The 72,089-nt window shown below is 39.6% G+C and overlaps 4 protein-coding genes across 11 annotated transcripts in view; 3 read left to right on the top strand and 1 right to left on the bottom strand.

Annotated features, from left to right (window-relative positions):
- Nucleotides 1–737: 737 nt before the first annotated feature.
- On the top strand, nt 738–26,550 carry LOC129180136 (leucine zipper putative tumor suppressor 1-like). Of its 6 annotated transcripts, XM_054774264.1 has the most exons (11): nt 738–902; nt 9,789–9,926; nt 11,904–12,039; nt 12,147–12,227; nt 12,320–12,439; nt 18,310–18,472; nt 18,574–18,917; nt 19,901–20,074; nt 20,184–20,315; nt 22,895–23,089; nt 25,349–26,440. In XM_054774264.1, the coding sequence occupies exons 5-11, from the start codon at nt 12,362–12,364 to the stop codon at nt 25,883–25,885; spliced, it is 1,623 nt and encodes a 540-aa protein (XP_054630239.1). In that variant the 5' UTR covers nt 738–902; nt 9,789–9,926; nt 11,904–12,039; nt 12,147–12,227; nt 12,320–12,361; the 3' UTR covers nt 25,886–26,440. The 6 variants fall into 6 exon arrangements, with proteins under 6 accessions (XP_054630239.1, XP_054630235.1, XP_054630234.1 ...); XM_054774260.1 differs by having other exon boundaries at nt 11,904–12,227; nt 25,349–26,443; XM_054774261.1 differs by lacking the exon at nt 738–902 and adding an exon at nt 7,122–8,260 and having other exon boundaries at nt 11,904–12,227; nt 25,349–26,443.
- An 816-nt stretch (nt 26,551–27,366) lies between these two features.
- Nucleotides 27,367–36,677, bottom strand: hspb11 (heat shock protein, alpha-crystallin-related, b11). The gene is made up of 5 exons (XM_054775013.1): nt 36,480–36,677; nt 36,161–36,267; nt 33,528–33,596; nt 33,409–33,452; nt 27,367–33,337 (listed from the first exon to the last, which is right to left on the bottom strand). Exons 1-5 carry the CDS (start codon nt 36,569–36,571, stop codon nt 33,245–33,247), a joined length of 405 nt encoding a protein of 134 aa, XP_054630988.1. The 5' UTR covers nt 36,572–36,677; the 3' UTR covers nt 27,367–33,244.
- Nucleotides 36,678–36,717: 40 nt separating this feature from the next.
- smn1 (survival of motor neuron 1, telomeric) lies at nt 36,718–42,619 on the top strand. 2 transcript variants are annotated; one of them, XM_054773477.1, is made up of 8 exons: nt 36,718–36,850; nt 37,365–37,436; nt 37,505–37,624; nt 37,752–37,943; nt 38,583–38,756; nt 42,096–42,164; nt 42,276–42,383; nt 42,458–42,619. In XM_054773477.1, the coding sequence occupies exons 1-8, from the start codon at nt 36,803–36,805 to the stop codon at nt 42,476–42,478; spliced, it is 804 nt and encodes a 267-aa protein (XP_054629452.1). In that variant the 5' UTR covers nt 36,718–36,802; the 3' UTR covers nt 42,479–42,619. The 2 variants fall into 2 exon arrangements, with proteins under 2 accessions (XP_054629452.1, XP_054629451.1); XM_054773476.1 differs by having other exon boundaries at nt 42,472–42,619.
- A 4,643-nt stretch (nt 42,620–47,262) lies between these two features.
- The window catches only part of rtkna (rhotekin a), an 81,432-nt gene continuing 56,605 nt past the window's right edge, over nt 47,263–72,089 (top strand). The window contains exon 1 of one of the 2 annotated variants that reach the window (XM_054772758.1): nt 47,263–47,631. In XM_054772758.1, coding sequence (XP_054628733.1) covers nt 47,521–47,631 — 111 coding nt within the window. In that variant the 5' untranslated portion in view covers nt 47,263–47,520. The remainder of the gene's footprint in view (nt 47,632–72,089) is intronic. The other variant, XM_054772762.1, reaches the window with a different exon arrangement.

Here is a 72,089-nt window from a genome sequence, read left to right on the forward strand (position 1 = left end):
CTGATTTAGAGTGTTCAATTAACCTAGCCGGAGAAAACCTTGTACAAAAATATTTAATTGTAATTTAGTCAACAGTTAAACAGACATTCTAAAAGGTACACTAACATCACGTATTACGTAATTTGTGTCCTCCTGGTCTACTCCTTACGTTGTTGTATGTGATATATGATATCCATTACTTAACAAGTGCCGAGTTACAATGTATATGTAAAAAGTGCACAGTGGCACTTCTCGGAGCCACATGCTTGTGGCGTGGACAAACACAGCTCATAGACATTAAATCTACAGATACACAGAATCAGTGCGTTCCCAATAGCACTTACTAAAAACACTTGAAAACTGTTTAATTCTAGCATCAACGCAAAATTTTGGGCAACACACTTCCAATGCACTATTGTGGGACCTTAGAGACTTATTTAAATTTGTTAAAACTCTATAATATGGGACTTTTAAGTACAACATTCTGTGTGACCAGACAGTTTTTTGTTGGTTTAGGTTGTGTAATCATCTCCATATGCGCGATCCCAGGGACAACTGAGCTGATTGAGATTTATAAGGTATGAAGACAAAACTAGTGAGGAGAACTGCATGTTGGAGGAGGATTCAGTCGAACAGGAGAGGTTGGCGGTGTTTGGACGATGAGTGACGGAGAATGCGAGATGGGGATTCAGGCGGGGGGGAGGAGGCAACCATGATGCACTGTAAAGAGGGGGCGGGCAGAGAGAGCAAGAGTGAGTTTATGGAGGAATTTGTGAACGGGAGTTGGGACGGACTGATTGCACCATAGCACGCTCCCGGTGACAGAAGGTGAGAGGGTCTGAAGTGGACTCTGACAGCATCATCACTGGTCACTGAATTCTACTCAGTTTGAAGGGAGAGCAGAGGAAGGCTTGACCAGGCAGGTAAGTTACCACAAATATTGTAACAGGATTAAAGTGGTGATGTCATAGTCTGTCAAAGCTAGAAATCCTAATGCTTGTGTGAAAGTTTTTGTGTTTGATTTCTTAATAATAGAACCTCATCAGTCAATGGATGAGAACTTACTTTGTCAAATTTGAGACCGTTACCGGATAAACCTGTTTAACATGGAGTTTCCGCCTCAAGGTGTCCATCTCAACTGTGCCCATGTTGTTGACAAGTCAAATAATAGAGAAAGAAAAGTAAAGTGGCAACACGGGTCTTAGATATCCAGTTTATTAGGGTGTGACAAGGCAAATGGGCACGTCCAGGCACGCTCAGCATTGCTCTGTATTACAGGCAACAAAACACACACACAGTGGAGGATCACAAAGCATGGAAGTATGCAGGTGCGTGCTTTTGAAGGATAAACTGCAGCTGAGCTCTTGGGTCCTAGTCTAGTTCTTCGTGTGAATGTAGGCTGCGTGGAGCTGTTATGACCTACTGAGGAAGACTTAAAATAACTGTCCCAAATAGAGCATGAGTGAAGACAGTCACGTGCAGATATGTGACTTTCATCCTTGTAGAACAGCCATCAAAGTAGCATCCAGATGTTCTTACTCCTGCAAATATGAGTGAAGGTATACACTTTGCATAAAAGCCTGAGGCCTCCTGTAATGAACCATTAAAAGGTCAAACAGCTTCTTACTTTTTAATTATAGCCCGAGGTTTATATTCCTAGGTGCTTTCCAAAAAATACTAATCTCGACCTCCCCCTAAAAGTGAGCTCATTGTACGTCCTCTTACTCCTACATCCCCACAGCCTGAGCAGATTACGAGGTGGGAGGATGGTTATGCTCCAGAATGACAACCTTATCACTCGCTCCTCAGCTTGCTGGGTCATTCGACCTCTGTGCCAGGAAAGGCCTGATTCTTCTCTACCTCGCTGTATAAAGCTTCAAACAAACAGACGGGCTGTGTGCGGTGTGTATGTGTGTGGGGGGGAGGGGTGGACAATATGCCGATTTTTGTTAGAAAAACATCATCTGTAATTTGTGCCTCAAAGGGACAATCATGCAAAGACAGTCTGTAATTAGCAAACAATGCAAAAGGTGGGTAAAAAGGATATGTGATGGACAATAAATGTTCAAAAATATATGCATAGCGATACTCTTTGACTTGATGTGAGTTAAATATTTTATGTCAACGCACAACCAAATTCAGCAGAGGCCATTTATAACTCTTTTTCGACAAATTCTATACATGCACTGGCCACTTGCCCAATCTAATGCAAGGGTGTCCAGTCTTACTATTTTATACTATTTTTCAGCAATTTTAAATCTCAAGAGGTCCCACAAGAGTCTATTGGAAGTGTGTTGCCCAACATTTATACTTGGTGCTGGAATTTAGACTGTATAAAAGTATTTTTAGTCATGTCTACTGATAACACACTTTGTGTGTCTCTAGGTTTAATGCTACTGATCTGTGTTTGCCCACACCTGTCTCTGACAGAGAGTGTGGCTCCAAGAAGCGCTATTGTGCACTTTATCCACTTTTTACATATACAGTCATCCCTCATTTGTCGTGGTTAATTGGTTCCAGACCCGACCACGATAAGTGAACTTCCCTGAAGTAGGATATGAAGTAGGGATATTGATAAAAGGAAGATTTTTGTCATTCGAGCATAGAAAACCTGTTTCTGACCTTCTAAGTATGGGTTTTGCTATTATTAGAGCCCTGTAGACATGAACTAACACCCCTATAGTCACCTTTATACCTCTATTACCCAATATAGTAGAAATATTAATAGAAAATAAACCATCTTAGACAGAAATAACATAAGATAGTCTTATACGTTAGCACTGACAGCGTACTTACTACAACTTGCCTGTTGTGTCATGAGTTATTTCATGAATTGTGTTCCTCACCTTCTGTATTCAAATGCTTGCACTTGCAACTTTCTTTGGCTCCATTTTGGGTAACTGAGGTGAGAAACACTATTGAATTCATAAAACAACTCATGGCAAAATAGGAAGGCGATGTAGAAGAGGAAGGTGCTGATCTCGCAACCACATAGTGTCTTTGGGAACAGTCACGTCTTCAATGAAGGTAAAAGTAACCTTAAATGTTCATTTACCCCTTTCATTCATCATTTGTATGTATTTATATGCATTTGGAATTGTTTTCTGCGTGTAAAACTATAACTGTAAAACTATAAAAACTTGTTTTTGGCTTTCTGGAAGAGATTAATTGGATTTACATGATTTCTTATGGGAAAAATGTATTCAGTTTGCACCCGTTTCGGTTAAAGCCGGACCTTCTGGAACAAATTAATGACGCTAACCAAGGGTCCATTGTTACATTTTAAAAAACGGTAACTCTTCACAATAAGGTCCACAAAATTACAGTATGTGTGAGGAACAAACCTACCTAACCCTAACCACTACTAATTAGTTCTTCATTAGTTCCTCAGTAACTACTCTACTAATTAGTTCCTCATTAGTTTTTCATTTGTTCCTCAGTCACTACTCTAAATGTATATGCCTTAGTCATTAGTTCCTCATTAGTTCTTCATTAGCTTTTCATTAGTTCCTCAGTAATTACTGTATTTATGTGTTCATATTGTATAGTGTGATCAAAAAAACAAGATGCCGGCTGCAAATGGCCCCTGTGCCAGACGTTGGACAGCCTCGAACACCCTTGAACATATCATGATGTCTTTAGATTGTGGAAGCGTGTTGCTGGGAGTGCTTCCAGATTCACAGCATGCTTGTGGCACTTGTTTTGTAAAGGTTGCTAAACCTGATGCGGCCCATCCTCACCCAGACTCTACCTCCAGTGGCCCCTAGTTGAGTTGAGTTTGAGACCCCTGACAAAGTGTTATGTATAGATTAAAGGATATGAGTGGATGCGCCTACATAAAGACTCCTAAAAGGGCATTTTAATTATTTCATTGTGGTAGGGTTAATTTAGCTTTAAAAGCCCATGTTTAGGCTCCATTGAAGATACATTTAGCGCTGTATTTCATATGACATGCTTATGCAAATGCCTGTATTAGACCATTAGTTTTTAAGCATTCACACCAACCCAGTCAGCAGTGCAGACACGTTCATATTTGAGGCGCTTGATTGTTTGGTTGACCTGCTGTCTCATTTGGATGCCTCATCTGAAGGCAATCTCATTTCACAAGGGGGGATGTGTCATCAAAAGCTGGCCTGGTATCAAAGAGGAGGCTAACAATAAGTTCAGATTATGTGATAACCGTTTTATTAAACTAGAACAACCATCCTCTGCATCCCAAGGCCTTTTTGCAGACAAGACTGTGTAGGAGAATGCAACAATCATCAGCGTATTATTCAGTGTTACACGCTCACACTATAAATCTTTCTCATAGGCACTCAGCGCCTGTCTTTCCCTTTCAGTCCGAGCCTGGTGCTCCAACCTGTCACAGTGGGGCCCATAATGACTATTTGCTATTCTGCTCTTCATCGCTGAAGCCCTATTCATGTTCAATCTCCTTTACAATGCACTAAAAGGATTAGCCAATTAGACGCTATTTTGGTGTCACTGTGAGTGGACAAGAGTGTATGCGTGTGTGCGCATGAGTGGTCAGTGTCAGTGTTAGCAGTGACAGTGGAAGATAGATGACTGTCTGTACCCCACACTTCATTCCCATTTGATTTGCTGCTGGAGGCCACATTAGTCATCCCCCACAAGTCTGCCACAGAGCAGGACATTTGTGTGTGCGTGTGCGTGTGTGTGAGAGCGAGACTGGCCATTCTGACAGGCCACAGTGGATGACAGAGAAAGTGATAGAGTATTACATCTCAATAATTCAACCTATCATTGCAAGCTCCTGCTTCCTCCTCCTCCTCCTCCTCTTTCTCTTGCTCCTGCTTTAATTTGTGAGTTTAATTTCCCCCATGTCATGACTGAGATAAGGGGAAGTGCCTGCTTCATTACACGGGAGTCATCATCACTTACTTTGCGTGAAACACAGATTGATTCTACTTATCTAATGTGTTACATAACACTGGCAGCAATACGTCCAGCATTTTTTACATTGAGCCAATCCAACATAACAGTGAGCACAGCGACTATAGATTCATACGTACTTAATACCCACTTTCATTTGAAGGGGGAAATGTGCTTAGAAATTCAGGACCAGACTTTGATGGGTGACGTTGAAGGTATTGTTTAACAGGAATATGAAGTTTTTGGTTGTTTTTTTTTTGCCTTGTAACCCTACACAGGGAAGGGAACAATATTTGGTAACTTCAACTTGCGTCAGTATGGATGCCACACTCCACCCCACACCTACTGTAAGGTAATGTAAACCTCATTTATTCTAACCAATTAGTAGGGAAATCTCAAGATATTAAAAAATGTAAATTAAAAAAGTATAATGGAAGAAAAGTGGTGTATATTATACTAGTATATTCTAAAAATAATAATGATCATAATAATCATAATAATAATAAAAAAACTTGATATAAAAAATTCTTACTACTTCAGGAAATCTTGTGAGAAAGCAAGACCAGCAAAGTTTTATGAATTATTCTTGTAATTTTTTAGATTTTCGTATCTCCGTTAGAACATCACTGTGTGGAGTTTGGATGTTCTCCCCATGCGTGCGTGGGTTCTCTTCGGGTACTCTGGCTTCCTCCCACATTCCAAAAATAAGCATGCTAGGTTAATTAAGACTGTAAATTGTCCATATGCGTGAATGTGAGTGTGAATGGTTGTTTGTCTATAAGTGCTCTGCGATTGGCTGGCAACTATAGTGCAGAGTGTACCCCCCGCTTCTTGCCCGATGGATGGATGGGTAACCTTTTGACTGGTACTGTGTATACTGTATGTGATATTGTAATGTGCTAAAATATGTTTCAAAAACAAAAGTGGTGTAGTAATGAATACTGTAGCGAGGGAACAGATCCCAGATTGGGAGCAGTACTGGACAGCTCCGGTGGCCATTAATCCATCAATTTTCGATGCCGTTTATCCTAATTATGGTGATAGAGCCTGGAGCCTATCCCAGCTGACTTCGGGCGAGAGGCGGGGTACACCCTGGACGCTCCTGTGGCCAGTGGGAATCAAATCTGCACCGACTGTCCAAAAGGCAGCAGCATGTAACACTACACTACCAGAGCTCTTATATCATAGAATACTGGGATTAATTGGACTTTACTATATGACATGCATTAGTTACTCAGATTGTACATCTCTTTGTGATAGACGATTCGATACGCATCTATATACACAGTTTACGAGACAATTCTCGACATATTTTAAAAACTGTACGATTCAATACAATTTGATACAGTGTATGACCGATACGATTCAATTCCATATGATTCTACGGTTATCATTTGTTGATGTAGAAAATAATGTCACATTATAAAATGAACAAGCCAATTCTATAAAAGTGACATTCTTAGTATTTTCAAAACACTGCTACTACTGTATTTACTTCCATTGTCGTCTTCAGTCATGGCAAGCTATGGAGCATGCGCGACAGTCTTTTTACCGGCAGCACAGGCTCTTGCGTTGTATTAGAGATGCACTGTCAACCGACTGCTTGCCTTGCAATACCCGGTGAATGTCTCCACAATCGATTAATCTAAGGATTTATGGCTGATTCTTATCGATCCAGGAGGCTGCTACCAACGCAGCTGTATCCCTTGCTGTTCAGACCGGATATCAGGTCACATCGGTTTATCGTTCACAACCCTAACACATATTAATCAGGACCAAAGAGAATGGAAGTGTCACGGCGTGGTGGTGTGCTAGCGATGACCTCAGGATGCAGAGACGGGACCCAAGTGAAAGTAGAAAGTCTTTAATGTAACTCCCAACAGCAAAACAGAAAGCAGGGAAGCTTGCAGAAGGCACGTAACGAGATGCAGGCGGGCAACAGACAAGTGGCAAGCAAAAATGAACATCCAGCTAGCATGCCGAGGGGGGGGGTCCATATTAAAAACTGTTGGATTAGATTGAGGAAAAGGCTTCTTGAGACGTCATCTGTACTTCTGTGTAGAAGGTGTCGGACGTTTCGCTCCTCATCCGAAGAGCTTCGTCAGCAAACGAAGCTCTTCGGATGAGGAGCGAAACGTCCGACACCTTCTACACAGAAGTACAGATGACGTCTCAAGAAGCCTTTTCCTCGATGGACAACTCCTGTACGACTGAGAGCCTACACAGACGTGTTGGATTAGATTGTTCATCATCATCATCAGATGAATGCCAGTCCATCATAAAAAAAAATCTGATAGTCAACCCTCCTTTATCGCGGTTAATTGACTACGATAAGCGTACTTCCTGGTGGCTGTTGTCTCATCAAGGTAACGGCACTGACACCTTGAGACCAGTGTAGAATACTAATCCGCTGTTTATGGTTAAAGAGAAACTCACGATGCACTTCAATTGCTTCATTAACAAGCAGAGAACATATGCAGTGAACATTCACACAGGAGCTGCTGTCGGGCACTCTCTACACTGCTAACCTGCTGCTAGCACTCAGCTAACCAGTCAACTCTAGCCAGCTGACGTCACACACGTCACTTCCCAGGCCCCGCTTCTTAAAGGCACACACAAGTCACAGGTCCTGTATTACACTTCATATAATGTCTTTTAAATGCCTTATGTTTGTATTTTTGTTCATTTAGCCATTTTTATACTTAAAAATGTTTAATTTAGGCATGAATACATAAAATTGGCTTAAATATGCTTTTTTTTTTTACTAATAATGGACCATATTCAACCACAAAACAGCAATCCTTTATTAATTCATTAATTTTTGAAAAACCACAATAGAGTGAGGGCGTGAAGTTGGGACGACTGTATATAATAAAAGAAAATGGACAAACCCACTCTAATGAAAAACTAATTCAAATAAAGCTTAAGATCTCCTGACCTAAAGAACAATGCCAAGAGTGACCTAAAAAAACACAGACACAGTGAACCAGATAGATTATAGATGCATCTGTTCAAAATTACCATAGAGACAGTGAGAATGAAAGCGGTGCCATCTGGCAGTGTGGCTGTACAGTGGAAAGTTTCATGGTTATTGTGGTGAGAGAGGCAGGTATAAATCTAACAGCATGCTAGCACAATGCTGCCTTCCACCGGCTGTGCTAAAAAGGATTGGCTATGCTCTGGCACTGTGGGTGTAAATGTATAGGAGGGAGTTGGGGGGGGGGTTGTATTGTGAGCTGGCTGGCCTTGCTCGGTCTTTGTGTCATGCAGGTCAGCTGGTGCTCAAAAGCTAGGATGACACCCCCAACACACATATACATAGAGCCCCCTGCTTCAGCACAGACATGACAAAGAACGCAAACGCTTCAGTGCAGATAAAAGAACACAGGTATGCCTCACACACACACACACACACACACTCCCTCGCTCTTAAATCATGCTGACTGTTCAATGAAATATTAAACATTCCTCACTTGAATAGTCATAAAAGTGAAATGAAACCATCACTCCAAGGAAAGTGAACAGAAACATAAAATTGGACCCCCAGCTGCATCATCTGAATGATATAATATCAATGGGCTCCAATACAAGAATATAGAAAATGTTCACACAATAAATAATGGAAATAGAAATAATCCGTTCCAGGGTCAAACTATTGCCATTATACTGTATAAATGTTTTAAGTCATTCATTCTAAAGTGTCATACAAGTATAGAAAGGCATTAACCACTCTTAAAAACAAAAAAACAATCAAAGAAGTGACTTAAAATGAAATACAAATGGCAAATGCACCTTATGCATTTCATTTTGAATATCCTCTTTGTCACATAAGTGTAAAAAGAAGTCACTGGGTCAAGCACCGCGGCTTTGACAACATGCACAGTCAATCTGGTCAAAAGTACTGGGACATCACTGCAGTCTTTGAAGTGTACTTGCTTCACACCTGATAATAGAGGCTGATCCTCTAGTAATTAGCAGACATGTAGTAAAATACCAAATAAAAAGCAAAATACTGTATTGTAGAAAAGGTCATTCCCTTATTTGAACCAAGCTCTGAAAAATCACACCAGCTGTAAAGAGACTTATTTCAAGAGTTCAAGACAGCTTTTAAAAAATGTTCTTTCCGCATAGCATGATGTCACAAAATGGTCTCGCTATTGATTTTGTGTGTGTATGACCATGACAATGAATCTGCAGATGTGTTGCAAAGCTGTCTCCTTTCTTCACATTAAAGAGAAAATATAAGCCCACTTGTGACATCTATGGCCTGGTAGATTTACGTCTGATTTGTCCGCTAGTGCTCCAGAAGCATAAAATACAACTCTTTGTTGTTTCGCTCATTTTGGAGCACAACATCTTGCATGTTTGTCCTGCGGGATGCTAACTGAACACTCGTCTGCTGAGCTATTGGACTGTTTGAATATGCGTGACGACAAGGTGGTAAATCACGGTCAAAACTCTCCGGCCCTTCTCATGATGAGGACGAGTCATTTGTTTAACACTCAAATATGGTCCAGGGCTGTTTGGGGGAGAATACATCAACAGGAGTGCAACACAAAGAGCGGCACACTTCAACAAAGAGTGAGGAGAAGCGCCTTTTTTTTTTTTTTATAAAGGTTTGTTTGCTCAGTGTGGGTGCAGGGCAGGCACAGAGTGGGATGGCAGGGAGGGGTGGTTATCACACATTAGAAGCAGGAGGTGTCTGGGTGACAGTGGGGAGAGGGGGGGGGGGGGGGGGTCTTTTGTGAAGGCCGGGAGTTAATCACTTGAGCGGCACACGTCGATTTTGAGGGTGCACATGTTGTACACCCCCGAGGGGCCAGGGGGGTAGGGGCAAAACAAACACACACACACACACAACTGAATTTACATGTCAGTTATAATGCTAAGATGACCCCACCCCTTTCACTCCACAGTTACCAGACTCTCTCAGCTCTGTTGGTTCATTCAAGAGCATAAACACATACACGTGTGTGCATATGCGTGCTGGGCTTCCCTATGCAGGACTGGACAGTTCACTCTTGTCAGGCCTGGATGCTTAGTGTAAGCGAGCAGTAAGTAAAAGCTATTGTTTCACTGTGTCTATGTGTGAGTGGTGTGACAATGAGAGTGAAAGCTGTACATAATACTGTAGTACCCGACAAGGACTGTTTGCTATACTTATTTGTGTGCTTTATTTATGGATTAGAAGGCTTTGATGCAATTCAGGATTATCCATCTTTCATTTTCACCTTCAGAAGTACAAGACTTTTGTTCCCTTCTAATTACTTTCAGTGTAAATGTTTCTCTGCCTGTTTATGGTGTATTATTGTTCTCCTCATTACATTTCATTGAGACGTTTTGCATCGACTGCTTATCATTTTTGTTTTCTGGGCTAGAGAAAATTGATCAACACTCCCTTTGCTATTCAGCCTTTCCCTCCTCCAAATAAACAAGCCACTGACAGCCCGGATAGAACACCGGCCATAACATTAGGCACACCTGTCAAATAAGATTCAATACAAAAAAATCATTTTGCCTTGTATTGACGTGAATAATAACATAATCAGTGTTTGTTTATATTTGGGTCAACATGGCAATTTAACATGATAATGAACACGGTAATAATAATAGAAAAAAAAATATTTTGATTATTTGGCCCCTTTTGGGGCACTCAAGAACACAGTCCAAAGCAGAAAAACATAATAAATAAATATATAAAAATATTGCAAAATATTTGTTGAAGCAGGTCAAATGTTTTGCTATTTGTCTTCCTTTTTTCCTTTTCTGTGATGTCTTTATTTTGTTGTTCTGTCACAGTTGCTGCCATTATTACAATAGTTATATCTATAAACCTAATTAAGTGTATAGCTGTGAGCTCAGATGGTCAATATTTTTATTATGTTTTATTTGTACTTTTGTTCACAGAAATGTCCTTCTTGGTTTCACATTTCCTTATAATACATGCTTATTATTAGTGTAATAAGCATTATTATTACATGGACCTTTTAATAAGGTCCATGTATGTTTAAAATGCACATTTGCTAAATATTTTTTTGAAGCTCAGTAAATATTAGGGAAATAAGCCTGGACACCATTTATATTGCTGCAATTTATTTTTTATTTTTATTTTTTTACTTACTTGTATTATGTTAACTTACTGATTTCATCATACATTGTTTTTACATTGGTATACTTTAAACATTTCATTGCATGTTATAGGACGTATATGTGAGTGTTAAAAAACAATAGAAATAGAAAACAGCAGTTCAGCACAACTAAAAACAACAAACAGTGTTTGATTTGAAACATTAATTCATGAATACATGACTCCTTCTTTCTCATATGTTTATTTATCATAGCTGAGCCATATTGTCCTTGTAAAAGCAGCATTCTTGTGTTGGATGTCATTACCTTGTGCAAGTACATACCTAATGTTGAGAGTGAGTGCAGTTTACTCATCTAACCATGTTGCCAGTAAATCCTAAACGACCCTTTAGACAAATGTAATGTGATAAACTGCACTTTAGTCCATGTCTTTGTTGCTGTGCTCATTATAAAGTGCTGAGGGGCTGAGGACCAGCTGGTTAAGGGGGTGCCCCGTGAGCCTGATAGCCACCAGTCACCACTGTGGGTCAGTTCCTGTCACACTACACAACATCTGGGGCCTCTTTGTCTTTTAAATGGAGGCGGGAGCTGTGGCTACAGAGCATCACTTGTATTCTTATGAAAATATTCATTGCGAAATACAAATAAGAACATCACTAATACATGCACCATTTTTTTGCAAATGGTCAGCAAGCATCCTAATTTGAATACCCAAAGGTCTTTTGAGTCAAATCCAACGGTTAAGCCGTAAATCTAGACACACAAAGCCAGGCATTGAGCCAAAATAGTCTTTTTATTCCACTTTGTTTACTTAGCAAACGGGAAAGCACCTGCTCCAGACTTGAATGATGGAGCACTTGAATAAATAAAGGCTTTAAAGGCAGTACTGGCATGACTTTTATAAGGGGGAAATCATTTTACAACTTCAATGTGCTATCTTGCAGATGAAGCGAGCGACTCAAGTGAACTTCTCCTGAGGGGTCATGAGCTGAGTCACACCCTTTAACTTCTAAGTCATCACCCGTGCCCGCAGGAACATGGGGAGCGTGAGCAGCCTCATCACCAGCGACAGCCTAAACAGTAAACACTGCATGGCATCTGAGCTGAAGTTAAAAAACAGAACAAATCAGCACAGACGGAATGGAGGTTGTAGCCTTGATGCCTTACTAAAATGTAGCTTCACTCAGGGCTCCTCCTCACCCATCCACCACTCGAAAGGTCTGTCCTCCACGAGGTCGGGACGAAGCGAGGACTTTTTTTACATCAAGGTAGGCTCACAAGTTTTTTTTTTTAATGTTCATGATACTCCATCAAATAAAAATATAAAAATAGATTACATGTTGTGTGTGATCCACTTAAGGTAAGCCATAAACCAAGGCCAGTGCACCAGAAAGAAGGATCAATGGAAGACGGTGCACGGAACAAAGCAGGAAAATCTGATGAGCGACCAAAACTGATGCTTATGTCAGGCACTGACGGGGTAAGACATTTTCTTTACCACTTATTCAAGGTGGTGAGCTGGAACCTAAGACACACTACATGGAAGACTGGTCACTAGTCAATTACAGGACGTATAGACAAACAACCATTCATATACTCACACTGTCAGATAGGGAATCACTTAAAGGTCCCATATCATACTATTTTTCAATCATTTTGAATGCAGTCTTAGAGGTTTCAAAATGGTGAACTCAAAGTGCGTTGCCCAAAATCTTGTCTTAACACCTAAATGTAACCACCTCTGCACTTGTGCAACGTAGTAGATGTCATATACTGTATCACGTACAGAAACTTCACAGCAACGAGTGGGGAAGGACACACACATTAGCAACCAGTGGCGGGCAGTGCATTTGGTACCTGGGCCTTCAGTGGCGAGTTAACCGGCCATATTTTTCTCGACAGACACTGTGAGGGCCAGTGTTGAAAAAATAATACATATTGCCATATGTTGCCACTCACCCTGACTGAGATTCGAAACCCTGTCCCCAAGCACCGGCGTTGTTACCCGCTGGCCATTCAGCAGCTTACAAATACAACCGCTTAACAATATACAGAACAATAGATTTGGGGTTTAGACAGTTCAGATTCAACATTTACCTAAAAACATGACAAAAACAAACATTTAAAGTAAAATACATCTACTCACCAGGGATGCCAATTTCTCCTCCTCAGTCAGCCATTGTCGGTGTGACTTGGTTTGTCTAACAGTTCATTCAATCAATCAATCTGAGTACAGGAAAATGCATTGTTGTCAGCCCTGAGAGGCGAATCTGAAACCTGATTTGTTAAAGAAACAGCCCCATTACTAATAGCATGTATGTGACATGGGCCACCACTCATGATTCTGAAGGCCCTGGGCAGATTATATTGATATGCCAACACATAAAAGCTCAAATCTGATTGGACAAAGCAATTAACATACACATACTGTACACTACTGGAAGCAGCGCAGCCAAGAAACACAGTACTAAATGAAGATAAGACTGCTGGGAATAAATTAATAGAATTTATAGCGGGATTTGAGGTCAGCGCTTCTGATAGTGGCTAGACCAGCATAGAAGGATTTACTGACTATGACTGCACACCGCTGTTAGCAACATTAGCATACCTATGTCGGCTACAGTGCAAACATTACAGTCACATTGTAAAAGGCTATCATGCGAGATTAGCCTATTTGCTGACAAAAACAAAAGGATAAAACATGCAGCTACCACATCTGTAGCTGACTGGAGAATAGTTTATTTCAAGATGTGTGAAGCCTGCTTTTTTTTCTTCACAAATCAACCTGGTGTCTCAATAAAACCATTTTTACATATACTTTTTAAAATATAGTTGTCACTGTGTTTGAAATGATAGAGCAGTAGGCAGGGTCATTTATAGAGATACACAAGGTAATTCAAAGCGCTTTACAGAAAAGATCATTGAAATTATTCTAAAAACATTCCATAAAATCATTTCATACAACATTCAAGTAATAATAAATTAACAGCAAAGCACATAGTAAGAAGCAGCTCGCATGTATTGTTTGAAGAGTCTGTAATCTAAAATGTAAATGTTTCTTTCATTAAATTAATACTCATTACACTAAAGCCTCAATCGGACTCGGTCAGTGTATCAGAAAGTGTGATGTAAGAACATTGTGTGATAAATGAAACAAGTAGCCCTAACTGCGAGATAAAAGGGTAGTGGGCGCTGGCCGAGGGAAAATATAACAATAATTTTATTTTGATGAAGTGATGGCCAATTTTAAATTAGCAAACCGAGAACCAAGTTTATCTATAGTTCTAAATGTAATTCAAATGTTTTTACTCACTTTTTTCTCTCTCCTGCGAGGTTATGCTTTTTTTCCTACAGCATCTGCTACTATAGCATCTAGCATCTATCATCATCATCATCATCATCTGGCGACTTCTAGGACAGCCAATAGCTACTTTTCTTACGGAGGAGTTGGCAACAGTGGCTACACATGGCATTCAGTCCACACTTGCTTTAGCTTTGCAGCATTGATGTGGTACTTCCCGTTCGTTTCGCCATAACACGGGTTAGCAAGCAGCCTGAAACTCTCTTAACTCCACTGCCCCATTAGCTATACGCTAACCTGGAAAACGGCTGCATATACGTACTATGTAAAGCACTGTTAATGAATTGATTGGCTACGTAAGTAAAAATAAATCTTTATCATTAACTGGACAGTGTTCATCATTGTGTTATACGTTCTTACCGCTTGTTGTCGCCTGTCACTCACAGAGTTGCATTGCAAAATGGCACAGAATAAATTGTTATGTGTCTATTTTATTTAGAGTTCATGCTGGATTTTATTTAGTGTGTTGCATACATTTGCTGTGCGCTGAGAACTTAGAGGGAACGTTGCTTCCTGGTGCTCCGTTGTGCTCTATTAGTGAGTCCTACTACATGAGTGCACTCTAAAAAGCCCCCAGCCAACGTTCTGGCTAGAACTCTCACAGCAGATTCCAGCCAGTTTTGAACCTCTCCATCTTAATAATTACCCCCTTCCAAATGGATGACCTGCAAATGCCTTGATCTACTTAGGGAACCTATTTGAGTGTACCAGGAATAAGGAGGTAAAATGACCCTTTTTAAATGCTCTTTATATCTTGGGGAGGCCCCGGGCCAAGGTATAGGATACAGCCTTGAAAAGAGACAAGGCAGAGAATAGCAGATAGAGCTTGAGGGATAACGAAGGGAGAATTTTTTTTCCAACAATCGAAAAAGGCATACCATATCCCAGTCATGTAGTCGGCGAGGAGGAATGCTGAGTTCACAAGCATTCCCTCTTTACCTCAGCAGCACATTTTATTAATAACACTGTAAAGGGCTATTCATCTTCCCCGTGGCAGCACATGTGGGTAGGGAGGGTGTGGGTTACAGAAGGGAGGAGAAGGCGACAGAAAAGGAAAGCGAGGTACTGTATGGTACAACTTGTGTCCATCTTGGACAATATACTGTAGAGAGAGAGAATGTTTTCACTATATCATTAGCATGGGGGTACAGTAATAATGCAAAGAGGGAGTTTTGCATCAAAATACAGTGGAACGTTGTTGTGTAATGCTGGTGGAATGCCAACTTGTACTCATTTTAAAGCAAATGTCTCCATCCCATAGGAAATAATGTAAAGTAGCTTTGTTACAGAGTCAAACCATCATAAAACTGAATGATTAACTGTACAGATATTCATATTCCAGATATTCCCAGCTGACTGGTTGGATAAGAGGCAGGGTACACCATAGAATGGTCACTAGTCAAGTCACAGGACACATATAGACAGAGATGGGGTCTCCAGTTAACTCCTATTCATGCTTTGGGGATGTGGGAGGAAGCCGAAGTAGCCGGAGAAAACCCAAGTGGTGGAGAACATGCACACTCCCACATACTCTAAGGGAGCTTCAAACTCTCAATTTCCTAACTGTGAGGCCGACACGCTAACCACTCAGTCACCATGCGGCACTGCCGTGCATACCATTATACAGTAGTACCTCGCATAACGTAAACCTCCTTTTACGTAAATTCCACAGAACGTAAAGAAATTATGTAAAGTTTTTGCATCGTATTACGTAAGAACTTCTGTATAATGTAAAGCGTCAAGTCGGTGCAAGTTTTTTTTTTCAATCAACTTTATTAATGCCTTACAAATTACACTAAAGTCGGTGCAAGTTCAGACTAACAGCGTACACTTGGTGACGCCTTCTGACGCTTCACTCTCTCATTGGCTGATTTTCGGGGCACCGCCTATGCTCTCATCTCATTGGCTGATTATCGCGGCACCGTCTACACTCTCATCTCATTGGCTGACTTATATAGCGCGTACGTGAGTTTGTGTTATTGACAGGCTTCTCCCTTCAACCTCCCTTCCTCTTCGTAGTCACCCTGAAACTAACTTAAACAATTAAGTTAAGTTACAAATTAAAATTTTGCACACAGCATTATCGTGTAGTGCGTGTGCGTTTGTCTGCGAGACCAGCTGACTCTTACACTCTTTGAGTCGCGTTTCAACTCAGGCTAGTCCTCCTCCTCCTTCTCCTCCTCCTGCCTCCACTTGCGTGCTCCTGATCAAGACATCTCGTGAACGGTAAGATTGTTTTTGTTTTTCAGTTTAGGCTATTTACATGTATTTTATGCTTCGTATAACGTAAAAACCCTAAAACATAAAGGTTCTCGGAACGGATTATTTACGTTGTAGGGACGTCTACTGTATAAGGTTGTTAACTACTATACAGTATAACCAAATGAAATTAAAATTAAAGTAAAAATACTCAGCCTTTGAAGACTGATGAAGAGTGAACAGAAAGGTGTCTTAGAGTTACTGGAATTAATAACTGGTCTTTATGACAAAAAAGACAGATTTAGGAGCTCACTAAGCTGAAGTCTTATAAAATATTGTATCGCGCCACACATAATGGCTCTTTAAATTCCAACTTCTTTTTTTGGAAATTTTGATTGAAGTCCAAATTGTACACCTTTTGAGGTGCTAGCCACTGGAGCTCCGTTGTGTTTTGATTGCTTCTGTCATTTACTTTTCTGTGTGGAGTTTGCATGTTCTCCCTGTGCTCACTGCATCACCAACTACTGGTCTGGCATGCATATTACAACGTTTTTAGTCTGTGCGAACAGAGTGCATTTAGCAGACTGTGTGGACTCCAGTCACAATTTTGATGACTTTGGGATCGACTTGACAATATCTTGACTTGCAATTTGGACTTTGATGTCAATGACCCAAGTCTTGACTCGGACTTTAGTCTGATGACTTGAAAATACTTTTCAGTGAGTGTCTTGTCTCCTTATCTTGAAAGTCTTCAGAAATTCCTTTGTTGTTGTACTGGTTTGCAATGACTAAATCCTGAATGCTAAGTCAGCACTTTTTCTGTGACTCTTGTCACAATGTTTTGTTTTTTTTTAAGTATTACAAATGCATTCATTGTATGTGTCATATTTAATAGATTGTTACATTGTTAAAAGGACATTTTATTTGGTAAACACTAAACAGTGCTTATGACTTGAAAGGATGACTTGGGACTTGACCAGTATTGTCTTAACTTGAGACTTGATTTGGACTTGCTCGTTTTTACATGAGACTTGACTCGAGACTTGGGGTTAGAGATTTGAGACTTTCTCCAACCTCTGGTATTTAGATGTCAAAGTGTGAGGCGGGCCACCACTGAGAGGCGGGAAAAGACCTCAGGAGTGGCACAGCAACTTGAGAAAGATGAAGAAAAACTTATTTCTAAAGCTTGCAAAGATAATTTTAATTATTTGCAACAGTTCCTGAAGTGAGAAAGTAAATAGACTCTGGTGAACTCGACTAAATATTCCATTGCGTTGCTGCACCACACCTTCCTGGGAAAACACGCATGGGAGTCCAAAGTGTGGCGCAGGAGCCATTTGTGGAACATGGGTCATTAAATACTAACACTTAAATACGAAATACTAATAAGTACTAAATAAATAATAAGTACAAATAAACATTTCAAAACGTACCTGCATTGTTTTGTGACTCAGTTAAATAAAAAAGTCTGTCCAGTCATATTTTTTCATTGTACCTTTTTTTAAAATTAATGTTAAAATATCTTCTTGTCTCATTCTCATGGCCCCAATCTTGTGCGTCATCTCGCCTCGTGAGTTGGGTGTCTCATGACACCCCCAATGTACTGGAATCACTATGAAAGTCAATCATTGAGATTTTCAAGTTTTGCAAAGTGACACATACTTTGCTCGGGGAGACACAAGATGACTTGCTTTTTGCAAGGCTCTCAGCTAAAAGGAGTTAGTGAATATAAAAAAGGGGGAAGAGGTGGCGAGCGTTTCTGACAATGTCGTGTCATTTCATTCTTGCAGACTACTGCTGAAAAGTCACTGGTCCGGTCCACCGCCTACAAGCCTTTAATACCTCGGACTATATCGTCCACAGAGGGACAGCACAACAGCCTAGACCACATCCTCATCCAACTGGATAAACCAAAGAGTCCAGACATCAGACACAAGCGAGACACCCCCTCTGGTACATATCCAAACTATAATGATAGACTTGTTCTCCAAATGCAATTATGTGGCTTGTATCTCAAATAACTCGTAAATGATTCACCCTCTCTTTTCTTTCAGGCACTCTGTCGGACTCTGGACATAACTCGATGTCAAGCCTCCCCACCCACAGCACCAGCGGCAGCCTAAGTGCTTCCACGGGTCCTGTCAGTCACAGCGATGGCTGCACCACTCCAGCCAACTGCCTCCACAAGGGAGCTCAACCCAATTTGTCCCCATGGGTGAACAGCAGTAGCCGAGACAGTGGCTATAGGGATGGTGGCTCCCCGCTGTCTTCAGATCAGTCTCATCGTCTCTCTGAGACTGTGGGAGGCATTCGGTCACCTCTGACAACAGACGAGTCACTAATTGAGACATTGGAACAAAGACTACTGGAGAGAGAGACTGAACTGCAGGACTTACAGGTATAACGTTGTTTTATGACCTACAGAAAGTCTTCATCGAGAGCTATGGTTCTTTACTTTTTACACCAAGTACCTCCTCAAAAATATTTTGCTTTGCAAGTACCACCATTTTTGCTGCCTCCACTTGCCATTATAGTTTAGGTTAGAAAATGTTGCCTGCACTCACAGTTAACTGGTTTGTATTTTCTCTGCTGAGTACCACTAAATGGAGCCAACGTACCATGAGTGGTCCTTGCACAACAGTTTGAAAAACAATAATCTAGCACTTTCAAAGATTTTAACAAAACATTTAGCACGCCCCCCCTCCCACACAACATTTTCAAACATTGCTCAGTCCAGTTCACCATGGAACGGTTTGGACCGGTAAGCCCAGATCAGGCTACCATTTGCAGCCAAGACAAGACATAGCATGATGAGATACACAAACACAAACAGCATACGTACATTTTTCACTGTATTTTTTAAAATTGCACTTTGTGTTTTCTTCCCATTTTCCCCATTCTTACAGTACATTATAACAGAAGTGACAATTCTTTGTTGACCAAACCAATCAACAGCAATGTCTTTAGCTCCACACAATATAAGCAAATATATGCAGTATATGTATATACACATTCACTGCGATTGGCTGGCGACCAGTCCAGGGTGTACCCAGCCTCTCGCCCGAAGTCAGCTGGGATAGGCCTCAGTGGGATAGGCTCCAGCATACCCCAGCGACCCTAATTAGGATTAGCGGCATAGAAAATGGATGGATGGGTATACACATTCATTATATTCATATACCCATTCCCTAGAATTGCAATTAGTATTCTGATTCTGTTCTGCTTGACTATATGCATGGGGTTTGCATTGTCCAACAGGTGTTATTTTACAGGTCATATTTTACTAAATGTTTTCAATTAAGGACAAAAGGTGTCCATTAATTATCAGTGTCGGCCCACTGTAAATATCCCCACTGAGATTTCGTCCCTTGACAACAACAGGTGAGCTATGAGGCGAAGGAAGTAGCCATCTGCCAGCTATTTGAGGACAGACAAAAGTATTGCAGTGACGAGATGGAAGAGTTAAATCAGCAATGCTCCAAAACATTACAGCAAGCTTCTCAGATGGCTGCAAAAAGCCAGCAGACATTGCAGTTGCAGGTCAGCCAGCTCCAGGTCAGCTCCACTTCCTCTTGCTTCACACTTCAATCCACTATGACTCATGTAATGAATCAAATAGTCTACATCCTGCAGATTTGATAAACATGGTTTATTTATTATACAGGCAGAAAACGAGAAGCTAAAGGAAGATCTCACAAAGCTGAGCAGAGAGAGGGATCTTGTCAAGCAAAGACTGAGGTCCTACGAGGAGGAGAGCGCACAACTTGCTCCAACACTCGAGGAAACTCAATGGGAGGTGAGTGGCATTTGTGACACCTCCTTTCTGCATACAGTACACTCTAAAGAGACATCCATCTTTGCTTTACTTATCTGCAGATTCCATCTGATCCTATGTGATGTTTGGTCACAAAACATTTGCTTTGCCTAAGGAGTTGTTGCCACAGACCGCTCATTTATATGGCAGCAGAGTTTTAGAGAGTAAAAACACACAACTTTGAAAAAGTGTCAGGCATGTTTGTAGAGTGTGTTGTGTTCAGCCTGATGTGTTGCACTTTCAAATAAATCTAATGCAGATACAGAGAGAATAGTAAGAATAGTCCAGTTTGAAAGTACTACACGGTCGTCCTCTCCTACTTTCTGTCCTTCCATGTTCCTGTCCTTAACAGCATACCTGCCATCACCTTCTCATCGCCTCTATTTCCTATTTCATTGACTACCACTCCCTCACTTCTGGAAATACGCCGCCTCAACCCATCCATCCGGCTCCAGAAATCTTCTTTCTCTTCTAAATGACAACCAACTTACACACGCACTAGCAGTGTTCATCATTACACCCCCAATTTCATTCTTCATCACCATAAGTGTGTCTGACACTCCTGACCTCCTCGACACTGTTTACATACCTTCAGGGTCACACCTACCCCATTTCTCTTCCCATCTACTCCATAGTTTAACAGCTTATACACTCCTCCAGTGCTTCTAGCTTTTCTGCCTTTCCATCTGGTCTTTTGGACACACCGTATATCAATTTGTTTTCTCTCCATCATGTAGGCTAGCTCCCTACCCTTTCCTCTCACTGTGCCAATGTTTAGAGTCCCTACGCTCACTGCTATGCTGCTGCCTTTCCTCATCGCTCTGTCTCTCCTAACACATCTTCGCCATCTCTGTCTTTGTTGTGAACCAACAGTAGCATAGTTTCCGCTGGCACACTGTTGGTTAACAATGCCAGCGGAGGTTGTTGTTAACCCGGACGGCAAACGATCCAGCATGGAAAGCTTTGTCGTGATTTGCATATTTGTTTGACAAAGTTTTACACCAAATGTCCTTCCTGATGCAACACTCATTTATCCGTGCACTACAAAGTACACTTGCATGTGACTTCTTTGTCGCTGGTACTACACAATATCTCATAAAAATGAGCAAACCCCTCACTTTTCATCAACCATTTTTCTTTCTTCTCAAAGGACAATAATAAAAAAAACTTGGATATAACTTAGAGTAGTCAATGTACAGCTTGTATAGCAGTCCTATATCATTTCAATTTTGTTTATTGAGAACATATACTGTCATAAAAAAATGCTTCTGTAATGTGAGGGGTGTACTCCCGTATTTACTTAATGTACAGTATCTCACCATTTCCTGTGACAGCCATCGCCAAATGGCACACCCCAGTCCGCATCCCTTACGGACCCATGACCAATTAAATGTGAATGGGAAATATAACAACATATAACCATGCTCACAGACCGATCGCAGCGGCAGTTTGCGGCCGTAATTACTTCAGTTATTACGGTTACGTGACAGCAAACGCGGTGACATCACTCAAAATGAGCCAGTGAAATCGTTTGTTTACTTGCCAAGCAAATGAAAACCATGGCTTGCTCAAAAGTAAGAACAATTGATTGAAAAAAAATATAAAAGTAAATGGACGGAATATATGTTAATTCTACCAGAATCCAGTGCCAAAACACTGTGACTCTATGAGAGTCATAGCACATTAATTTATAGCACAGCAACGTGCAAACGAGTGTCCACTAAGGATTTGGAGCAAAACAAAACATCTTTCACTGACGGGAGAGTTGTTTAGTGCTTCGGCTGCAGAGATCTTACTCAAAGGCAAACAAAAAGAGGAACTGGAGGAAAGAGGAAAGTGTGTTGTAGGGTGATGTGCAGGGTTTCATTACATTTGATATTCATATGAGCTGGTCTGTTTGACGCAATTAAAGGCAAAATAAGGTTTAGACCTTCGCTATGAAAAAAACTGCATAAACAAACCTTATCCAATTTTAATTGAAGATTCCTGTCCTACAGTATGGGATTCTTAGGAGACGTAGTTGTTGGATGGGAGCAGTGTACAGCACCAGCATAAATCAGCACATCTGCTCAAAAGGACACAAACATGGCTTACACGGAATTTATACTCTGCACCACTTTTCTTCATCTTACTGCGCTCATCAACGCTATTACCATAGCAGGGAACAAAATCAGCTACAAACTACTCAGTTGTGAAGGTGAACAGTGCAAAATAATTCCACATACAGAATATCAAATTGATGAGAATGGTTTTGGCATGAAATGTTCTAAGTGTTGTTCCCTTTGCATAGTAAGTGGTATCTACCATTGTTTTCCCAATAGGCAAATGGTATTTTTTTTTCCTGGATTTTCATCATTGGAGGAAGTGTAAAATTCCTCCAAAAATAACTCACTGTAAAATATATATAGTGATATCAAAATGAAGAGAATAGTCATAAACTGTGATTAGAAAACACAGAACATGTTAAGATTAAATATGTAAACAGCCCTCCCAGTAGAGTACAACACACACACACAACAGAAGACACAGTGATATTGATAAATCTTTGTGTCCTCGTGTAGGTGTGCCAGAAAGCAGGCGAGATCTCCTTGCTGAAGAAACAACTGAGAGACTGCCAGGAGGACGTCAGCCACAAGCTCAGTGAAATAGTCAGCCTGAGGGTACAGCTGAAGGAAATCACAGCAAAGACAGAGATGCTAGAGAAGGAGAACAAAGACCGCAGTGACAAGCTGCATACTCGCAGCGTCGAAGTCGAGGTTAGTCTCCTTTGAAATCCGATTACACACTCAAGTTCAAACAAATGTGAAGAAAATTCTTATTAATATAATACACCTAAGAAGATGAAAGTACTTAAAAAAAGATTTGAAAAAGATAATAAAAAAGATAATTACAGTTAGATGACCACGCAATGTGCTGCATACTCTAATGAGCTGATCCAATATAAGAGCTATTGCTATATTTGTTGAATGCAGACCTAGGACAGACTAGGTCTTTCAAACGCACAGAAAAAAGACATACAGTAAGTGTCCATGTCTCACATAATGATTGTGGAGGATGGGCAAAATTCCAGTTTTCCTATAAGGAAGTCCGGACGGATCTCATCCACCCCTGGAGCCCATCTAACTCCTGGGGTTAGAGCAGTGCTTCTCAAATAGTGGGGCGGGCCCCCCTGGGGAGGGCGCGGTGAACTTTCAGGGGGGACATGAGAGGCAGGGAGGACTTTCAATATTAGTGCAGACCTGCCAACATGTAGGAATTTGTCATACTCAGCATGCAATTTGACTTTTGAATACGCTGTGTGTGTCACTGCTATCCATTTTGTTGCATTTTGCTGGTTTCAGTCTCAATTTCAGTCTGTACAGTACAAATAGATAAATAATATTATCACTTTCTCAATAGTATTTCAAATCGGGGGGACGTGAAAACATTTCTTTCCCCCAGTGGGGGACAGAATAAAATAATTGAGAAATAATTGAGAATAATTGAGCACCACTGGGTTAGAGGAAGAACTACCGTAATTTCCGGACCATAGAACACACTGGCTGGACCTGTCTATAAGCCGCAGGTGTCCATGTCATAACACGGGATATTTAGTACACAGAAAGATGTTACACTAAAAGATATTTTTAGCTTTTGATTAAAAAATGCTTTTTTCCAAACAGTGCCGAACAGTGCGTGTAATACGGCTAATTAAACACTGCTGAACAGTGCGTGTAATATGACGAGTTAAACAGTACTGAACCGTGCGTGTAACAAGGCTAGTTAAACAGTAGCCTACCAGAAAAGTCATTCAGCATTGTCTACATCCTCCTCTTGGGAATTAAAACCACTGAAGTCGTCTTCTTCAGTGTCAGAATTGAACAGCCTCATAATTCCTTCGTCACACACTTTGTCAGTCTCTCTTTCTTTCGTTGTCGCTCTCAGTGTCACATTTGTCTCGAGGCAAATTAGCCCTTTAGCTTGATTTGGCCTCTTCATCACGCAGTGGTACAGCCTTTCGAAACCCGTTGGTGATAGTGGAATTTTTGACACACTATAAAGAAAGACACATTACAAACTTGCAGTCCTACCGCCACTCGATGTTCGCAGCATCAAATGTTAGCGCAGATGATGAGACATGAGATTATTTTTTTCAACATCTGTCGCAGTCCAAACTGAAGCTGGAGTAATTCTACACTTGATCAAACTTAGTTAAGATTTGTCTGCTCAAAACACGATCACTGCATAAGACTTCAAAATACGATATTAGTGTCCACTTCACTGGCCAATTCACTACTTCCTGAAGTTGCACTCTAAGCATCATGGGAACTGTATTTTTTTGGGAAATTTGTTGCATCGCTATATAAACCGCAGGGTTTAAAGCGTGAAGAAAATAGTAATGGCTTATACACCAGAAATTACGCTAATCGTTTGATGACTGTTCCCACATGCACAGTTAAACGAGTTGGTCATTTTTTGTACATTGTAAGAAAAACAAAAGCGCAGTTTTAAAAATGCAGACAGAGGATTTGCGTGTCTTGTGTTTCTTCTTTGTTCCACCTTTTGGACATGTTGCCATAGCAAAGGTAAATTCAGCTACCTATTTGTTACTACCATTTATTTGTTTAAATGGATGATGCAGCCGGCAATTATTTGAAGTATGGCGTCTATTAAAACTGACTACTCTACTATGAGGATATATGGTATTTTGCAACACGGGACTGCCTCATTAAGTTTGGGATGAGCGTTAATATCCACCTGTCCCAAGGCCAAATACAGTGAAGGCAAGCCAATTTTATTTATATAGCACACATTCACAACAGACTTTCTTATCTCAAGGCACTTTACACATAAAGCACACTCCTCATACAATGAAGAAAACTAAGTGAACACCACATGAGCAATCACTTTGGCAACGGAGGCAAGGAAAAACTTCCTCTAAAGAAGAAAACTTGAACAAAACTGAGACAAACACAGTGCACCAAGCAATACAGTATGCTGTTATTAAGTTTGATTTTTGTTTATTTTAAATTTAGGTTTGCCAAAATGAACTTCACCGAAAGAAGAATGAAGCAGACCTGCTAAGAGATAAAGTGGGCAAACTGGAGAAGAATATCGAGGGAATGAAGCAAGACCTCACTCTGGCCAAAGACCAGGAGCTGCATCAACAAACTTCACAGCTTGAGCCTAACGGGCATCCGCAGGCCATGGAAAGAGTCACACCTATCCAGAACCAAACAGACAAGCCTGAGGGACAAGTCTCCATAGAATTTCTCCAAAAAGAAGTGGAGAGACTGAGGCAACAACTCAGTGATCAGAAGAGGGCTCAAGAAACGCTTGTGACCAGCTTTGACCAAGAGAGGCACACATGGAACAAGGAGAAGGACAAGGTTATCAAGTACCAGAAGCAGCTGCAGATCAACTACCTGCAAATGCATAAGAAGAATCAGGACCTGGAAAGGGTCCTAAAGGAGCTGACTGCTGAGCTGGACGCCAGGGCAGAGCTGGGCTTGGACCTCCACTACAGCTCCGGGTTACAGACCTACGATGATGTCATCGCCACTGAGATATGATGGCGTGCACACACATGCACTTGACTCCTTTTTTCACTGCTATTTGACACAAAGGTCTTCTCACAGCTTCCACTGGAGGTCATTGCCAATAGTAATTACTGTTATTGTAGCACTGAAACATTCAATTACGGTAGCTCATATTCTGACGTTTAGAAAAAAATGAATAAAATATATTTTGTGCTGTAAACTATTAATTTATTGAAGGTTAGGGTCTCTTTTTTATTCATTTTGTTTGTACTACATAGCCTAGCAGGATCCGTCGTCATTAAAATAATGTACGATTCTGAATATTTCATTTTTATCTGGAACACAAAAATAAAATGAATAAATTGTAATAATTACAATTGCAGTAAACTGTCATTGAATTTCAGTAAAATATGGTTTGCTGAACTTGTATGTTATTTTTATATCTTAAAGCTGTTTTAATCTACACTGGAGGATTCAGAAACAGTACACAATTAAGAAGTATTCTTAATGCTGATTCATATTGTGATCCCTGTGTGTGTGAATGTGTGCGTGTGTGTGTGTTTTGGAGGGGGAGCGGGAGAGATTAATGGGCTCCAGAGAGAATAGAATGAAATAAATTCTAGAGATATTGTGGAGAAGAAATTGAAAAAGTGTAATCTCACCCTGCATCTCTATTCTCTTCAATGGTCGCTATACATCCAACTTTTTTTAACTTAGTTGGAAGTATTCCATTTGGATCCTTCCTCAAAGCTCCAACCATAAAAAGCACTGTGCTGGTTTATCATCTTTTTTTACAAAGGTTACTTGAGATCGTTCATCTATCCAACAAGGAGATGATGGTCAAAAAACTCAGTTGAATCTGCTGCTACAATGGTGGTGCAATAAAACATATTGGGAGCAGCAGAAAAACAAATCTGGCATCGTATGTTTGCCAAACATTTGTTCAATCTGCCACTGACATTGGCACATTACGAAGTTCTCTTTATGGATTTTTTTTTAGCCAGAAGAAGACAAACATTGTTTGAATAAATCCAAACGTGTTTACGCAGGATAATTAGAGCATGTAGGATAACAAAGCTTCTTGTATAGAAATTACATGTGGTCCTCGGTTTACAGCTTTTTGTGTTCAGGGGCAGACTTACCATGAGGCAAACACAGCTAATTGCCTCGGGCCCTGAGATTTCCAGAGGCCACCAAACATCTCATAAAACTGATCATTGATTTTTCTTATTCGATTAAAGTACATACTACTGTTTCAGTCTTAATTCACGTGCTTAAAACTACATCCAAATGTGTAATCTATCATGGTCATTTCTACCACTCCCCCGCCCTTCTCATACAATGGACTATTCCATGTTATCACACATGGGCAAATTGCTTCCGGTACAGTGTTGCCAACTTGGCGATTTTGTCGCTCGATCTGGCGACATTCCAACCCCCCTTGATGACATATTTTCTCAAAAGCGACTAGCGACAAAACTAGCGACTTTCTGACGTCGTGGGGGACGCTTTAACCATGTATGGTTAAAGCACGTATTGTTCTGCATTTTGTGTTGTGTTGTGAGTGTGCTACTCACGAACCACATCTGTCATGTCAATGTTAGCCATAGAATAAACACAGCATAATCTGTTATTCGCATTGCCAACATGTGATGAGAACTTTGACAGGCGTTGGCCGAAATAAAATATTAGCTATTTTATTTCTGATGAAATGATGGATGATTTTAAATGAACAAACCAAGATTCTAATTTATTTGTAGTTCCAAACTTAATTTAGGTGTGTTTACTCACTTTTTTCGTCTTTCTTACAAGATTATGCTTTTTTTCCTACAGCATTGTAAAACGTCACATGCAAATGATATGCAAATTAGACAACGCATCATCTAGCGACTTCTAGCGTCGTCTAGGACAGCCAATAGCTACTTTTCTTACTGAAAAGTTGGCAACAGTGATTCCGGAACACGGGAGCAAAACTAACATTTCGGCACGGAGTTTTCCCAGCGGAGCGAAGAAAAGGAGAAGGCCAGAGGAAAACAAACAGATTTGATCAAAACTACTGAAGGAGTCAATTTTGTTCACAGTCAAAACAAAGTACACACAAGAGGGCAGCAGCGCTGTTACTGTCGGTGTGAGCCAAGGATGCAGTAGTATTAGAGGTGAGGCTGTGATGCTTTTCATCACAAAGACATCCCTAGTGACAAGTACAAATGTGCAAAAACGTAATCAAGTATTCCCATAAAAAAACATGTAAATCCACTGAATCCGTTCCAGGCACCCAAAAATATTAACACAAAACAATTTTTTTTTAGAGAAATATAATTTTACCAACGCAAAATACATATACCCAAATGATGAATGAAAAGGATAAAGAAACATTCAACATCACTTTTACATTTATTGAAAACACTTGTTGGTGATGAGTGGAGGGAGGATGAGGACTGAATAGCCGCGCGATGACTGTTTAATTTTGGTACGTTACAAACTTAACTTCAAAGAGTGGATGGTTCACCCTGCATACTTGCTCACTCGAACTTTATTGTAAACTTCAGCAGCAGGTACAATCATCATTACACACACTGGCCCAGCTGGCTTTCTTTAATGTGTCTCCCTTAAACCATTCCCACTGCAACCTGTGTTAACTACGAACATTTACAATCCTATTTTATCAAAGGCTACCTTTATTTGTTATTTCTTGAATTCAGCAGTGTTCTTCTTTATCAAAGTTCTGGCCCTTGCAACTGATTTTGCAACTACTCAATGAAAAAAAATCGTAAAAAAAGACTGTCTGAAATCCTATTCCTCTAACACTCTGAAATACAGGGTACACAGTGCTTGAAAGGAGGAAGAAAGGAGACAGATACAGAGTTGTTCATCATTTCCTGTGTTCATCATTTCCTGTTCCTGAACAAATAAACCACACACACACACACACACACAATAATAAAGACGATTAAAGGATTCCATCCATCCACTTTCTATACCACTTGTCCTCCTTAGAGTCATGGGTAAGCTGGAGCCTACAAGCGGTGTACACCCAGGACTGGTAGGATTAAAGGATTCTCCGGTCAGAATCTGTCTATAGTGTCCCAACTCTGAAAGAAACACTATCCATTCTTCAAAGACTGAATCACCAATACGTGGATGCTTTGTTTGGGCAGTTGATTCACAGAATGGTTGATTCACGCACTGTTTGGCCATACAATATCCAAGACAGTATATGAAAACCAAGACATTTTTTGGAATGCATTTTGTCAAAACCCAAATCCTATAAAAACCGGGGAGTTTGGAAACCAAGGTCCCCCTATATTCAACCCGAATAGCAGATAACTAGTTGGAAGCAGATGGCAGTTTAAGGCACTTTTAAGGCATCATTTTAAGTCTAGATCAATAGATAGATATTGTATCTTTAGGGTATTCTGATTTTTAGTTACCACTCTCTTTGAGTACTACTCAGCCTCAGCTCAACTCAGCTTTTTGCACCTTTTTGATTTTCACATTTTGTTTCCCTCTTGTCTAATCATCTTTTTCTCCAGCCTGCACTGTCGTAACTGGGCTGATTGGACCAAATCAGGAGTGAAATCAAATTAAGACCCACGCACATGGGCTTTGTGTTGACATGCATGGAAGACCACACAAAACTGATAACAAGACATATTCAGTGTCAGTTTAACAGAGCAGAGAGGGGCAATGGGTAATTGTCACTATACCACATAATCTATACCACACACAATACATACTGTACAGTATTCTACTGTATATACACCCTTTAGACAGTAGTTAGTTTATTATACACAGTAGTCTGATTTTCAAAAAAACTTGGGGTGCAGGGCATGCACAGGGCAAGAACCCATTCAATTTAGATCTGGATAAAAGGTGCAGACTCAGGCTTTTGAGAAAGGGCATTTTATGACATTTATAACCTCTCAATGAAGAAGCATGCAAATCGGAGCAACTCCAAACTTGCAATTGTCAACTTTGGCAGAGATTTGTGTGCTCTTCTCAAGCCAAGCTCATTGTCTTCAGACCTCATCAGGTAAGGAACCATATTTGTTCATTTGAAAGAACTACACAGTTTCTCCAGGCCAATAGTAACATTTGCTGCACTGCACTGCACTAACCCGAATATAAGACAGTATTTTTCCTCAGAAAAAGTCTGGCACAGATGTGTCATGTTACATGAGGGGTCTGGACATTTATATATGCAAACCAACAGTTGACACCAAACGACTTTTGAATTTTTCTTTCTGTTAATCACTCACTGTCCCACGCACAACACAGAGACCCAGTTTTTTATTGTAATCTACCAATTGTTATTTTCCTGATACTGAAAATATATATATATTTTTTTATTTTAGATATTTTTCCAAAACCGGTCTTCAGAAAATTCAGGGCAATGCCAGTGCGGTAATACTGTTATAGTAATCCTGTTTAGTAGATGCAATGGAGTCTCAATTAACATTACATATCATTAGCAAGTTTTACTGTAATAATATATAACAATATGATATAGTAAAAAAAGTGAATATTTCATGATATGAAGAGTTGTGGTCTAGCAGTCGTCTCGGTGTCATTGGACAGCCGTTAGACTGCCATGTGAAGACACCGGCTGATCATTTAGCGCTGCCCTGCAGTGACATGATAATGACACACTCATATCCTGCTGTGATTCTCCTGATCGGCTGACAGTCAAGCACAAAGGGGACCTGAATTTGTTAGTAGAGGGGTGGTGCATGTGCAAACCTTAATCTCTGGATAGATCTATATTTACATCAACTGTATTATATTTTGAAAAGTGGTAGATGGAAATATCCCGTTGTACTTCAGGAGCACAGCCCTCCCGCTAACATTATGATAAATATGCCATGCTGGTGAATAATAGATGAGTCAATAACATTGTATCGGTTGCTACCTTGCCCTCATTACTCATTACACTCACATACTCAAATGTACTATATTGTGGTCATACCCCTGAGCAATTAGTTGCTTCTAAAATATCAGGGGGCTTGTTATTTAGGAGTGTATTTTACACTTTTATTGGTTTATATGGAGGAGCGTGCTACAGCAAACACCGCCTCAGCAAGTCCCCAAGCTCCTCTGCAGTCAGCAAAGTAATTGGGGAGGGAGTCCCAAAGGGTCCTCGCACACTGCTCAACCTGATAAGATGACATGGCAGTGGAGGTAGATAGGAGCTAGTAGTGAAAGTGTGGCTGTACACGTGCGAACATGTGTGTGTTTGTGTGTTAGAGCGAGAGAATAGGCCTGCAGTCTTTAGAGACTTGCTGGTTGGCTGGGAAACCATCTGGTTCCCCCAACCCCCAGTTGCATTACCCGTAGTCCCCCTATTTCTATGGGGGATGTCAATATCTGCGAATAGGGAGGGGGGCCTGTCCAGATGCCAATTCAAGTCTTCCGTCCTTCTGCTGAAAATTAGTTAATTAACTGTGTCTCTAAGAGAGAGTGAGCAAGAGAGATGCCCTTTGTATTTGAGCCATTCATCATAATCCAACTCTTTTATTCTAAAGCTTTGCCAAATTAGCAGAAAGAGATGAAAACTGTCTCTGAAGTGAATCCATATCGTTAATTAATTTGGGTTGAAGAAAATAAAAAACGTACATGCAAATTCAAAACTGCCTCTTGTGCTGCCATACACATACATTTTATGCCTAGAAATAATTTGGAATATAATTTCTCCACATATTATTGAAACGTTATTATCAGATCCCATATAACTGTGTGAGTGCGTTTAGGAGCAACCAGGCTTGTATTACAGACAATAGCATCACTCCTCAATGTAGAGTATTTATTCACAATTATTTATACCCTGGGCAGATGTTTACAAAGTGAACTATCAATGAAAAATATATTCAATTGTCATTGTTTCCTTTAAATGTTTTTTGTATGAGAAAAGGAGGGTCACATACAGAAAAACTGAAGGAGACAGAGCCATATTTTGTTCATGAAACATGCTAAAAACCAATCCAACGCGAAGTAGGTCAACATATGCTAATCAATTAGTTATATAAAAATTCTTAGCCTGGACAAATTTTGATTTAAAGTGCACAGTACAGTCATCCCTCGCCACATTTTCAAAATAAATCCTGCTTTTTCATGGTTTAATACAGCCTATTGATTAAAAAAAAACACATTTAAGCAAATTTTAGGTATTTCGAAGCATAAAAATGGCTAAATGAACTATAATACAAATATAAGACATTAAGAAAATGTATTCCAATTGTGATATTCTACACTAGGTGTCAGTCAGTGAAACATACAAGCGCCAGACTTGATTGCCAGAACAACAGGGTTTTATTGTATTAATAATAATTAATAATAAACATTAATAATTACATCCAACCGGAGTACCCGGAGAAAACCCATACACGCATGGGGAGAACAAGCAAACTCTACACAGAAATGCCCAACGGAGATTCGAACCTCATCTCCTGACTGTGACTGTGTGGCCACCATACTAACCACTAGACCACCGTGCGGTCTAATAATAACATAATAATCACACGGTTACTGTTGCGTAATCCAGCTAAAACTCATTCAACGGAACACATTCTTTGCAACACGTAATAGTTGTAAAAACTGTAGTTAGAAAGTCATAAATAGGTTTTCTATGCTCTAACTACAAAAATATTCCATTTATAAAGAAGGAATCCTACATCACCGAAATTCGCTTATCATGGTCGGCTCTGGAACCAATTAACCGCAATAAACGAGGGATTACTGCACCTTTATTTATTGAATGGGTAGATTTTTTGCTGGAAATGACACAAGAACGTGGCAAGAAACTGTCAGAAGTTGTGTTTTCATATTATTAATATTCAATATTATGACAAATATAATTTAATTAATTTGATGTATTATTTTCATAGGGTTTCATTATGTATTATTTTTATTTAGATTTTATTTGATTATTATGTATTTTTTTTATATGTGCTACTCCTATTGTAAACAAAATAACAGTTAACAAAGAAAATATTTTTCATTATTTTCTCAAACACAGGTTCTCACTGTCTTTTGCCACTTCCTTGTGTCATTTCCAGCCAAAAGACAATTCAATAAATAAAATTGTAGCTTCAAGTCAATATTTTTGCTAGAGCAGGAATAATGTTGTGCTTTCGGGAAAAAACAGTAGTTACCTTGTGTTTCCAAAATAAAAAAGAAGAAAAGTGTTGGAGTGGAGTTGAATGAACAGAATAAGATTTTCATTGCATGGTATAACTGCTGTTTTACCATGCACATGACAATAAAACTCTCTTGAATCTCTCTTGAATCTTGAAGTCTACTTTTCACTGGACGATGACAATAATTACAAAATAACATGGGACGGTTTTCATTTGCAAATGCGTTTGACAATGGTGAAAGGAACAGTAAAAGTGTGTGTCACTTCTGTACACTGACTCTGTGCACCGAGACAAAGTGATCGTATCCTGCGGTGATGATGAAACGAAGGTGAGTTGCATTGGTTCCGTTTAGCTGGGGGGAAAAGTACAAAAGCAGTTCAGAATTTGTCTTCAGGTTCATTCAATTTTATAGTTTCATCCTACCGAAATAGAATTTGACTGAAGATGTCCCTCAGTGTGTTTAAACTCTGCGAGGGAAAGTTCATTATGGTTTAAAAGAAAAACAAGTGCGTGACTAACACGTCTACATTCATCATCCCTACCTTTCTCTGCCACAAACTCAAAGTGTGAGGCATTCTGTGATGTATTCTTTTCTACTTTTAGGTGTTTGACTGCAAGAAAAGATGGGAGAGGAGAGAAGAGAGTCATCAGCCCTGTCCAGAATAATTAATTCTTTCACCACATAATGAAAAAGACCAGTCACAAAAATGAAATTAACAATGGCTATGTTTAGATTAGGACAAAGCCTTGGAGGAAATTAACAGAAATTAAGTGAGTCATGTGTTTGTGTTCGTCTCCAGGCATCATTACAGAATAAAGACACTTTTTTTCCTCTCATTTTTATGAGTACCTGAAGCCTTAAAAATAAACTAACTTTGTTTATTCTGCATTAAGTAAGCTTGACTTAGACTTGGACCGACAGTTTGTTAGAGTAAGTCAAAAGTGGAAAATAAATATACAGTTTCAGAAAACAGATTTAGAAAATAGATTTTCTTGTGAGGCGAGGCCACTTGCCACAGTGGGCAGGCACATCTCAGGTAAGATTTAATACTCAAGCAAAAGTGAAAAGAGCCGTCCAGAAAGGTTGAAACTGGAGGCAGTTGAGGAGGTCAAAAAACAAGCAGAGCTCAGCAACCACAAAGAGCGAAAAAGCATGAATGTGACACTAGAATGTGACATGGAGTACAACAAACTAAGCAGGTAATGAGAGGTGATGAGAAACACCTGACCAGATACAGTCAGGCAGAGGGAGGTCCCGGAAAAGAGTGGGACAAGCAGGCATGACAGGTGACAGGCATGACAAGAATAAGTGGAAAGAAACTCAGACCAGTGCAGTCTGCATATCAACACAAATGATTCCTGGTTAAAAATAGTTTAAAAGGTACCTATTATGCAAAAGTGACTTTTTAATTATGTTATAACAGCAGTAATATGAGTCCCTAGAGTACCCAGAGCTTGCTCCACTTTTGAGAGGCTTCACTACACATCTTACAATACAGCCTGGAGCACTGCCAACTATCCGTCAGTCAGCTACAGACGTGGGAGCTGTAGGTTTTATCATTTTGTTCTATTTCCGCAAATAGGTTAACCTAGCTTGATGTGACCGCAAAGTAGCTCACAAAGCTATGCTAGTGATGTTAACATTTACATCCCACTCCTTCATATTATGTTATCATATGTGATATATGACATCTATTATGTTAGACAAGTACAGAGTTAGTGTATCTGTAAAAACACAGCTCATTAGCATTAACACGACAGAGCCACACAACCAAGTGGTCTTATTAGAGCAGGGGTCTCAAACTCCATTTATATGGGGACCGCTGGATGTAGGGCCTGGGCCGCATGAAGTACAGTATTAGGGTTGGGAATCTCAGGGTACCAAAAGATAAGGTACAATACGCAATGCATGGCTCACGATGGCAATAATATCTCGATACGGTGATTGGGTGAACCAAAAAAATTAATAATGTCATAGTTTGTATTTTGCTGCATTCAGCTGGAATAGGCTCCAGTTTACCCGTGACCCCTAATGAGGACAAGCCGTATACAAAATGCGTGGAATTTTTGCATCATATTTTAACCAGAATACAAGCAGCAATGGTGCAAATGAATGATTATGTTTTAGTGCAACAAAAGTGTAAACGGGATTTTAGTTTAGGTGTCTGACAAACAGTTCAGCTACTTTAAACTCATTCAGAAAACACAACATCTCATGTCTGTCAAGTAGCTCAACGCTATAACGTAGAAGCGTAGAAAAAATACATATTTTGTGTAGTATGGCACTAGTGATGTATTCACCGGAGAGACAGAGAATGACCGGTAAGGTTGAACTGCACAACAATATAAAACGTACACTAAACACACGTCTCTTGATTCAACAACACAACATTTAACATTTAAATGGAAAAATGAACATCTGTAGTGTGTCGTATTTTCGTCAGACCCTTCTCCCATACTGCAAAGTCTTTATCCAGTGTTGTCTCGTCTACGCTATAAAAGCAAAAGTGAGTCCACACGTCTGATTTTAATTATGCTGGTGTATCGTTCCATTCTTTGCCAGTGTATTAAACGCCAAGCTTGAGACCCCTGCATTCGACCTTATTAAAAGCAAACTGTCTAAATTCCAGTGTCAAGGCTAGATTTTGGGCAACACGCTTCCAATACGCTATAGTGAGACACCTGAAATGTATTTGATATAGTAGTTGAAAAATAGTATCATAAGGACCTTTAAAAGAAATCTTTGTGAAAGTTTATACTTAAGAAAAATGGTGTGAAGGTGCTATGCCAAGTCCCTAGGGGGGTTATGAAATTAGATAACTATTTATACTAAAATGGAAAACACAAATGGAAAACACCTGGTACAGGCAGTTTGTGACCCCCTTTTTTATTTCTGTGTGCGCTATTAGACTGGACTGTGCTGGGGCAGAGGGGGAAAGTTTATATGCACTCCATATGATAAGTGCGGTTCAACACCCCTGCAAACTACAACCACAATAATAAACATAAGGTTAAATTCATATCTCCCTGGCAGTGTCACTCAAAACTAAGCATTATTAGCTAATTGTTGATACAGTAATGATATCGGATCTAACTTGGACCTACTTTTGAGATCGGTTTGTATGTACTGTTAACATTTAAAGAAATTTCATAAATAGTGGCCCCAGTAACCTACCATTATAGCTGTCCAGTGTTACTGAAGAAATGTTTTTCATTTCAGCAAAGCGAATGATGAATTCTTGAGGAAACATCCCGGTGGACATCCAGAATGTTTTTGTGTTTCTGGTCGAAAGAGACGAAACATAAGTAAGTAACACTCATATCAACCATTGAGTGCAATACATCACCATGTATGAACTCCAACCAAAAGCCACAAGTATGATCGACTGGGTAACTTCAGAAAGCTACAGAAATTAGGTGATGATCTAAATGATCTACTGAAATGCTAAAATCAGTTCTCACAAGACAAAAACAACGCCACTACACTAACTTACCCGTCAATGATATTTTCTGGAGGGTGAGCCTCATCGTTGGATGCGGCAACAACAACTTTTGCACCCACAGAACGAAGAGAGGCATCAATCATCGTCGATGGATAAGAAACAACCCAGATGCAAATCTCCGTAGTACAATAACCTGGAATTCACCGCAGCTAGGGTAATCAAGTAAGCGCAACAACCTAGCGTTGCCAAGCCAACCCACGGCGTCGCATAATATATACGTCATGTCGCACATGATACGTCACATGCTCGACACATATATGCATGTATCTTCGTATGTTGTTTAGCACTTATCTGTGGAAGCTAATATTTGCCTAATGGCGAATGGATGTAAAGACGTGTTATTTACGCGGGGGAGTGGGCAGGTGAGTCATGCCAGATTGTAAAATTGTAAACCACAAAGCTTTAAACATTTTTCGGACACTGCTTTTTGAGTAAAATGGAGAGCTAGCTACTTTGCTAAGCTAGCAGACCATGGATAAAGCTCAATGTACGGCATAATATTACTCGTGTTGTAGCTAATATTCGGATAGACAAAAGGGGTCGAACATTATAAATACATCTTAGTGTGGGGCAGTGTATTCAACACCGCTCTAAACTATGACTACAATTATTATCGCTGTAAAGGACGTTAAATTGAAGTTAAGGCTTCATTTAGTGGAACCCACTCACCGAACCATTCAACTACCGTAGTTAGGTGTAACAAATGTTATGTACAGACAGCATGCTAAACCATGCATCCTGCACAATTAATTACTGCTCGTTCTACTCTTAAAACTTTGAGCATACTGTTTGGGGGTGTAGAAATGTCATATCTGCTGTCAGACTAACTTCTGTATCCGCCGCCTCCTTTCAATATGAATCATTGCTCTTTTCCAGAGTGACGATTCTGATATTTGGGACGATACCGCCTTGATAAAAGCCTACGATAAAGCTGTTGCTTCATTCAAGGTATCCAAAGTGAAGTTGTGTTGCAATACCATTAGTTTTGTGTTTGTTACTCACACAGTCTGTTACAGACTGCGCTGAAGGGTGAAGAAGTGCCTCAGTCTTCGGACAAAGTTGCCCTGGGAAAGAAACGAAAGAACAATAAAAAGAAGAACAGCAGGAAACGCCCCAATGCAACGACTGATAAACAGGTGTGGATATGAAATAAGTGTTCTGTAATGGTTCTGCACTGAAGCACCCTCCCACTTGTGTATACCAAACATGAAGACCTCACATTTCTCTGGTTGGAACCATAATGTATTATCTTTTTTGTCACAGTGGCAGGTTGGGGATTCTTGCTGTGCCTATTGGTCGGAGGACGGCCAACTATACTCTGCTAACATCTCCTCTTTGGATGAGAAAAAGGGCACATGCGTAGTTGTCTACACAGACTATGGCAATGAGGAGGAGCAGAACCTTGAAGACTTGCTTTCAGAGATCTCTGAGGGTGATGACGAAACCATTACCAAGGTGAAGTGTATGAAAGCATACCTGAAGGTTCTTATTCGTCACACCAGTGTCAAAAGAAGTTTGATAACAAATGACATGCATGGTGAGGACAAAAGTATTAGGACACCTCTAATTGATTTCAAGCTGGTTCTGCTTACTTCATGTCACTTTCTGTATACTGTCGTCCCTTGTTTATTGCAGTTAATTAGCTCCAGACTTGTACATGATAAGTGATTTTCCACAAAGAAGGGTTCAACATTAATAAATGGAATATTTTCATAGTTAGAGCATAGAAAACTTGTTTAAGACTTTGTAAATACGGTAATACCATTGTTAGAGCCCCGTAGACATGAAATAACACCCCTATAGTCACTTTAACACTCCTATTATCGTTTCTTCACACCACATTGCGTAGGCTACAGGATCACTGCAGGGACATAAGAGAGGGCCGCTGCTAGCATAGAAAGCTACCGAGCTCACTAGTTAGCCTCTCCAATTTAATTATTCTAAACTTAAGAAAGGATTTCAAACAGAGTGGGGAAGGACAAAGTAAGAAGCCAAAAAACTTGCCACTACCATTTTTTCCATTTAACTCCACCTATTCTATGGCACCTTTTTTAATGTATGCATTTTTGTATGCTGTTTGCACCCAACTTTCAGACACACGAGGTAGAATCATCAACAGAGGAGAGTGACAGCAGGTCAACAGAACCAAACCATCTCAAACAGCAGCTACATAGTAAAACCCAAAAGGCCAAAGACTACAAAGTTCCTCCCCCTATGTGGGGTCCGGGATTCCCACCCAACCTACCTCCCATGCCACCATTTAGACAGGTAAGATGGCATTCTCACATAGTTGTTTTTTACAACGGCACATTTTTCCTTTTAGATTTTGCTCTTTTTTTTTTTTTGGTGTACTAGATGGAAACAAAGTTTTAATTGATGGTACTAAATTAATTAAAATACTAAAATCTTTTATTCCAGGTGTGCTCACACTTTTTCAGCCTGCAAGCTACTTTTAAAATGACCAAGTCCCAAAGCTCTATGTCCTACTATAACATAGAGAATGTATACAGGGTGTCCCAAAAAAAACGTCTACACACTTTAAATAATATATAACTTTAATCCTTGTAAAAAAATTATAATTGATTCCATTTTCAAAATGTAATACAATTTACAAAATTGTATTGTTTTGTCACCAATTGTTCTCAAACTGACATCCGTTCTGGTCCAGATACTGCTGACAATGCGAAGCAATGGACTCTAATCACAAAACAATTCCCTTGGTATTTGCGTGCATTCATGCTTTTTTAGAATGAATTTCCATTCTTCAAAGTTTAGTCTGGCATCTGCAAAGAAAAAACAAACAATTGAGTTATCAGCTGCTAAAGGGTGTACAGTGTTCCCTCATTTATCGCGGGGGATAGGTTCCCAAAATATCCCGCAATAAGTGAAATCCGCGAAGTAGCCAACTTTATTGTAAAACCCCTGTAAAATAAAAATAAATAAATAAATAAACCCTCACCATACACTTTTCTAAGTCAGGCAATACAATTTTCTCACATTTCTCTCTTGTTTAAACACTCTCAAAAAGTTGAAAACTTTGTTTGAATTTTAATGATCAACCTACAGGTCGGACACAAGAAATGAAGTCACTCACGCGTATTTCACTCCTGTGACCGTGCCTTTTTGGCCTGGTGCCGTTCTGCTGTACTGTAGCGTTTTTGTATCCTTGTTCAAACATATTGCTGCAGTCCTCCTCCTTCGAACCGAAGATTCATTTACAAGCTAGCAAGCAAGCAAGCTACCAATGACACAGGAGACACGGCACGGCGGAACAAATGAGATCGGTTGACAATGGTCTACAGCATCAGGAGGCAGAAAACAATGGGTGGTGCAGACAGAGGGAAGAGGGAGATACTCAACTTCCCAAAATTCAGTTCTTCTTCAAGGGCCAGGCTCTGCCTGTAACCAGTTCATACGCTGTAATTAAAAAAAACAAAAAGAAGCACAAAAAAAAATTGCGTGAATCTGCGAAAGGTGAACCGTGATAAACTGAGGGAACACTGTATACATTTTTTGGGACACTTAAATATTGATCAAATATGAGTATTTATGTACATTGTACATGTATGTCAGGGATGCAAACACTTTCTGAGCATGCAAGTTACAAGTCAAAATGATCTACTTATAAAACAGGAAAACAACATATATATATATACTGTGTATATATATATATATATATATATATATATATATATATATATATATATATTATATAATCTAACTGGTAAGCTTTTGAAACTACTATACTAAATACTCATGATGTAGTATTATGATGGATAATGATTAACCTTTCACATTCAGTTTCAATGTTTAAAGGCAATACAAATAGTTATCATTCAATAATTCACAATTCAGCTCAGTATGGCAATAAAAATAATTACACATAATTCTGCACACAACCGGTCAGTCCAAATAGCTACGTAATATTCATTATACACGCAGTTCATGTATTACGTCTGGTTAGCATTTGCTATCAAACATTACAGATATACAAGAAATGAAAATGATTATGCAAACCACAATGCAGCCAAAGTCAGGGCACCATATTTAAAAAGGTTTCAGCAATGGGCACATTTTCCAATTAATCATGAAATAATAATTTCACAAACCAAAGTGTAGAAAACATTTCTCTGGAAGAATGTAAATCAGTGCCATCAAAAAATTGACTTAATTTTTTTTGTTGTTTTTTTGTTTTTTTTTGCATAATTAGCCGCTACAAGTGAACGGATAACTTTTGTTATAGATATAGGCATCTTACCGGAGTTACTTTATCCGTAATCGGAATAATAAAGATGAAAGTTGCATTTCCGTGTGCCGCTTATTGAGTCGTCTGTTCACCACTTAATCTTTGCCGTGGAGGAGCAACAGCAAATCAGGAGGGAAGTTTATTGTTAGCTGACTTATGTCATGACGTCTAAGTGAGGTTTATGACGTGGATAACGCATACAATCGGCCCACACTACCTCCGTCATCGATCGACGTAATTGGCACCCCTGGTATACAGTCAATAATTGTAATTCTAACAGTGCAGCATTAACATTTGATCAAATGTGGGAGACTTCCGGAACAAGTCAGTGGTTTAAATCGGGGGAGTGGGTGGAATTTATACATGTGCTAGATTCTGCGCGTGCGCGTGGTGACGAGTGGCTCAAGTGAATTGAGTACCTGATTCATTTCAGTGACTGAAGAACTCGAGTCTCGGGGTAATAAAGCTGCATTTCCATGTGTCGCTTGTCTGTTCACCACTTACTTTGCTGCACAGGCACAACAGCAAATGAGGGGAGCTCAATGTCAGCTGACTGATGTCATATGGCATGTACAAAGTGACGTTTATGATGTGGGTGACCCAAGTGATCAACCCACACTCCCTTTGCGATCGACCGGTAGCTCACAATTGACATCACGGGCTGTACTGCATACAGTCATGGGGAAAAAAATTCAACCACCTTGTTTCTTCAGTTTGTTTAATTTTGAATGTATTTATTTTATGTACAGGGAAAGTGCATATGAATAAATATTTCTATCAGTATGCCAGAATTAGCCAAAAGGCTATTTTTCATCTGTTGTCCCTCATTGTTCCTCATAATTGTTGATTGATTTTAATGACTGGTACAACTAAAGGTACATTTGTTTGGACAAATATAATGACAATAAAAATAGCTCAAAAGAGTTTAATTTTAAGAGCTGATATCTATCCATTCACATGGTTTTCTTGCTAACCAAATTCAACTTCTTACAGCAATACCTGTAGCCATGGCATTGTACTGCCAAAAAAGATTTTGTCATGATTATACTTGTCCAAGCACCTTTTAGTTAGCGTTAAATTGAACAAAAAACTAAAGAAACAAGGGTGGCCTCATCATTTTTTTTTTTTTTTGGTATCTTAAGGGGTAGCGTAAACATACAAAACACTACTACGAACCACAACCACAATAATCAACATATGCCTAAATGAATACTTCAGAAAGGTCAATCAAAACTGTGGTGGCATTTTTGATACAGCTCTGTTGATCTTATTAGATTGCAAGTTACCAAATGAATTGACCAGTATCATGTTAGTAATGGCACAATGTTTTAACAGGTTTCTTCTAATTATTTTGATCGTAGGGTGGGAAAAGGCAATCTGGTGGTGCTGTACCTCCCCCCTGGCATCCCATGATGCAATTCAGCCCACCAGTGAGTTTGGACATACTTTTACTGAAATGAGATTGATGTAGATCAGTAATACAGTATATGTCAAAGGTCAGCAGACTGATCTGATTCAGCATTTGTTTCTCTTCCTTTCAGATGATCCCTCCACCTCCACCTATGAGTCCAGACATGGGGGATGATGAGGCCATGGGCAGCATGCTCATCTCCTGGTACATGAGTGGATATCACACAGGCTACTACTTGGTATGGATTGTTACACAAACAACAATATTTACTGTATATATGATACTTTTGAGAGTCATTTTGTGTGATCACAGTTAATCCTTTCCAGGGTTTAAAGCAAGGACGGAAAGAAGCTTCCAAATGGACAAAACCGCACCAAAAATGATGGGATCTAGGAAAGATTTCAGTTATTGAGCATTCATTTGAGTGAGGACAGTTTTGTATTCTCTGTACATAGATTAAATAAAGGATATTAAAACGGCTTCAATATTGGTTTTTTTTCGTGCAATGCAGCACTCACTTCAATAAATGATTCTTTACACATCACACCAGCCTCACTGATTAATAATTCCATTAATGAGCAACATACAGTACCTCTGTGTGATGCGCTGCAGTTCTAACTACAGTTACAATTCAATGAATACACATCTGAGTAAAGGCAGTATACATGTCATTAGACTGTGTTGGTGTACCTAATGTTGTGGCTGGTGCAATGGCATATGTTGTCCAGCAGAAGTCAGACTCGTATAAAGTAGTCAAGAAATAGCGAGGCGTTATGCTATAAACACAGATTGATGTTAGATGATGCAAAGTGAAGCAGTCTCCACATAAGAGTGAGGAAATGTGGTGCTCTTTCTTGCCTAAATTTTAGCTCCATCATAAAAGCAGCACCGCATTTGTCACTTTCACATCCTGGCTCAGGATGCTTGCAGGAACATATGGCAGACCTGATTATTATAGACATACATGCTCATAAATGCAATCTGCAAACCCTCAGGACATTGGCATGCAAGTGATTTACTACAAATAGAAAATATGCAGATAATAAATACTGTATGAGTATGGTACATGTTTGCATATGAATTGCGCGTTTATAAGTGATGGAGTAAATGATGCGTTCACTTTCCCCAGTATGAAGACGTATTGTACACATTAACTGTGAGCAGAATGAATGATGAGCTGAAATGTTGAAAATTGCAAGCAAATGTTGAAAGCTGAAAACAAATGGCACGTTGACCTTAAGATTTCCATTCATAGTGTCATGATTAGGACCACCTCTTTAGCTCCCCTGATTTACTTAACAGCCAAAATATGTTTGATATTGTTAAAAGAGCAGTAGAAGCACTACAACTATGCCCTTTTATATTTAGACCTTAGACAACCACATAATTGTAGCCTAAAAAGCCACAGTACATTCTACAGGGCCCTCGGTACTTTGGTTCATTGAAAAGCAAGTCAGTTAGAAAGTATATTTCTCATACTGGTGACATGTAACCAGCTTACTACAACTCATATATCTAAACTGGAGGGCGGTGTGTCATACAGCATATTTACAGTAGGTGCGAGAAAGATGGGTGAAATTTTGTTTTGTGGCAAGATGTTCCCACCATGTTTTTTTGCACCATATGATCATCCTCCAGCTGCTCCACAAGCATTTTCTCTCTCCATGATCAGCGGCTCCTTTGTTTATGGCATTTTGTAGCCTTCTGCTACTCAGTCAGTGTTGACTGGTGCAGCTGTCACAATTGTTTTTGCTAAGAGAGTGGGAAGAATGAGGAGCAAACTATATAGTTTGCAGGATTTACAAACAGAAGATGCACTACATCAAGTAACGATAAAAGCAGACCTATCTTTTCCTTCCAGATGGTTTTACAAATGTGCCATGACAAGGCGTGCACATAAGCACATTGCTTGTGTGACTCTGAGCTGCCCAAAGGGCTCACATGGAGCCCCCGAGAGGACTTGAAAGAGGGCCAAGCCTGGTTTGAAAAAAAAAAAAAAAGCATCCCTCAAACCTCACCCCATCAGTGTCTGCCTACCCCCTACTGACCAGCCTGTAAACATCATCTGCAATTCGCACACAGTCTAGGAGCGATACACACGCATCCGAGTTAGATCACATTGCTGCATGAGATGCAGAGCCTTCAGCTATTTACACAAGCAAACATCCTGCTTTAAAATAAGATACTCACGGAAGAGGGACAGGCTCCTTTCAACCTCTTATGTGCAACTACGTACTCATCAAGACATTGCATTTAATGTGGTCAAAAGCCTTTAACTCCAACTGAGGATAGCATCAGATGAGCACAGAAAATGTTCAGAATAAAGTATCATTTATCATTTCAGCAAACATTCTTATTACAGTACTTCTCAAGGGACAATAGTGTAGAGATTAAACTTGGATGTACTTGAGAGTAGTCAGTGTTCAGCTTGCATAGCAGTATAGATTTACTATCCACTGAAAATGATTCAAAACACTGCCATTATTGTGTAAATAGCTTACAACACAAGTGAGTATCAAAATATTTGTGTCTTACCTACAATCAAGCATGACCTGGGCTAGTATGAGTACTCCCAACACTGTGGAGCTGCGGTTCATTGAGAGAAACATTAATTCTAAAATGAACTGTAACATTGTGAAGCAGAGCATGGTCCTCTCTCTGAGAGAAAACGAGCCACATGGTGGTTTTCCAACATGATGACGAGCCTAAACACACCTCCAGGGTGACAGAATTAGCTATGTACCTCCTGACATATCATGGAAGAGCATTTAATTATTCTGTCGGTCTCTATGTATATCTGGTATAGATAGATGAATAAAGATACATTTTTGAATAGACATATATAATCATTTTCTGACAAATTAAGTTAAATTTGATCATTTCACATGGCACAGTGGTTAGGAATCACTAATTTAGACAATAATGTGTTGACTCCTTTTCAGTGGATAGTAAAAATCATGGAAAAAAATACCACCCGTGTTTCTTCAGTTTCTTGTTAATTTTAATGCCTGACACAACTAGGGGCACCTTTGTTTGGACAAATATAACGATGACAACAAAAATAGCTCATAAGAGTTACATTTTATGGCAGTACAATGCTATAGCTTTTCATGTAAGAACTTAAGTGATTTTGGTTATTATCAAGAAAACCATGGAAGTTGTGAGATATCAGTTCTTAAATTAAACTCTTATGAGCTATATTGTTATCATCATTATATTTGTCCAAACAAATGTGCGTTTAGTTGCACCAGGCATTAAAATGGATCAATAAACTGAAGAAACAAGGGTGGTCTAATCATTTTCTTATATCGCTATACACTGACTACTCTAAAGTATATATAAGTTTCACTTCTTCAGTATTGTTCCTTGAGAAGATAAAATGGTTTGCTGAAATACAAGAAGGCACGCTCACTTTTATAGGATACTGTAAGGATGGGGCATAATATGCTAGCAATGTCTGGGACAGTGCCTGTTTTGGAGACAGGAAGGTTGCAAAAAGGTGCAGTGTAGCTTTTGGACCTTAGGGCCTCATTTTGGCTGACTCGGCAGGTCTTCACTAAATGTGAATCCCCATGCTTACAATATACAGTTTAACCATATGGGACTGTGCCCAGCATGCATATAGTATCACATGAGGGTCCATCCACCCAGCAGGTTTCTGTTACCATGTGGATGTGGCCTCTGCTTCATTGAGAGACTGATCCTTCACGGCCTTCTGACCTCTCTGAATTCCACTCACAGCAGGTCCAGTAAATTGCTAGTGCTGCTGCCGCAGATTGCTAGTCACTTTCCAGCCTCATAAATGAAGTAGGGTTTTTTTTTCTTTACAATGGAGATGAAGGCTGCTTTTACAGCCCACTATAAATTATTAGTGGAATAACTGACAATCATCAACACTCACCCTGTGTTCCTTAAATTAGCCTAAAATGTTAATATAATTCAATTTTGTATGCATATTTCAGGCGAGATTAAGTATTTTAAAGAGAAAACAATATTAATATAGTATATGATATATTTACAGGACCTGACAAAGTTTTGTTTTTGTCATTCGAGAGCAGAGGTAGTGAAACTTTTTGACTGGTGGGCCACATCGAGTTAAAAAAAATTGGCTAGGAGCCGTCTATATATAGGTGGATCAAGCAGGACGACATACTTGCTCACGGTGCAACGCAATGAAACCACAACACATACAGCAAGTTAGCGCATCACATAATTCAAACAACAACTAAGAGCGAAACACAGCGCATAACTTAAAGGCGTTATTTCCAAATTCCCGCAAGGCATGCTGAGTAGTCCAGCTGCAACAACAATATGAGCTATGAGCAATAAAACATTGGATATCAAGAGTATTTTAACCCCATATTTTGCAACCTAGCAATATGTTGGGAAAAAGACTACCACAAGCTACCCGGCATGCCTTGCGGTGGGAATATATGGGTGTTTTTTTGGCATGGGTATTGCACGTAGATATTTGTTTGTATGCCCACATGGCGCAGTAGGTAGGTTACTTTGGGCGTCGTGTGTTGACGTGTTGTGTTGTTTGGATGGCTTTTTTGTACAAGCTACAGATTGCATCTGACTATTTTGGTGACTCAAGCGTGCCACAATAGCACTGCAAGTTGCCAGCTGCACTTTCCATGTTAAGAATTTATTTAAAAAATGAAATTTGGAAATGCTCGGTGGGCCAGATCAAGACAATTGGTAGGCCTGATGTGCCCCGGAGGCCGCAGTTTGGCCAACCCTGCTCTATAAAATATATGGGAAAAAAATGGAAATCAATGTTGTTTCCAATAATTGACCCATCTACTCCTTGAAATGGATTGTATAGAAATTAATTAGGTTTTATGTTTCTTTCTCTTTTTTAAAGTTTAATATGTATATTTCAGGCTGAAGTATATAATGTGTTTACAGCATATTTTTACACATTTTTGTTATTAGGGTCAAATGTATGCGTGAGATTTAAGGACTTCAAAAAAAAAAGAAAGACATGATCTTATTCATTTCCTGCAACGACTACGTTAGCTAATTTCACTTGTCTGGACTTTAAGACTTTAAGTACAAAGTGGGCCGGCTGGTACCGGTAGAAGTGTGTGTGTGAATGGGGCAGGGCAAACTTTGGAATCACCACAGAGAACATACATTTCGACAAAGTTGTCTCTGTGGAAGGGAAAGTTTGTTTCTTCTCCAGTTACAACTTCTACATTTGGACGCTTCCTGGATCAACATTATTTTAGACTTTTACTCGCCGGTGTGTGTCGCCGTGTGTGTCGCCGTGTGTGTGTGCCACTTGGATCCGCGTTCGGCGTCTTGTTTTCGGGGTGAACTGTCCGTGGACGCCTGGTGGAGAAAACGTAGAACCGTACTAGCAAGAGAGGATGTTTTGCCGGAATCAAACAACGAGAGCCACTGTTGCCCGCTGCTCGGCTCTTGAAATGGAGATACGGCGAGGGAAGTTCAGAAAGAGTCTTTACGTGACTACATCCCAGGTAGACAACACTCCATCAACACTTTGGGGGTGCATACCTCCTTCTCTCTCTTACGACACACGTTTCTTTATATATCTCAATTTGAACTCATTTAAGGGTGTTAAAGATAGCATCACTTTGTGGATAATGTTCTTCCAAAGTAACGTCCCCCATGTAGGAAAACCTACTAATCCCAAATTTAGTAAAAAGTCATTCATTTTTAGGTCTAGCAATAGATATTATCGTAAAGCCTGTTATGTGTAACAGCTAATAGCTGTCTGTTAGTATAGGTTTGGGCTGTTCAGCTACTTGTACTGGAGAAAGCTAAGGACTATTGTTTTGCATGTAATGCAATGTAATGCTCTGCCATTCTCCCGCAGTTTTACTTTATCAAATGATAAGATGCTGTCAGCCTTGATTACGCAGTTGCCCAGAAGGCGTTCCAAGCATTATATCCTTCCCTCTTCCTGCTTTGGGTACTTAAGCCACACCGCGCTAACTAGTTACTTTGTTCGAAAGTAAACTGTTGATCGCCTCTCTGAGACTGTTTGACCATGCTATGGAAATCTGTGTTCACCTCCGTGGACGGTGGAAACACGCTGCTTGTCTGAATCTTGTCCCACTAAAAAGGCATTTGCAATTTTTCCATAATTATGATACAATGCCTGCTGGATAATAACTATAGTGGCTCCTCTCTTCACATTCTTGATTTTTGCCTTTTATTGAACTTTTTGAAGACAAACTTGATTTAAAGTTCTATGGGAATGAAAGCCTTTTGCCAGTTGTATTTATTTCCTGTAATAAAAGTTGGCGTTTTTTTTTTTTTACCTAAACAGCAAAGTGGACTGGGCGTTAATTGGAAGCAACTTAGAACTGGAAAGTATTGTTATTTTTTTAAATTTGCAAACTTGTTATAAGTAACAACTTAATTTTTCAGAAAGGAAGCCGTAGCTCTCGTTGACCACACATTGATTAACAAGTATTGTACAATACAGTAGCAACAGAGCCAACGTTATAATAACGGTATAAGGAGAAAACTGCTCAGTCAGCATTAATACTATAAACAACCGTAAAGCAAATCCAACACGGGTGAGTTTCACATCAACAGCTGAGTAGCGCAAGTTACCAACATTTTAAAGTGCATGCAGAAGTAGATAATGCCGGTGAATGGTGACCACTCACAACACTTCAAGTACAGCTGCTGTCATCTTGTAGAGTTAATAAAAACTACATCAGGAGGTTGCCTACAGCCACAGCTGTTAATGCCAATATTTTTGTGACGTGACGCTAATTGGAGACCACACTGGTTATTGCTTCTTTTAGACCAAACCCTGGTGACTATAGGAATATAGGAATACTTGAATAGAGGCATTCATCTGCGCATTTACAGTATCTTAATTGGCAATCTCTACGTACAAAATTCCCTTCAATTTCCCTGAGAACAGGTTCCATATCCACCATTTAAGAAGACTTACTCATTTTGCTGTCTAGAAAATGATGACTTGATGAGAGGTAGCTTTTGAGAGAAAAACTGTAAGTAAAATACTTTGGTTTGTCTCTGCAATTACGTATTCAATCAGTAGTTATTGTAAAGTTGCTAACAGTCGGGCCCTATGATTTACACATTAACCGAATCGCGGACGGAATTTTTATTTACAGTTAAACGCGGAATCTCGCAGAAATTGACATAATGTTAATAAAATGCTGTCATGGTGAGGAGAAGGAACATTTGTGTGGGGCAGTATTTCCCCCGTGTACCGCTCAATTGTGGCGGAATCTCATCACAAACACTAACCAGCCTCCTCCCGAACTAAACATGTCGAAATGCCGTTTTATGATGCCCGCTGACGACGTGCAGGTTCTGAGTGAAAAAACACGACAGGCACGTTTATTCTTCGTCCGAGCTCATCTTACAGTATCCATCAACATTATCAACACACACAACACACTTCTGGCCTTCAAAATAAGAGCGCTGTTTGCCACAACTTGTCTAACTGTGTAAATAAAATAAGGGTGTCATAAAATATATCTTACATAAATAATGCAATTGGAATTGCATTGGTGACTACATCTTCCTAAATCTCAAGCACGGGCATTACAGTTTATTGAAGATTTTGTAGCAATATATGCAGAGGCTGACATCCCATTTGAAAAGTTAGCCGAGCTACATCCATTTCTGAATTACTGGTCAAAATTGGCCAGTGGCATATTAATAAATGTAAAGATTTTTATATTTAATTAGTGGACATTTTATTCCCAAACCCAAAAAGCATGCACTCTATGCTGGTAAAATGAGTGTAAAAGGTAAAAAACAGAATTCTAAAAAATTAAACGGAATTTAGGAAAAAATAAAACATATTTTTCATAGGGCCTTATAACAGCCATAAAGGAGGGAATCTTTGCTTATTTCTCTGACTGACTTATTTGACACGCTTTTCTTTGGTGACCTTAGTTTGACGTCATATTAGTATGTTTACCTCAGCTTTGCTGACCATTTTATGACTAAACTCCAAAAGTGTCAGTTTTCCACTAATGAAGTACATAATGTATCCAGAATTCTATAAAATTCCCACGAGAAGAGACTGCATAAGAAGAAACAACAATGCAAGGCTATTGCTCTGTTTACGTCTCTTAATTAGGGTTCTCTTTTGTTGAAATTACTTATTCGGCACACTTTTAATCTAATTTTAAAGTCACATTCATGTGTTAAGTTCTACTTTGTGGGCTATTTCACTGTACACTCTGGAGCTTCACTGCATTGTGCATGTCATCAAATAAAGTTTTAATTGCAGCCGTTCCAAACTATTGAGCATTTTTCTTTTTTTAAGATAAGCATTCTAATTTCCCAACAGGGACGTCAGTGTTTGTGGTGTTCAGTTGTGGCTTGGGAGTAACCAAAATGTGATAATATTCCCCCCCTCGCCCCCATTTTTTTTATTGTCGTGGGATGCTTCCAGTTCCAGCGTGTTATTATATAACTGTTTTATTAATAATTGCTCATTCTAATTATATTCTTAGAAGTCTTCCTTTTTTTCCTACCTTGTTCGACTGTTTAAGCACAATACTTGAGAAGTAGAGAGTTGAGAAGTAGATCAAAACTGCAGACTGTGTGTGCTGTTTACCAGATTACAACAAACACTCTTCATATTAGCCATTGTATTTTTGTAGTGCATGCCCGTCTCGGAAGGATTTTACCACTAATTACTTCTACATAAAGTTCTCTTTCCGGCTTTGATGGAAGGTCATTCTTAAGTAACTCTGCCTGCCTCCCGATGCTACTCCCAGAGCTGATATTTGGTAATGACTAATGGGGTCTCAGTCTGATGTCAATGCTAAACATATCAGTGGCATAATTACCAGTGGTTATTAGGAATTACAGCTCTCCCAGAAATTGCGAGAATTGCAGTTGCAAAGCTGTGTTGCAAAATGAATTGATGACTTAAACTTGTTACTATATCACAGTCCGTCATGGCAACCGCAGATAAGGACTGTGTGCAGAATTGGCATAACCAGACGAAGAAAAAAGATAAGATACAGTATATTTGGACTGAGAAAAGTCATCACTTACTGGATAATTTCTTGAATTGATTCTATTCTGCCAAACAGTGACCTAGTGGTTAGCACAGTCAGGAGATCTGGATGCTCCGGGTTCATATCTTTGTTTGGGGATTTTCTCCCCGTGCGTGTGTGGGTTTTCTCCGGGTACTCTGGCTTCTTCCCACATTCCTGAAATGCGCATGTTGGGTTAATTGGAGACTATAAATTATTATTATTAAAATTATTATTATTAAATTATTATTATTTGTTATTATATAGATTATCATTTATTATGATTGTGGAAAAACCTTGACAATTATATTACCATATTGTTCCTCCTTAAACCAGAAGTGGTGTTCATCCCCACTCCATTTGACCCCCCCATCAAGTTTAGAATAAATAAACTGGAGGCTAACTATTTAGCGCTCTAGCAGGCTATCCTTAAAAGGGATTGTTCGGATTTTTTTACATGAAGTTGTATGACATCCCCATCAGCAGTCTAGTACACCAACAGTGTCTAACGCCCCAATTGGTCCCATGAGTCCAGTTCTGGTCGGAGATACGTGATGAGGAACCTAGTTCCGCTTAGTTTCTGGGGCCATTTACGTAAAGAGTTTGGCTTCTCAAAAAAATATGTGTTCAAAAGAGCACATTTGCATCACAAAAATGCCTCCTCGAAAAAATCGGACATCACAAATCTCTGCATTCAGTCACAGAACTGGACTCACTGAACCAGTTGGGGGGGGGGAAGTCACCGTTGATGCACTGCACCTCTAATGGAGATGTAATACAACTTCATGTCAAAAAATCCGAACTATCCCTTTAAAGCCGTGGCCGTCTTTTGTGTCCCTGCAGTGATCCCGTAGCCTGTGCATTAGCAATGTGGTATAAACTAAGTCAGATCAAAGTTTATTTGTACAGCACCTTGATGACCATGATCACTAATGAGAAGTTAATATAGGGCTTGTGCTTCTATCCATCCATTTTCTATGCCACAGCCTATCCCAGCTGTCTTCGGTCAAGAGGCGGGGAACACCCTGCCAATCGCAGGGCACATTTAGACAAACAATCATTCACGCTCACATTCATATTTTTTTTAGAGTTGCCAATTAACATGCATGCCTTTGAAAGTGCACTGAGAAAGTGCACTACCTGGCTGCAACCAGCACAGGTGCTGTTGATTCAGCCTCAACTGGTTGTCAGCTATGGAAAGTTATTGTCGATGCCTTTAGAACAGGGGTCACCAGCGTTTTTCCTTGTGAGAGCTACTTTTACAAAATGAAAATGGCCAAGAGCTACTCATTTTGTAACATTTATTTTCAGAGCTTATTTCAAAGCCTAACAAAGCGAATATGCTTGTTTTACCAGAACATTAACAAAATGCTGGTGTCCACAACTCACATTTTGTATTTCAGAATGCATTTCTTTCTACTGTTCTTTCATTATTAACTGAAAACCTGAATGAAAAGCAGGCTTGCGGGCACTTCATGTGGTCGTGGGGGGCTACCTGGTGCCCGCGGGCACCACGTTGGTGACCCCTGCTTTAGAATAAAAGCTATCAGCCAGGCAACAACAACAAAAAACACATGACCACATGACACGTATGCTTTACTGTTGACAATCTTTACAAGGTTCCTACGCAAGTATGGAATGTATGGAAAAGTATGGAATTTTATTTGATACATTTCCACCACTTTTCTGTTTTCTAATAGATAAACCTATCAATACCTTAAAAAAAGAAAATGTTTTTCTAAGGTGCTTGCAAGGGCAGGTAAGATGTGTGAGAGCACACAGCGGGCGACTCATCCCGGAAAACATTTGGGGAGATTCATAAGTTGAACGGCCACCCCTCCCAGGCCTCCCTCTGGGCTCCTCTGGCTCCCTCTAGTGGACAGTGGCAGCATTGCAGTGCCATCCATCCATCCTTTTTCTATGCCGCTGGTCCTCCAATGAATGCTTTGAATGGACGCAATGCATTATGGGAAACTGTCAAAATAGTTGTTTTTTTATTTTTAACTCGTATTGGTACTTATATACTATATACTATATTTGCTAGCTACCTTTTGAGTGTTAAGTTGCTGTGTGATGAATTTAGTGCTGTTTGTAAGATGACACCGTGAGTCAGACTGTTATATTGAGTAATGACCTTCTGCAATTTCCAAAGGGTTGACAAGCTCGTCATGGGTTTTTTTCATAGTTCGTGATTGGCTCCTGTCAAATAAAGAGCTTCCTGGTCCTCACAAACTCGTGCGTGCCACAATATGCCATTTTTATGACGTGGACATGTGCGGCTTATTGTCCGGTGCAGCTTATGTATGTACAAATCTGTTTTTTCCTCTAAATTTAGCGGGTGCAGCTTATACGTCAGTGCGGCTTATACACTGGAATTTATGGTAGTTGTCGATTAATTTGATAATTGAATAATCATCAATTCACTGAATAATTGTTCTTCACTGAGTCTGGAAAAAGTGTGGAATTTTGAAAAGTGAAATCCATAGGAGCCCTACCTTTAGACTTAGTGTTACAGTTAGTTACAAACAGCATGAACACAAACAATAGTGTTGTTGATTGATTCCCTTTTGTGTTATATCTTCAAAACACTGCTAGCCGACCATGTGCAGCCATTTGCTGAATTTGCCAAAAAAAAAAACGGTATTGGGTTACGATTGCTGACTCTACCTTTACAAAGTACGCTGTGTGGGATGTTTGTTATTGCGTGGCTGATAATCAGAAAGTAGTGGGTGTGTGTGAGGGTGTGTAGGGGGTCTCTGAAGTGCAAGTGGAAGCTTGAGGAATGTTAATGTTGCAATACAGCAAAACGGGAAAGATAAGGTATTGATTCTGTCCCTCTCTCTCTCAATCACTGACTTGAGTCGCTCACCATTCTCGCTTTCTGTGTATCTCCGCTATAGTAGTTTTGCAAGCATGCTATCTCAGCTTATTTACTGGCTGGGGGCATTCATGTCACAGGGAACCACCTTTTTACCCGTGGAAGTCATACACACTCAATTGTATATTGAACTGCTGTCACAAGTTCTGGTATACGCAGTTAAGTGTTTGTATGTGACAAACAATGCCAAACATTACCTGGAGGTGCAGTTGTTGGTGAGGCCTGAGCTCATATACGCTAATGTGATGCAGATTCGAACTTTAAATATGTTTGATGTTTAGTCAGCGGGCATAATACAGTAATCCTTTGCCACTTTGCGCTTCGAATTTTGCGGCTTCAATCTACCACAGCTTATCAAGTATATATTAACGCATTCAAAGACGTGATGGTATACTGGAATGTTTGGCACCAGACTTGATTGCCAGAGTAACAGGCTTTTATTGCAGTTTGAATTATCTCACAAATGGCACAATTACCCCTAACACAAGCTACTGTTGCGGCTGTAAACCACGACAAGCTAAAACTCAACTCTGAACCCCTGTCCGCCCGACACTCATCTCTCCTTCACCGGAACATATTTACAGCAACTCACATAAGCGCGAGTCTGACTTATAGCCTAAATGGTTTATTTTCTTTTATTATGTCTACTATATCGGATAATATGAGCGTAAAGGTGACTATAGGGGTGTTAGTTCACGTTTAGAGGGCTCTAATAATGCAAAAATTATTTAGTAGGTCGTAAACAGGTTTTCTATGCTCTAACTATGAAAATGTTAAATTTCTAAATAAGGAATCCAACTTCGCGAAAATTCACTTATCACGGTCGGGTCAGGAACCAATATAAATGTGATAAACGAGCAATTGCTGTACAGTGGAATCTTGGTTAGCGTCAGTAATATGTTCCAGAAGACGACTCTAACCGAAATGGGCGTTCACCGAATCAAATTTTCCCCTAAGAAATTATGTAATTAATCTGTTAATTAATCTGTAGTTAATCTGTTCCAGAAAACTAAAAAATTAACACAAAACATATTTTTACGTATTAAGGATGATGCGATTAAGGTTTTATGGCATACATTATACAAAATGTATATTCTTTAGAATCATCACTGAGGATAATTACTTTCTCCACATCTTCTGTGGATGTAATTGACGTAGAGAAAAATAGCTGAAGGAACCAAACAAACAAACAATGCCATACATATATACAGTAAATCTCTTCAGTGGCCAACTTGTTGAGCATCTGCATGTTTCTCTCAGTGGGAACGGAGGAGAACATCTGCTTTCTGCAGCACATCTTTCCTCACCCTCCTCTCTGGTTGTGCTATGTCAGCTGAAGCCACCCAGCGTGTGCTATGAGGCTTTTGCTTTTGGCATTCTTATTATTACAGTGATGGGTATGGAAGGGACTCTATTTTAATGCATTGTGTTATTTTTTCTGAGTGATGATCACCTTTTCAGTCCACTTCCACCAACCTTACATGGCCAGGAAGTGGTTAGGATATGTGTGTGTGGGTGTGCCTAACCACACCACTCTCTCCAAGCGCTCGGAGGAGGTCATTTGTGTTGATGACAGCTTTTACAAATGTTTTTTGCTGCTTTCTCCACTTGGTAGATCCTCGCTTGGTTTAGATTTAGTGAAAAATTAGTTTTGTTGGGAGTTCCCAGGAATATATATAGAACATGAAGAATATAGCAAAAACCTGTTTTCACCATCGAGAAAGGTTAATTTTGTAACAGTTAGCATTATTGGTTCTTTCATGGTAAAGACTCACAAAATGATAGATCTGTGCCATTTCACTTTTTAGCACCCTTTTTTGTGGTCCTTTGGTTGTGGTTGCAGTGCCATGTGGGGGTGGACTGCAATGAAACAGTTTGAACATTTCATGTAATTTTATTGTAACCAAAATGATCACTGTAATCAATATATATACAAAAAATGTTTTATTTCAAAAATAGATATTTTCATGTATGTCTCAATTACTTGCAGATTTTTTGCCATTTGCTGGTGGTCCCGAAATGTAACCCTCACAAAAAGAGAGGAGCTGCTGTGTTCCCACCAAACTTTATGGATAGGTAAAGATTGGTCAAGGAAAAACACATTACACTTTGGTATGCAGTGCAGTTGGCACAGGTTGGATTTTTGGTCAGTACCCTAACACCAGCCATTGGAGTTCTTCAGTACTAAGCCAAACAAAACATGCAAGTGACTCGCTGTGGTGAATACTGATGGGAGAAGCTGAAAGACAACTACTTATTAACTATTTATTAAAAGCTCTGCCTCAGAGAAGGTCTATGTCCTAGCTAAGCATGTCATGGAAGTCAGTAGTTTTTAATAAGTACCGTAGTTTCCGGTGTATAAGCCGCTACTTTTTTCTCATTCTGTGAACCCTGCGGCTTGTATAGTGATGCGGTAATTTAAAAGTAAATTTCCCATGATGCATAGAGTTCAGCTTCAAGAAGTAGTGACGTGGATGACTGAAGTGGAAGCTGATCCCAGGTTTTGAAGTCTTATGCCGCGATCTCTATACACATCTTAAGTAAGTTTGATCAAGTGTAGAATTACTGCAACTTCTGTTTGGACTACTCAGACTGCCAATCGTCCACTATCACCAACGGGTTTCAAAAGGCTGGACTGAATGAAGAGAATAGGTCAAGCTAAATGACTAACTTGCCTCGAGACAACCAAGAACCACGACGAGAGACAGACTGACAAAGGACGTGACGAAGGAATTAAGAATTACAACTTGAGTGTTTTTTGTTTCCCAGGAGGAGGAGGACGGCGATGAATTACTTTCCTGGTAGGCTACTATTTAACTAGTCATCTTACACTCACTGTTCGCCACTGTTTGGAGAAAAGCATTTATTTCATCAAAAGTTTAACAAATCTTTCTCTGTAACATCTTTTGTGTACTAAATATCTCATGTTACGATGTGGATTTACGATTTTTTTCCTCTCTCAATTTAGAGGATGCGGCTTACATTCCGATGCGCTCTATGGTCCGAGAATTACGGCAGCTTTTCTGAAAAAACAGACTGCGCAAAATGTGAAAGCTAAAGTTGTACATTAAAAACATTCATTGATTTAAAATCAATATTAAATATGAAATAACACCCCCCAGATTATGCAATTGTCTACTAGTTACAGTACATTTGTACATAAAATACTACTGAATTCTTAGTAGTGTCTAGACCGCCTATGGTTTTGTGTTGAGTATTTAATGTGGCTTGGCAGTAACTTGGTGATGACGTCAGCCTGTAAATGTGAGCTTATGTTTGCATGTCTACCTACAGAGAAGGAGACAGAGGTCAGATAGATGTTACCAGAGCAACACTTCTGCCAGCTTAAAAAAAATAATAAACAAAGGCGGAGCCTCAGACCATGAGCCATTTGAGGAATAGAGTGGTGTCCAAGGACTGAAAAAGTGTCCTTTCAGTGCCTCAAAGGATCTCTGTGTACCCAGTGAACAATGGACCATCACTGCTCTGGAACTCTCTTTTAGCATCTTATTAAATGCCAGGAAAAGGGGCTCAGAGGCCCGTAGGTGCTCGAGAGTGGATGCACAACTTCACTACAGTCCGAGTCAGTGTGTCCATTAGTAGTAAAATTTAGGAAGTGTGTTTGTGCTCCCCAAAGACTTCCTGCAAACACTAGCAGAGAAATGCTTTAAGCCCCTTGTTGATCCAAAAACACATTCAACCAGCTGCATGCTTGGAAGCTCTCTTAATATGCACAGTGACATTTTCACCAGAAAATGTTTTAACACATGTTATGATATCATTACACAAGCTTTGCATGTATATTGCTGTGGGGCCATGTTTACGCTCTGCATTTGCATGAGCGCTTGCAATAATAATAATTTTTAAAAAGGAGGTTATCTAGATGGTTTTTTTCAAGTGAAAAAACAGTACTTTTTTCACTTCCTTCAAGCCATGAAAGCAAATCAGCCATGTCCAACTTCCAAGCATGGAAATGACTGGGTTGTTTGTTTGAAGACACAACACTTTTTTTGTTCACTGTTAGCATGAAATAAATATTATTTTTTTTTCGCTGATGAACTTAAATAACCTCATTTGTATTTTGATTTGCCAACACAAGGTTATGTTTTTAGAACAATGGAGCGTCTTGTTTGCTTGAATTTCATACACCAGCGGTAATGTCCTTGTCGCGCTCATCTCTTTCAATCTAATCTGGATCACACATTTGCATCTTTGCACACTGCATATTAGCGCACTTGTTTTTTGGGACACAAAAGCCCTGAAGGTGTGCTCATTCTCGTTCTATATGACAAACACGCACACTCAGCATCTGTATTGTAGTGATGTTGAACTCATTTCCCTTTATAGACTCGAGTTCTTATGAGTCAGTCACTGAAGTGAATTGGGTACACAATTTACCGGAGTCACTCGTCACCAAGCGCATGCGCAGAATCTCGCGCATGCTTAAATTCCACCCACTCCCCACTCTTCCGGAAGTCTACTGCATTTAATCGAATGTTAAGGCTGCACTGTTGAAGCTGAAATTATTGACTGTATACCAGGGGTGTCCATTACGTCGACCGATGGCGAAGTTAGTGTGGGTCGATTAAACGTCATAAAGCTCACTTTGTATACGTCATATAACATCAGTCAGCTGACATTAAGCTTCCCTCCTGATTTTGTTGATCCTGCACGGCAGAGATTAAGTGGTGAACAGACCACTCAATAAGTAGCACACGGAAATGCAACTTTCATCTTTATTATTCCGATGACGATAAAGTAAGATGCCTATATCTAAAACAAAAGTTATCCATTCACTTGTAGAGGTTAGTTATGTAGAAAAAAGTCAAGTATTTGATGGCTCTGCTCTATGTCCCGAACTCCACTATAAAACTGTGTGTTTTCTACACTTTCATTTGTGAAAGTATTATATTAGAATTATCTAGGAAATGTGCCCATTGCTGAAACCTTTTAATATGTTTCCTTGACTTTGGCTGCATTGTCTTTTGCATAATAATTTTAATTTCTTGTATATCTGTAATGTTTGATAGCATCGGCTAACTGGACTAATATATAAACTGTATGTATGATGGACGCCACATAGCTGTTTTGACTGACATGTCACTCAGGTTATGTACAGAACTATTGAGGAATTATCTTTTTTTATGTTGCCATAATAAATTGAATTGTGAATTACTGAATGATAAACTTAGAAACTCTGAATGTAAAATACTTGATCGATCAGCCACTGATCAATATTGACCGATTTCCGTAAAAATTTCAAAGCCGATCACAAAAAACGATCAACGTGTGGCGGCAAATCCTACATGTCTGCTGTGTCACGTAAAGTTGCCAACAAAATGACACGTCTCGTATTGAACTTGACACAGGCTACGCCAATCGAAGCCAGCCTGTTTGATCACTCACTTAGCAAATCTATTTCATTTAGACTATTCTTGCGTCTTTGTTACGAGCTGTCACTGGCTGTACTTTACGTTGGCGGCAGATAGCTAGCTAACTGGCAGTTAGCTAGAGGTATCCACCTAGCTTCTGGTCTTCAGGCTCCAAATGTGACTTTTTACCACAGTAACATTTTGTTTTTAAAACAAACAAGCAATGCAGTTAGTTTGGAGCTCTTTTTGACCCATGGGGAAGCCACCCAATATCACGTTCATGGAGTATGTACTAACTTTTTCAAGTGTCACAGAACAACTTAACTCTCTTATTGTCATTATATTAATTATGTCTTGTCCTCAAAGCACTATTTGTGTGTGGTTGTTTAATGAACATAAACAGATAGTGTGTCCAGCCTTATGATGGTGATACTATCACAGGGGTCTCCTATCTCATCACCTGATTTGGAGTAACTCACAAAGGCTCAAAGAGTACAAAAATTGTTTCACACAAATAAAGGCAAAAAAAAAATCAGCCCAAATGTTTATTTTTTTAATAATTACCTGATGCCAGGGGCCCTTGGAATTGTCTAACACTGACCCTGACCAATAGCACTTATCATAAATAAATTAAAAAATGTACAGTTAATCCCTGTGATCGGTATTAGTATCGGCTGATCTCACTCATGGATGATAGGTATCGGAATCGGCAGCATGAAACACTGATCGGAACATCCCTAGTGTTTAGTATCATAATTTACTATTATACCGGTTTGATTTTGTATACATGGTATGTTTTCATGGTTTATAGTAAGAGGTAGATCATTTTGACTAACTTGCATGCTGAAAAAGTGTGCACCCCTGATATACAGGTACTATGTACATAAATACTCATATTTATAAATATACTAAATCTATATACTCTCTATGTTTACAGTAGGAGGTAGATCTATACACTGATCTATACCATTGTGGAAAACAATAAAGATAAGTCCACTTAGTCTTGAAAATGCAGCCTTTATTCACAGTCACCTGCAGTTCACTGTTTTTTAGCGAACCGATCCTCATGTCTCTCTCTGCCTGTTGGCTCCTAATGCAAAAAAAAAGACTATGTAAAAACTATGTAAATATGTAAAATATATATAAAAAGTTTAGCAAAATAAACGTCTCTTCTTCAAAATGAAAACTCTTGTCGAATCACCAAAATGCAAATATCAACCTGAACAATAGTGCATTTAATGGAGCAATACCATAATAAAATAGCATGCATAGAATGAAAATGCAAAATTAAACCTGTCCTCCTAAAAAAAACAACTCATTTGTTCATGACTCACATCTATAGCTTGGCAGATGAGCAGTGCTCACGCCACGCTGTAAACGCTTGGCAAGCACCAGTGGGTCAGTGACGCTTGCTGTCTTCACTGGGCACCCATGAGTCAGCGAAGCTTGCGGTCTTCATCGAGCACTCATGAGTCAGTGAAGCTCGCGGGCTGAGCGAGTGAAATGGTCGTTTTTCTCGTGCATGTGATGCAGCTCAGGCAGGAAGGAGAAAGGAGAGTTGATCTGAGGCAAGGACCAGAGGCTAATATATATGTGACGTATGTATGGCAGCTAACTAGTTGTTGCTCTCATGTTATGTGCGTCCTTTTTTACCACCTCTTTTTTTGGAATAAGTGCTGCAACAAAGCCAAAGACAAAGTAAAACATGAACAGTTACTCCTTTCCTGGCCGAACTGCGCTGTCATTATGCATACTTAGTTCTTGCACGATATCGTGACATCTCATGTGGCAACACATACGATCATGTTTGACTGTCATGTTTTCAAGGAATGTTTCCTCAAGTTTGGGTCGAACCGGGACCATTTAGTTTCAGACCAATTCTTTCCAGATGTGCGTGTCATAGAAGATAGCAGGCATCAGCATAGACAAAGAGATGAGTCACACATTCAGTCAGCATCTAGTTTCTACATGTCTGTTTCGTCATGTGTACACACATGAATGACAGCCTCAATTGAACCTTTTAGCTCCAAACCCTGGATTAGTCATTCATTGCAAGTCTCTACTCTGTTTCACTCATACACACACGCACACACACACACACACACACACAGACAATGACTAAGCCCAGCAGTGTATCACTGAGCAAGGTTCATTGACTTTTCTCCACAACAGACAACCCACCTGATATTGTAACAATTGGTCGGCGCTTGTTTGAACAGAAAGATGGGGAAGATCAATAAGGGTGACAAAATCACAGATTACTCTCACGCTCGATGGGAAACTTCCTACATGTATCATCAAACTTACCTCGCACTTGCCTGAGAATATTCATTTATCCAGGTCATTGTATTCTCAGGGCGTGAATCGATCGCAACCACACTGTTCAGGCTGGCTTAGAAGACGTTTCGCCTCTCTGCTGTACTGTATGCTGTATATCGTTATCGTAAGAGGCTGCAATATATATTGCAATGTGGGTTTTAGGCCATATCGCCCATACCTACCATGCGACCGCAAGTATACGTATCTAGTAATTCAGGTCATGTTAAAAAGCAGCGGTTTTCAGTCTGAGGCAGGACTTTCCTGGAAGGCACCAGAAGACTTCAGGGGAGGTGCAGCAACTTGAGAAAAATAAAGAAAAACATACTTTTCAACTCTGCTAAGATAACTTTAATTATGTCAAAAGCAAAATGAATTAAAATGATTTCCTACAGATAACGAATAAACAAAGAAATTAGATTTTGGGGCTTATATTCTGTAAAGGGAGGCCCAAAGTGCCATACTTTGAAAAACCTTGCTATTATTTTCTGTGGAACAGCTACATGAAAGTTTGGTAACACTGTACTAGAAAAAGAAATATTATTCTTTTAACATTTGTGCTTATTTTGAGCATCTTTCTTGTTTGGCAGCTGTTTTAAAGTGGATCTACTACGTAATGATGTGGTTTTTGAATTGATTTATGTCACTCACATCCTTCCACCTCCATCATCTGTCAACCTGTACCTTCCTCTTGAGAATGGTATTATGTGGGCCACTCTGCTGCTATAAGGCTCACGTCCCGTGAAGTTACTCTCCGAAGCACTAACCCACTTTTCCAAAACACTCAGGAAGTCCTCCTTTGTCTTCACCTCCAAACTGTCAGACAAGATTACTCTTTGTTCTGTCTCTGTATCTCTTTTTTGTTTTATCTCACCATCTTTTTTTTTATTTTTTACTCGCACTCTTTCTGCATCAGCTCACACAGCCAAGTGACCTTAACTGTAGCCTGCCTGGTCCAAGATTAGCAGATTATAAAGTGAGAGCGAGGCTTGCCTCATGCCAGAGGTATCGTCTTCCTGTGAACACAAGACCTCAAGACAAGACCAGTGACTACAGCTCAGTTAAACATTAACAAAAAGACACCCACCTAATGTCTGGATATCATTTACAGTCTCTGACACTTATGGCGAGCCCCCTGCAGGTCTTAGAAACTCGAGTCTCTTGCTCCAAGTGTTGAAATCACTGATTCATTTCATGGGGCACTCACTCACAATCACCTTCACTGCGAGCCTTGACAACAACAATGTATGCTCTCACATCAGCCAGTACAACTCATTAAGCCTCCACGCTACGTGCTTAAGGCTAAAGATTACGAAGCAAGGCGACACACTTTTTTTCTTCAACAAAGAGCCTGTTGTGCTTTCCTGCTATCCATCAAATAAGTACCTGACAAAACAGTGAAATAGAGTTTCAGGAGGGTGAGGGTGTACACAGGAATGCATTGCAAAAGTGGTCAACACTTAGGAATGTTCAGTGTGTGTACACAGGGTGTCCCCAAAAATGTATACACACTGTAACTGTTGTTTATTGCACTTCAGGTATAATCCAGTGGAACTAAAGGAAAACTGCACTTCACAATCCTTATGTGAGACAAGAACATAAGGATTTCGCTGTCTTGTGTGTTCAAAATAGTGAAAAACTAATGCATGTAATTGGATTCCCCTATTTTGCCTATAAGCCCTCTTAAAAAACCTCCCAAAACTGCCAACAATGTTCCATTTACATACCATGAGCTGCATATTAACCAAGCTATTGCGATTAGGGGTGTCTAGCATCCAAGAAAGAAGTTGAAGTGATGCTTAAAATGATGAAAATACAGCAAAATACTGGAAGTATTACATGTTATCATGGATGTGCCTGTTACTACATGTTTACAAAATGTATATAAAACATTGTGGGAGGTTTTTAGAAGTTCTTGTTAGATAGGTGAAAGGGAATCACTGCTAGCAGTTTTTTTTTATTTAGAACTCACAGAAAAGGGAAAGATGTGTGTTCTTGTCTCACATAAGGATCGTGGATAATGGGCACTTTTTTTTTTTTTTAGTGCCGTTTTTCGTTACTACTGGTTGTTGGACAAAGCAGTTTATCGTTAAATGCTGAAATTAGAAAATGCAGGTTTGCCATTTTTGCGATTCCACTGCTTTGCTTTATTGTCTGCCTCACAGACATCACTTCAGAAATATGTTTCGTGTGTAGATTTGATTAAAAACTTTGCATTTCCTGCAAACCTGCAAGCCTAACTCTGTAGATTTTGCGTTTTATTTGGCTTATTGTGTGTGTTTTTTGGGGTTTTTTTGCGGCACTTACTGCAAATTATGGATCAGCCAAGTTAAATGTTTTAACATTTAACTTAATTTCGTTTTACACTCGTGTGACAAATAAGCATGATTGAAGTGATTGCGGAAAAGAGGAACATCAGTCACACGAATGACGTTTACATTATGCTTCCTTGTAAAGTGAAGAAGATGAATTGCAACTTAAAATATTGCGGCTGTTCATAAAGGCTTTACTATGGTGACAGATTGACGCTGGAACTGATCATTTCTACTGCCTTTGTGAAAAAATGCTTCCAGTCTTCCAGTGTTTTTGGAAAAATATTTAAGACGGAAGTGATAAATATCAATGAGATAACAACGAGTAGATTGCAATAAAAAAGGATATATTTCTTAGTTTTTTGATGAGTGTGCTTCACTGATCACTTGTATCTTCAAATTTGCATCATAGCTCCTCTGTTGTATGCCAACTTGCACAAGATTTGAGACACTTTTTTTTCCATTGGGTCTCTGTGTTGCGTAACTATCTCTCCACATAACTCGTGTGCGTGACGGGAAGAAAATTTCTGACTCGCTCGTGGACAAGTAATTTGGCAACACCTGTTGGTTTGCACATATAAATATCTAGGCTCCATATATAAGATGACCTTTGAGGGAAGACCATCTTATATTCAGGTCATTACGGTACTTAAATGAACAATACCTTCTTCAATGATTTAAAATGTGTATCCAAAATACGGGGCAACCGCTGGTAATAACAGTGTTTGCACAAAGTGACTGAGTAAGGGTAACCAAAAGAATGAGTCAAATGCACCAGTTGTATTTATGTGTTGATATTTACAGTCAAATGCATTGAGAAAGGAGGACGGTTGCTCCTCTGTCATGATGCTGAGAAGGCGTTTTACTGCATGACACCAGATGGGTCATGGCAGGCTCAGCCTGCATGGCTCTGCTTGCGTGTGCGGGTTACTGGGCCCCAGTGGCTCACTGGCTTGTCCATTTTGGTCGTTATGGTCTCACTGTTCCTGCTGTCTCTGCAGTTGTTATGTCCACTAAGGAAATAATGTGTTCATTATGTTTATAGAGTTAATCTGTGTCATCAGCATGATTACCCGAAGGCTTGATGCATGTTTCCGTGTGACAATATTGGACAAAACATAATGTGGACAATGTGGTCCTTTTTTTTTTTTTTTACTTTTACGTGTGATGTTTTCTTTAGTATAGTAGGTAAATATAATTTCAGTCAAATATATAAATATATACGCACGGTGGCCCAGTGGTTAGCATGTGTCCTTGCGTGAGTTTTCTCCAGGTACTCCAGTTTCCTCCCACATTCCAAAAACATGCATGTTAGGTTAATCGGCGACTCGAAATTGTCCATAGGTATGAATGTGAGTGTGAATGGTTGTTTGTCTATATGTGCCCTGCCATTGGCTGGCGACCAGTCCAGGGTGTACCCCGCCTGTCACCCGAAGTCAGCTGGGTTAGGCCTCAGCATACCCCCGCGCCCTTGATGGGGAGAAGCAGCATAGAAAATGGATGGATGGATAAGGGGATCGAACATAAACATTGATTTAATTGGTTAGTTAAATAAGAAGTCTGCCTCATTTTTATATGTACAGTGGAACCTCGTTTAGTGTCCTTGGTTAGCGTGTTTTTCGGTCAAAAATTTACACCTCGATTTGCATGCATCCTCCAGTTAGCGTACAATATGGCGCGCGTCTTGTCGTGCTGTTAATACACTGCGTGAGTCCAACTGCGTTCTTATTATATTGTTTAAAATGCCCTTCCTTGTTAGCATCCTTTTAGCTAGCTAAACAAAATTGTTTGGTGCTCTCATGCAAATTCCAAAAGGCTCAGGTCCCGTGACATTTGTTTGTGTCTACCACATGACTTTGTTGTTCCACAACCCTCAGTGTCTTTTCAAATCCAGAATTCTGAAATTTTAAATGACTTACTGTGTCTTACTGTGTCTTACTGTGTGCGTCCAACCTCAGCAGCAATGGCGCGTTGCAAGAGGCCTTGATTTTGCCCAACAATCCAACCGCGTTCAAAGAGAGAAAGATGAGTGAATACCTCACAGAAATCCATATTTTTGCCAATATTTTGTCTTTTAAAGGCTGCGGTCTTAAACTTTTGATCAGCTGATGAACAGCCTATTTCATTTTAATGCTTGTTTGCAATTAATTGCTTACTCAAAATCTCCCATTTCTTGTTTTTGCATTTTGAAGCTGTACTTAGAACTTTCTTAAGATCCAACAGTGCAAAATGTAAATTCTTTTCAATTTTTCAAGTGGTCTTAAGATTTTGATCAGGAGTTTTATGTCACGTTCTTTGATTTTCTTTCTTTTATATTTAAAAGGTCATTTCCCAAAACCGTCAACGATGTTGACAGCTCTTGAAGACCCAAAGCTCTCTTAATAAAAATTTACAGACAATCATGTGATAGAAATTAAATTTGAAAATTTTGACTTTTCTAAATAAGTATTAAACAGCAAAACAGGACACTCGTTATTTCTTAAATACAGGGAATGAAGACCTGCATTCGTCACATACGTGTAGTTTTATTTCAATAAGATGCTGCGCAACCGAAAAATATATAAACCAGTCTTGAATACACCAAAATTAAGGGGAAAATGGACTAAAAAACACTTGTGAACATGTCTTGTCTTATTATGGTGATGCTTTCCATATGTATATTTGTATTGTTCATTTTGTCCAACAGAGGGCGCTATTACTCCACTGTAGCCTCTCATGAGCTTATTCTACTTATACATTCATCACTATATAATTTACTGATTGTCCCTCCAGCAATCATTAAAGTCCATTTTAGAAGAGCACACATTTTAGTTTTTGTTTTTTGTTCCCACCTCAACATATTGTTGCTTGGACATGCCTACTCAATAATGGAGATGAATTAACTGCTGCATCTGTGAAGAGTCAAGCTCCTCCCCCTAACACATGGATAGTGACATTTTTAATGGAAGCATTCCAGCCTGCTGCATGATTTGTGCGTCTGGTCTAACGTATAATTTCCACCACGACTCATGTTTAAATCATGTTTAAATGACACTACACCACTCTTGCACCTGATCTTAAATTAAAAGCCAGATCAGTCAGAATTTAAAGAGTGAAACTAATATACCTAATAACAAGGTAGGCTGCAGATAAGATTTATATGTCATTACTCTGCCACAATGTCAGAGTTATGACTGTGCAGGCGTCGACGCAGGTGTTTTTTCCACGTTCTGTAACTGAGGACTGACCTCCAGGGGGATTTCTCCATGATATGTCTGCTTTCACAGCTCATCACTCGCTGCTGTCATCGAGCACAGCAGATGTGACCCAGCGTCTGCCATCACAAAGCCATGGAATTGAAGACCTGTTGCACCGCCTTATTTTTTTTCCTGTGTAACCAAAGCATCAGAGAAGGTTTTTACGTTTCAGACACACAGCCCACTTGACTGTGAATCATTTTGCTTTTGAAAATATCTCATTTTCTTTGTACAGTCCAAATGTCCAAAGGAGTAACAGTACTTTGCAGTAACTCGATAGCATACAGTGTACTGTACTATTTGTCTAGCTGGTTCACAGTGTTCACATTTTTCAAATCCTGTTTATGGAAGTGTCATTTGTTGCTTAGTTCAGTGAGTCGTTATGGTTTGGTTTTAAGATCGTGTCAAGATAAGTCAGTGTTCATTATTTATTTTGATTTGGGGACCTTTTGTACTTCATTCTAAACCTGCAGTATTGCTGCAGTTGAACACAAAATGCTTATGCAGACTAGAGTTGTTGTTTTCTGTCGGAGAAAGTTCAGTGGCACTGATTGTAGGCGCAAACATTAGTGTGAATGGATTAATGGACGTAAGTGATGTACAGTGGTACTTCAGTTTTCATACTTCCCGGTTTTCGTAGGAGCCTGATTGTGACAAAAACCATTGCCAAAAGTTTGTATGGGTTCTAGTACGCTGTCTCAGTTATCATACGGCCAAACAGTGCGCCTAACAAACTAGTCCATTTGCTAGCAAATCATTCCACGAAATGGAGTGCTCAAACAAAGCATCCACGTGTTTCTGACTTTTTGTGACAAGAATGGATTGTGGTTCTTTTGCAGTTGGGACACTATAGACAGATTCCAGCCAGGGAATCCTTTAACCATCTTTATTTTGTGTGTGTGTGTGTGTGGTTTATTTGTTCATTGAATGCACACAGAACGATGAACAACTCTGTATCGGTTTCTTTCCTTCCTCTTAAAGCACTGTGCACCCGGCGCTGATGAGCATATGATCCACCGTGGGTCCTTGAGCTAAAGCCGCACTATCACAACTCCTCCATGCAGCGTTACTCTCCTCGGCACACGTGTATAGACAGAGTTCAGAACATTCAAACCAAGATTCTTCCATCCCATTAAAACTCAAACTTAAAACTTAAAAATAACAATTAACTTCAGAATTGAGGGTATTTACTGCAGTATGTTGAGAATAACTACAGTTTACAACCGACTGGAACTTTTAGCATTTTTCCAAGCCTGTCATAACGTCATCATAATGACCATGCATTAATGTTAACTACAAGGCGCTATCGTTTCCTCCGTAAGTCTCTAGGCTGGCTCCAGTATTGTTCCTGTGGCTGATTATGTACTCACAGGAAGTTGTCTATATTCCTTCGCACATCCGTTGAGAAAAAAGAAACATGTTGTGTATTGTCCTAAAAACAGATTAAACCCTTGAGAAATAAGGGTGGGAATCACAAAGCGGTATTATCATGATATTTTGCCAACAATAGGCAATGCGGCACAGATAACAGGGTGGTGTAAGGACTTGTAGTAACAACTTGCTCCTTAACACTGTCAAAACCAAGGAGCTCATTCTGAGCTTCAGAAAGTGCAAACAGGACATTCAGCCACTCCAAAAAAAAACGGGGTCTGCTTGGAGCAGGTCCCTGACATCCGTTTTCAGGGGGTTCACATGACTGAGAACCTGACCTGGGCCGCAAATACCATCAAGTTGGTACTTTACTTTTTGATGATCTTGGGGAAAAATAACATCCCTCAAAAACTGCCCGTGGCCTTCTATCGCCACTCTATTGAGAGCATCCTCACCTACTGTCAGTGTGTGGCATTCAAGTTGCACAGCAGCACAGACGAGAGCGCTCCAGGGGGTCATTAAAGTCGCCTAGAAGATAGCTGGCTTCCCTCTCCCCTCCCTGGAAGAACTGTGCAGTTCACACTGCATCAACATGGCAGTGAAAATAATAAAGGACACATCCCACCCTGGTCACATGTCTGTTTGAACTGCTGCCATTAGGCAGATGGTAAAAGTCAATAAAAGCAAAAACTAGTTGACTAAAAAACAGTTTTTTCCTACTGCTATGAACCAGTTAACGTTCTCTAGCGAGCAATTTCAGAATTGTAACAAAATTGTAACAAAATTGTAACAAAATCTCTCTGTCCTGTGCAATGCTGAGTCTTTATAAGCTACGCAATATTCTTGAATGTGAGGGTGTGTGCGTGCGTGTCTGTGAGTGAATGTTTTATGACTATTATTCATTTATTAGGCTTTTGTGTTTTTTATTGTACTGCAGTGAGAGATGGCACACAATTCTGTTGATAACCGTGACAGTGCCAATAAAGTTTCTATATTACAATCATGTGACAGCGATTATATGGGAACCATTTACAGTAGACTGTTCAATTATTCAAGGTACAAAGGATGTTAAGTTTGCATTTATTCCCTCCATTCGTCATTTATATGTATTTCTATGCGTTTATATGCATTTGTGTTGTCTGCATGTAAAACTATGAGCTGAAAACTATAAAAGCATATTTTGTGTTAATATTTCTGGCCTTCTGGAAACGTTTACTGTAATGGGATTTACGTTATTTGTTATGGGAAAAATTGATTCGGCTGATTCGAGTACGTTCTGTTACAGTCAGATTTACAGATTAGCGGATTAATGACGCTAACCAAGGTTCCGATGTATTGTTTTCCTCCATGCTAAAACCAGACACAATGTACATATGCAATAGGCAGTTATCACTCAGGAAAACCCTATTTACTTTAAAATGGTTTTCTACTAAGCTCTAATCTGCTGGCTCTTAGTAGTTAGCCTCCTTCTGTGGCGTGTGGCCAAGAAGCAGTGCTGCCCTTTGCTTGAGTCACCTGCCTGCCAGCCTGCCTGCCAGTGTGACCTGTCATTGAGATAATGACATAAGCCTGTCTGCTTCTGCCTGCTTTTGTTCTCTTGCTGTGTTTTTGTCCTAAGGTGTCAATCAGTCTGTGTTTTGCAGGGAGATTTGCCTGCAGCATGTCTTCCTGCTGCTGATGTACTGTATTATTGGCGAAACTAGAGACATAAGAACAGACTGAACCTCCATGTATTGATACATGAAACATCGAAAATAATGTTTAGAGAAACTACTGTATAATAACAAAGCGGCGTTATAACATTGTGTCTTAAACTAAACATTGTCTATTTTTTGAATTGGGCTGTAATTTAGTGCACACAACTCCAGACAGTAACATTAGCACTGATCTTGGTGCCAAAACCATTCCCGGCTATTATAGACTACTAAAGTAAGTAAAGATGACAGTCACGTTATGTATTTGTTTGTGTAACCCAACTGTTCTATTCATGAAACAATGCACACAAAAGGTGAAAAATTGTCAAAACATGCACACCAACTGAGTTTCTTGTGCTATTATTTTCTGATAAATACACATGTTGGCGCTGTTTTTAATCCCCAAAGTGTAACATAAGTGGGATTGTCTTGTTTATAAAAAAAAAGTTCTGTTCTGTAATCGTATTTATTTTAACCATTTATTTATTTATTATTATTATTAGTATTATTATTGTTATTAATGTATATATATTTTTTTTGGGGGGGGGGGGTCTTACCGTTATCTATTATGTATTATCCTGACTATCACTGAAAACATGACATGGAATGCAGGAAGTGAACAACATGTACTGTACAAGATGTAGATTGGAAGGGGGGTAGGATTAAATAAGCTTTGCTTCTTCCTACTCCTTTTGGACATGTGGAACTGTGAAAAAAATGATACATGAGATGTATTCCATTGTAACCTTCATGTTCACATAAACTAAACCAAACCAAACCAAATTTATCACACAGCTCAATGTGCGCTACAAAACACCCACAGTAACTTTTATGTGTTCACCGCAAAATCTGGTACATGCATTTAAGTGACTGACAAGCACACGTCTGTAAAATTTGAACGAGATTGGTTGAAGAACTTGGCTGTCATCAAGGAAAACATCTTAGTAAGGGCACGGGCGAGACTTGGCAAACGTCAAGGATATACTGTGTGTATATTATTATTTGCACTGGACAAAAATATTTTTTGTCACAGTAAATGTTACTTTAGTTATACATGTGAGAAAACCGTACATTTTGACAACACCAAGTAAAATCTACTACAAAGTTCATATGCTGTTTTGCCATCAGGCAGGCGAATGACCTATTGTCATGTAGGACGGTTGTCAGGTGTCACCCGGTGGCGTCGTCAACAACAACAACCCATTTGTGACTACCCCCAGGGACACACTCATCAGAAACAAACGGAGACTCCACACAAAAAAAAATAACTGAAGAAGCCTTTTGGATTAAAAGCGAAAGAGCTTCACAAACAAGAAGAGTCTAGTTGCCTCAATTCAACCTCTTGAAGATGTGAAAGGATCTTCTACTACAGACGGTGATAACTAAGCAGCGTAGTAGTCTCCTTTTTCCTGCCAATAAGCATGTTTCTCACTCGCTTGCAATGCCCCTTCCAGCAAGCCAGCCACAGGGATAAAAAGTAAGGAGTTGTGTCTTTTTTTAAATTCCTGTTTCATTTATTTATTGTATTTAATATTTTTTATTACTGTATTGTATGTGTCCTTCTTGTCTTCAGTCAACTTTTGAGTGGTATAATTCAGGTATAATTTCAGGCTGATGCTAAAACTCAACTTACATCACAGTTAGAGTAATGGAACTCATTCATAACCTGATGACCACCTATACAGAAAAATATTACATTTTCATTAATAAATCCCTTAGGACAATTTTATGCTTCCAACTTTGTGCAAATA

The sequence above is a fragment of the Dunckerocampus dactyliophorus genome, chromosome 4 (assembly GCF_027744805.1).
Source record: "Dunckerocampus dactyliophorus isolate RoL2022-P2 chromosome 4, RoL_Ddac_1.1, whole genome shotgun sequence".
Lineage (NCBI taxonomy): Eukaryota > Metazoa > Chordata > Actinopteri > Syngnathiformes > Syngnathidae > Dunckerocampus > Dunckerocampus dactyliophorus.

Coding starts and splice junctions, on each gene's coding strand:
- LOC129180136 (XM_054774260.1), top strand. CDS start 11,997: ATGGGGAGCGTGAGCAGCCTCATCACCAGCGACAGCCTAAACAGTAAA. Junction 12,440..18,309: donor TTATGTCAGGCACTGACGGG/GTAAGACATTTT, acceptor TCATTCTTGCAG/ACTACTGCTGAAAAGTCACT. Junction 18,918..19,900: donor CTGAACTGCAGGACTTACAG/GTATAACGTTGT, acceptor TGACAACAACAG/GTGAGCTATGAGGCGAAGGA.
- smn1 (XM_054773476.1), top strand. CDS start 36,803: ATGGCGAATGGATGTAAAGACGTGTTATTTACGCGGGGGAGTGGGCAG. Junction 37,437..37,504: donor AAGCTGTTGCTTCATTCAAG/GTATCCAAAGTG, acceptor AGTCTGTTACAG/ACTGCGCTGAAGGGTGAAGA. Junction 37,625..37,751: donor ATGCAACGACTGATAAACAG/GTGTGGATATGA, acceptor TTTTTGTCACAG/TGGCAGGTTGGGGATTCTTG.
- hspb11 (XM_054775013.1), bottom strand. CDS start 36,571: ATGATTGATGCCTCTCTTCGTTCTGTGGGTGCAAAAGTTGTTGTTGCC. Junction 33,597..36,160: donor AACACTGGACAGCTATAATG/GTAGGTTACTGG, acceptor CTTTTCTTGCAG/TCAAACACCTAAAAGTAGAA. Junction 33,453..33,527: donor TGAGTTTGTGGCAGAGAAAG/GTAGGGATGATG, acceptor TTTCCCTCGCAG/AGTTTAAACACACTGAGGGA.